At 39.9% G+C, this 72,089-nt stretch overlaps 3 protein-coding genes and 1 pseudogene across 3 annotated transcripts; 1 reads left to right on the top strand and 3 right to left on the bottom strand.

Moving 5' to 3' along the window:
* Positions 1–2,353: 2,353 nt before the first annotated feature.
* Positions 2,354–2,968, bottom strand: LOC149146414 (methionine--tRNA ligase, chloroplastic/mitochondrial pseudogene; annotated as a pseudogene).
* A 55,424-nt stretch (positions 2,969–58,392) lies between these two features.
* Positions 58,393–59,295, bottom strand: LOC149146413 (protein BPS1, chloroplastic-like). The gene has a single exon (XM_089452753.1). The coding sequence runs from the start codon at positions 59,293–59,295 to the stop codon at positions 58,393–58,395; it is 903 nt and encodes a 300-aa protein (XP_089308879.1).
* Positions 59,296–59,946: 651 nt separating this feature from the next.
* On the top strand, positions 59,947–60,662 carry LOC149146412 (glyceraldehyde-3-phosphate dehydrogenase, cytosolic-like). Its single transcript, XM_089452752.1, has 4 exons — positions 59,947–60,033; positions 60,138–60,245; positions 60,417–60,477; positions 60,571–60,662. The coding sequence occupies exons 1-4, from the start codon at positions 59,947–59,949 to the stop codon at positions 60,660–60,662; spliced, it is 348 nt and encodes a 115-aa protein (XP_089308878.1).
* A 268-nt stretch (positions 60,663–60,930) lies between these two features.
* Positions 60,931–61,509, bottom strand: LOC149146411 (UPF0496 protein 4-like). The gene has a single exon (XM_089452751.1). It carries the CDS (start codon positions 61,507–61,509, stop codon positions 60,931–60,933), a length of 579 nt encoding a protein of 192 aa, XP_089308877.1.
* Positions 61,510–72,089: the final 10,580 nt, after the last annotated feature.

Below are 72,089 nucleotides of genomic sequence, written 5' to 3'. Positions count from 1 at the left end.
CCATTGGGCTATGGAGCCAAAGCTGGTTTCTGCCAGAAAACTTGGGGCAAAGTAAGTTCAATGCTCAGCCAGATAAAAAATGTAAATGAGAGAAGAAAAGAGGAGAAAGGTCGTTGCCCTGCAGGCATCAATCAGGGGATGAATCTATAGTGGCAGCTTTAGAAGAAAGAGAAACACAAAGTTACTCAACATAGCATCTAACAGAGGATGGATTCTGCAAAGATAACCATTAAATTTAACAACGAAATCATTATGAAAGGAGCATCGTGCGTGGATGGATTCCTAACACTTCCCTTAGAGAATGTTGTAAAAAAATTAGTAGAAAAAACAAAGTATGAAAATGATTTTACAAGGAACACATGTTGCACATTAAGCACCGTGATGGATCCCAAATTTAAAGGGCAGAAACTGCTTCATTAAAAATAATATTCAAAAAACCTTTACACAGTCCAAAGCAGCCTCGCTCTACTACAAAATCCGAACCCTTTACATTTAAAAAATAATATTATATATACTAAACTACAAATCTATTTTGATTCCTGTTACATAGGAATAAAAAATAAAATAAAATATAAAATGCATTTTTTCTAGAAAATAAAAATAAATTAAATTACAATTTAGGAATTAAATTAAATCTAAAAAAAAAAAAATCAAATTTGCTGCAATGTATCTCGCACTGTTTGGAGGTTGTTGAAGTCTTTGTTTTGAAATTTGCATCTGCTGATTTTGTGCCAAAATTTTTGCCACCTATCTCTTTCTTCTAAATTTGAAGTCAAACATCCCCAACCATCTGTCTGGATTGGAGATTTATCCTGAGAATTTTAATTAGATGTCAAAACTTTGTTGTAACTATCCTCTTAAACTGGTGAATTTGCAACAGGTTTCTCAAAATCAGGGTGCTCCCCGAAACCAAAAATATCATCTGAAGGTCTACTGAAATATGAAAATTTTACCTCTGAAGGCCTACTGGAAATATGAAAATTTTACCTCTTCATCTTTTGTCATCAACATCCACCCCAGGACATAAGCTTGATGGCAACATTTCCTTTTTATTTGGTGTCTTGCCTAAGATTTCGAAGAGTTCACAGACATCCAGTTGTTTATGCTGGTAAACCAAAGTTTCTTTTGCCTCCTCTGTGTCACCCCATAAAATTTTAAAATCCGAACCCATTCCCACAGGAGCACCCAAGAACATGATGCAACTGCACTAGAAAGGACATCCCTCACACTTGGTTTGTTGATGGATATGCAATATGCCTTATGTTCATGGAACTATAATCTGCTATTGCAATCAATGTCATCCTACTCAATTTCTAAAAGCTCCTCCCATATTGAATTTGCATATATATTACCAAGAGACTAGAACAAATTAATAACCAAAGGTTCCCGAACCTTTACGTCCACCGTTAGGGATCTAACCTTTGAAATATGAACACCAAGATTTCTATGAACACCGGAACATTCAATGCATGGCAAAATACCCAGATTTAATGAGGCCCAATCTAGATCATGACAACTACAATCTGCACACACATCATTGCCAACAACTTTGCAGATTCTTCAGCATCTCCTTTAGTTTATGATGCGAACTATCCAGTGAGGGAAGAGGTTGTATCCATGTATCATTACGGTAGCAGAAAAGGTGTCAAGGCTCATGAAGCTTGTGTGCATAAAGTGTCAAGGCAATTTCATGTTGTTGCATTTTCCCCACATGTGGATAATGTTCATGTCTGTTGACCCAATATATAAGAATAGGTTTTCTATTGAAAAGTAGCTCTTTCGGCCCTCTAGATATTTTCCTAATGCTAACTTGGAAAGCTTCACAATCTATAATATTTCCATATCGATCTTTCAACGTAACGACAAGTGTATACATGTGTGGATGTTCTGTAGACCACAACTTTTGCCTTTCAATCTTTCCATGCAGTAGTCCACAACCTTGTCTACCTATATTAGCACCAATTATATGTGAGGGATGTAGCCAAGTTGATGAGATTGAACGTAAATCAGACAGATATCTATCTATACAACATTTCCCTGTCTCACAAACAAAGGCTTCTGCAGAATAAAGAGCAAGGTCACCACTTTCAACTGTCTGGCATTGTGCTTCAACTAGTAGTTCAACCTGAATGTTTGTACATGAACGAAAAAGTAATCAGATATAAACACCTATGGCTTGGATAGAAGAATTACATCACGGTGAATACCATATAGCCACCAGTGATCTTGATCTTCAAGATAGGACCCATCACTCCACCTCATCACTTGAACAACCAATATATTTTCTTTGCGAGAGCCAAGTTGTAAAAAAAAAAAAACGTTTTCCAAAAATGCCCATAAGCACCAGCCTCCATTATATCAAAATTTGTATAAGAAAAGAAGAATATATTGTATCCAAAGGACTCTGCAAGTTTAAATGCAATGAACAAAGATTAAAAGTATACCCTGTGAGAGCATCAAACCAAACAAAAATAGTTTGTTTACTGTCATTTGGCACATGGATGCCCCATTCAACTGTTTCCCAAGAAATTGAGAAGTCTCTTAAGCCACTCTTCACCCAACTTTGAACCTCATTTGAGTGATAAGATGGCTGAACAAAGTTTGGATTTGCTATCAACAACTCTTCAAGCGACTTTTGGTACTTTGAGGGAGAAAATAAATCATTCTCTTCCTTGCGATGCTCACACAAATTTCTATGAATATGGCAACATTCATCTTCAAGCAACTCCTTCCTATCCTTGTCTTCCTCACAATTGATGTAGTAAAGTCCCTCATAGTCTGCATGATAGATATCTCCCTTGACAATGACCCTTTTATAAAGCTCCTTCACAACTACTTCCTGACAAGGATTTGTTGTGCGAATGAACTTGTCATAAGTGATGTCCAGATCTTTCCACAATGCTTGGTAGTTATATGCAATATGATCACAACGATATTTTCGGTTTTGACCTTTAGCAGCAGCAGCCATGGAAATTTTCTCTCCATGCTCATCTGTTCCTGTTATGAAAACTACCTTTTTCCCTTGTAATCTCTGCTCCAGATTTGTTGCAACTACAAGAAACTTCTCCTCATCCCGTAATCTTCTACAACATGATCTATTCTAGTAGCCTCACCATAGTGGCGACCATACTAGGGAACGAAAAATTGGAAATAAATCACCCTAGTAAGTTGTTTTATTTAAATTCTTAAGCTTGTGGATGATGAGTTTTAGAATTTAATCATAGGCTGAATTGGAAAGTTGTAAAGAAATATCTTAATTTTCAAAATTAGACATACTGGCTTCTCAAAAATACATTAGATCCAATCCAGATTTAAATCCTCCAACCATTGTCAGTGATCCTCATAAAATTGGGCAAAAATCTAAGAAAGTTGCAGAGAAGTTTAGTTTAGCCGGAGAAAAATCAAATAAGGATTTCATTCCTCGAGTTAATTCACTCCCTGGAAGGTTGGAAACTTTGCAAGACATTGAGTTTGATATTAATTTTGAGAAGAGTTTCTTTTGCAGTGAATCTTTAAGTTGGATTGATCACACAGTTGTTGATTCCTCTATATCTCTTCATAACCCTATTGAAGACTTGTTTTCACACAATAAATCAGGGTCACAGGTTATTCACAATCTTGATCACAAGCATGACCTATCTTCAAACTTAAACACTTAGGGTGCAAAATAAGATTCATCGGCCATCTTTCAATTTTTGAAATACTTCCATTGCATCTACTACCACTCAAACTATCCCTCATCCTCTGTCTTTCTCTTCACAGACTATTCACACCACTCAAACTATTGTTAATCCCCCTTTGATTATATCGATATCCCAATCCTTGTTTTAAATCCACCACCTCCCCCACCTCTAGTTATGGCTGCCCGATATACACCCCTTGTTTTTCCTCAAAATCCTGGTGCCATGCCCCCTGATTATCAAACCAAAATACCTTTCTTTGATGACACTCAAACTATTACAGCTCAATAGCACGTAGACAAGATGAATGATTTCTTTGACCTCCATGAAGTTGAAATTGAAGATATGATGATGAGGTTATTTGTACAAAGTTTTGGAGGAGAAGTTCGGAAATGGTTCAGATCCATACCAACAGCTTCTATCACTACTCTACCTATGCTTCAGAGGTAGTTCCTAGATCGGTGGGAGGTGAAGAAGAATCCCCTTTAGATTTTGTCCGAATATGAGAACATCAAAATAAATGTTGGTGAGAGTGTGCAAGACTATTATGTGAGATTTAATGCAGTATACAGTGTTATCCCTGCAAATATCAAACCACTAGAGGGATTGGCTTTTATTAACTTTCCAGATGGATTTGATATCAATATGGCATATTAGCTACGTGAACATGATCCTACAACTCTAGAAGACATGCAAAAGAATGTTGTGAGTGTAGAAGTGAACTTGCTGGCCAAAAGAGAAAGAATGAGATCAGAGAAAAGAGTGATTGTGAAACAAGAATCATCTACTTCCGATGTAAAAATGGATACACTGATTCGAACAATGGAAAGGATGGTTGACCGGTTGTCCATCACAGACAAACTTGAAATGTGGATCCGAAACCCAAACTTTAGAGGGTAGCAACAACCCCAATTCCAAATCAAGCAAAGAGAGAAAAAGGAACCTGAACAACCAGCCCAACAACAATAGCATATCAGAACCCCGTTACAATAGAATTATGTTCAAGGAGTGTACGAAGAAGAGGAAAGAGATCTGGTAATTGAAACAATTAATTTCTTCACTGCAGATGGTATGCCTATATTTTTTACCGAGGATGAGTAGTATGTAGAAAGTTCCAAAATTCTAATGGATGAGGACTACATCTTTGCAAATTATGTTGTTTTGGAGACTGAATCTAATGATTATCAGCGTGGCTATATGAATGCTTTGAGCGCATGGAAGAAAAAATACTCTTTGAGGAGCAGAGATGTACTGGTCAGTCCTATTCAAAAGAGTAAGGATGTTCAGTCAAAGAATGATCTCTCAAACAATCAGAAAAAAGGAAAGGAGCATGCTAATCAGAATCCTAGCATGGTAGATCAACCATCAACAAGTACAGCGCAAAAGAGAAAGAGAATCAGAAAAAGGATAGTGTAATGAAGGAGAAAACGGATAAGAGGGACATCAGTGTCAAAGAGGTAGAAAAGGTCACATCTTTTAATTTGGAAAGTGAAATTTCTAAATTGAAAGTGTCCATTCCTTTTACCAAGCTTGTTAAGAATAACCATTACAAACACCATATGTCTAGAATATTGCAAATTGATCCTTTGTCCGACATGGTGAATGTTGAGGATGGTCATCCTGAACTTATTTTTGGTTTAGCTATAGAAGCTCAGCTAGAAGATAATGAGGTCCTGCCCTTTTATTTGAGTCTTAGACTACATGAGTATATTCTTCATAATGCTATGCTTGATTCCAAAGATTCTCACAATTTGATGCCCAAGGCTATCATGGAAAAGCTGGGCCAGGATATCACCCGAAAATATCATGATTTGTATTCATTTGATTCTGGTAGAGTTCACTACATTAGTCTCATCTCATCAAATATTTAGTGGTTTCCTTAGATCAAATCCCAGCCAAGAATGTTTTGATGGACGTGGTAGTAGCTGATATACCACCTCGATTTGGTATGTTGTTGTCTAGATCATGGGGAGCCAAACTCAAAGTCACTTTACAACTCAACTTCTCTTATGCTACAATCCCTATTTTCGGTCAATTGAGGAAGTTGTACCAGGAAAAGAAGATGAAATATATGATCACTAGTAAAGAGAAGCCCATAAATCATCCGATAAATGTTGTACATACAGATTTAGAGTCTTTTGTTTTGTACACTGATAGTGGATTGAATGATGTATATATTCAACTCATACAAGTAGATGATGTACCAGAAATTTTTGAGGGTTTTAGAGCAGTTCTTAATCAAGAAAATAAAAAAGTGGCAATTCCTTCTGAGAAACCTCCACAGGAGCAAAAAGTCAGTAAGAATAGAAAAATGAAGCAACCATCAAAGGTAAGATTGAACCAATAGTAGAATTCCAACATTTGGGAGACGAAGACGACCTTTGGATCATGGACTTCGATGGTGCTTTGGGTAAGGATGGTGTGGGTATTGGAATTTGGATTCGAAGTCCTATTTTTTAGCCAAAAAAAGTTCCAAGTAATGTTAGAGTGTGTTCCTATAAATTATCTTTTGATTTCTCTAACAATGAAGCAGAGTATGAGGCATTGATTACAGGTCTAAAGATTTTGAAGAAGCTGGGTGCGAAAAGGATTTCTGTTTATGGTGATTCAGAGTTAGTGATTAAACAAGTCAAAGGAGAATATCAAGTGAAGCATCCACAGATGAGAGATTATAGGAACGCAGTCCTGGATATCTTGAAGATGTTTCCAGAATACACATTGACAGCAGTGCCGAGAAGTCAAAACATCATTGTTGATTCACTTGCTATAGCAGCGAGCAATCTGAAAATTCCAATGAATTCTAGCAATAAATTTGAAATTCATGTCGAACATAGGCCTACTATTCCTAATAATTTGAGATATTGGTAGGTTTTCTGGGATGATAATGAAATTAATTCCTTTTTGTAGAATGAAGGGAAGTTTAAGGATGCTTTCATTGATGATGTTTGTGATTCCAATGAACAAGACATTGAGGTAAATCAGATGGATGTATTACAGCTGAAGGATAATGTTATTCCTAGAGGTCTTATACCTTTAGATGACTTGTTTGATCAAGATGATGTGGCGAGAAAACAAACCTTTATTCCTACCGACAAAGGAGTTGAAGATGTAAACACTGGGACAATGGACATGCCTAAGCTTGTTAAGTTGTCAAAAACATTATCTCCCGAGTCAAAGGCTAAGTATGTTAAGTTAGTGTTTGAATTTTCTAATGTGTTTGCATGGGATTATGCATATTTGAAGGTCTACGACAAGAACATTATTTAGCACACTATCCCCATCAAACTGAATTAGAAGCCTTTTCGGCAAAATTTGAGAAGAATCAATCCAAAACTTTTACCATCCATTGAGAAAGAGGTAAATTGATTATACAAATATGGTATTATTGTTCCAATAAGGTTCTCTGATTGGGTTTCGAATTTGGTCTCGGTACGAAAAAAGACTAGAGAGATAAGGTTGTGCATTGATTTTCGGAACCTAAATAAAGTATGTTGTGCATTGATTTTTCGAACCTAAATAAAGTATCCCTGAAATATAATTATCCTCTTCCTAATATGGACCACATTCTGCAAAGAGTAGTTGGAAGATTAGGGATGTCACTACTAGATGGCTACTCAAGTTACAATAAGATTTTGGTGCACGAAAAAGACCAAGAAAAAACTGCCTTCACAACACCATGGGGGACTTTTTAGTATGCCAAGATTCCATTTGGGTTGAAGAATGTCGAGGCCACTTCTCAGTGGCCATGGATATAGCTTTCACTAACGAGAACGATGTTTTCTTAGTGGTTTACTTAGATGACTAGACAATATTTTCTGGTTCTGATGATGAGCATTTACACCACTTGAGAATTGTTTTTCAGAAATGCAAGGAGTTCGGGATTTCTTTGAATCCAAAAAAAGAGTCTTTTTGCCATGGAGGAGGGAAAAATTCTTGGTCACATCATCTCCAAATACGATATAAGCATTGATCCTTCCAGAGTTGAAGCAATTCAACAAATAGACTTTCCACGAAATAAAAAGGAGATCCAAGATTTCAATGGTAAGATGAATTTCTTGCGTAGATTCATTCCCAATATGGTTGAGAATTTGTGTGTGTTAACTAATATGTTGAAGAAGGAAAAAACTGTGAAATGGACCAAAGATGCCATGAAATCTTTCAACTTGGTAAAGCTTGCTTTGACCACAGCCCTTGTTTTGATCAGTCCTGACTATACTCGTGATTTTATTATATTTTCATTTGCATCTAAGCATACTTTTGCTATGGTGTTGATGCAAAAGAAGGATCAGGTGGAGAAGCCCACTGCACTTTTCATTCAGACTATCAGAGATGTTGCTCTTCACTATAACATGATTGAGAAACAAGCTTTAGCTCTTATAAAGGCATTGAAGGATTTTCGATTTTACATTCTGCGTTCGCATACCATAGCATATGTTCCCAACACGGTTGTCAAAGATGTCCTCATACAAATTGATTCGGAAGGAAGAAGAAGCAAGTGGATAGTAGTGATGTTAGAGTATGATCTTCATATTAATCCCACAAAATTGATCAAAGGTCAAGGCTTGGAAAAACTTATGGCTGAGTTGAATCTTCATGCTCTAGACATAAATCTTATTGCAGCAATGTGAGATGAAGAAGATGGTGGCACACTCATTCAGGTATCATAAATGTTTCTCAACTCACCTTGGTATTCAGATATAGTATATGTTCTTCAACATCTTTCTCCTCCTCCTGGAATGTCAAAAAGTAAAGGTAGATCACTAAAACTGAAGTCTGCAAAATTATGCATTTTGGATAGTGCTCTCTATTAGAAAGATTCGGGAGGCATTGTTCTTAATTGTTTGGTTGAAAATGAAGCTCAATAGGTAATGAATTATTTTCATAGAGGAGATTGTGGGGTCACTTGTTTTAGAAAACAACAATTAATAAAATTTTGAGAGCAGGGTATTATTGGACATCATTATTTTTTGATTTATATAAAATAGTCATGAGCTGCAAAGAATGTCAAGTGTTTCAAGGAAAAAGGAAACTGCTTCCTCTTCCATTGAAGCCAATTGTATTTGTTAGCACCTAAATCTACCCTAGGCTGAAGGAAGGCAAAATTCAGGGTAACCACAAACCACGCTCAGTTTGGTAGCTAGCCCTACCAGAACAGGAGAGGGCTCTCTCCGCGTCACGCTTAGTGTTTAGATAAGCAAAAACGGTCTGAGATGACTTACAGTGAAATATCGATCTTAGGCTAGTAAGTGAATAGGGATACAAGAAACAATTTTTATGAATGACCGAGCTTCTGGGATGGTATGGGACTAGCGGACAGCAAAGAACAAAGAATTTAATACAAAGGCACAGATTACTTCATGAGGCAAGACAGGTGAAAGTGTAGCAATTCAGTTCGAAATAAAGTGGAATGGAAAGATTGTCTAGGAAAGTGAAAAGGGCATAAGTACATGAATCCTTTTCAACAGAAGAAGAACATTGAACATGAAATTTTCCCACAGGTAAAGCAATAAAACTTGATTCTACCTTATCTAACTCAGAAAATTTCACTAGAAATGAATATGAATTGAACTATGAAACATAACTAACTACATATGAAACATAAGAGACACATTTGCTACACTCACAACCACATGAATCTCATGAAATAGAGCCGTTGCCTTTCATTAATTCTCTGTCAAAAATATACAGTGAAGAAACAGAGTTTCTTTCCCACAGTCTACCAGAAGTTACAAGCCAACCAACCCTTTGCAAATAGCTTACATACAATATATAGAATTTTCTAAGAAGAGATAGAACGCCCAAGGGTTGGGGAGTTACTCGAATCATTACAAAATGGAGGTGAAGAGCCAACCATCAGCTACAGGTGCAGCGTTAGAAACATGACAAATGGCTTGGGTGACCGTTTTCCTTCTTTTGCCACTTGGATAGAAGCCAATCTAGAGTGAAAATACTTTAAATGCATCCATAGGTGCCAAAAAACTGAAATGTAGATGAGCGGGCCCACTTGGAGAAGTCACGAATCGAAATTTCGTGAAACGGAGGTAAAATTGGCCTTTTTTCCTGTATGCACCACGCCATTTTCTCTATGCGCCATGCCATTTTGGAGCTTGTTTTGGGGCACTTGCAGGAGTCCAAAATGTGCCCAAGTGTGCTTGTTGGAAATCCTGTCCTGTCTACTTTCTAACCCAAGTGGAATTTCTGAATTTGGTGCTCATTTTCCCCTCCAAATCTTCTTTCTCCCAAGACTACTTCCTGTGTGTCAAAAAAGGGGCAAAGAGGTCAATTTTTGGGTGTTTTTAACCTCCTGGAGACTCAAATCATGCCCAAATTTCTTTTCCAAGCACTAGTAGTCGTGATTTTTCATGCTGAATCCAAAAATGCAAACCATTCTTCATTTGGAGCTCCCAATTTCTAGCGCCGCACGCACAGGGAGAAAAAACCTATGTTTTGCCCAAAAATTTGTCATGTGACCAAAATTTCCCCAAATTTCTTGAAAATTGGGCTGGAGGTTCTCTATGGGGTGCTATGCCATGCCAAAGAAGCTTCAGCCAAGATTCGAAGCCGATCTTTCTCTTTTTCCTCTTTTGCCTCTTTTGTTGCTTTGCTCAATTTTGCTTTCAAGCTCTTTATCCAGGCCTTTGCACTCATGTTTCGTGCCCTGTAATGGAAATCCATGTGTCTCAGTAAAGAAAGGTCCCTATCGACCTTGTCCAATAGCCTCTCCAAGTGCATGTTGACTCTCTCGAGATTTGCCTCCCGATCCTCATTGATCTCTTGCTCCAATGATGTGAGCTCAACTCTTCTCCTTTGAGCAGCATGGTGATGCTCCCGAATGTTTTGCAGCTCCATGATCACCTGCTGATCCTCGAGCTGCTTGTTTCCCTGCTCCAGGTACTTCATGTTCCACTTGGCCCTCTCCAAGTCAAGGGATAAGGCCCCAATCTCTGATTGCTACTCCTGGATGATCTCTCTAAGCTCTGCATTTGTTGGTTCTGTATCTGTCTCATCATCATGAAGGAGGAAGAACTCAATCTCTCGTTCACCTGATGGCTCTCCTAAAGGCCCCTCATCATGCACTGGCTCCTTACCTCTGTCTTGTTCCTGTGTCGTCGATGTCGGAAGTGAGGCCCCTTCCACCCCGGGTGGAGATAACACTCGCTTTGCTGCTGCAAATAAATGTCTACTGCCTCTCTGATAGGTGATGGATATTGCATGGTAGTGGCCTCATGGCGCTCATACTGATGAGAAGGACCACCTATCTCATATTCTGCCTCTGACAGTAACTGTGGAGTGCTGAAGAAGTCACGAGAGATGAAGTCCTCCCAAGCAATGCCCTGCAATCCCAACTGATGATCCACCAAAATCCGGATAAGAGCAAAGTGATAAACACTGTTGAGCTACTACTGAGGGGTCTTATTCTACATGAAATTTTTCATCCTCTCTATGTTCCCGCAAATGAAAAATGGGAGGTTCATCATCTGCACCCTGGTAAAGTGCATGAGCAACCTGATGTGATAGGCATATAAGCAGGAGAACCTCCCCTCACAACTAAAGTATTTCATGATCAATTTCATGAGCGGAGCATACTCATATCTCAAATATCTGAATGGGAAAACTCTCGTGAGTTGCCTCAAACAACTAGCCTTAATTTAAGGCTCATAATGATGCCTATCCACCTTCTTCTTCTTATGCCACTGTTCTCTGACATTTGGTATGCCTGTTGCCACTGAGATAGTTTCGGGTGTCAATGTGAAGGTGACCTCGGCCAAGATAGAATAACCTCCATGTAGCTGAAGCACAAATAGACGGGTCAACTCATGATGAACTCTAACATTTGCCACCCTTTGAAAAAAATTCAAAACATGCTAGGTGCTGGAAACATGTCATAGCAAGAGGGCATTCCTGCAATTCAATGAGGGTGTTTGGCTCATCCCTAACTTGTTTGCCACTCTTGTGATGTCTCCTGGGAGCCTGTTCTCCTGAAGCTGTATCACTGTGAGTTTCCACCTCATACTCTGATGAACCCTCAGATGCCATGACTGTTGTTTATATACTGTACTTAGGCTGCCCTTTGATGATGGTGAAGCTGGGTGTTGTTTGTGATATCTGCCACCAAGGGGAACAATGAAACAAAGGGAGTATTAGGAGGGGAGTAATGTAATGGGAATAGGAGTTACAGGGAGAATTTTGTTTAGGGATATGTAGGGGGTTAGGGTATTTTGATAGGTTAGGGTTTGGGGTTTTGACAAGGTAGGGTTTGGGGTTTGTATTGACCAATAGGAGGAGGGGAAAGGGAATAGGGTTTGGTAGTGTTTTAGGGTAGTGATAATGGGAAAAATGGCATAGGGGAATAAGGAAAAGTGGTAGGGCAGGGAAAATAGAGCCTTGGCATCAACATACACTTATACAACCCTAGCATCAATGGTTTTTTGGTGTCTTCTTGTGGTTGACTTTATGAAATTTGTTGCATTCAATCATAGGCATAAAACCACCATATCACTCATAAAATTTGATGAACAAGTGATGTTTTGAGCCTACCTTGCAATTGATGTGCTTCACAAAAGCTTTGAGGAAATTTGGCAAATTTCTGGGGGCTTTGTCTGTGTACGTCGCGCGCAAAACCCAGTGCGCTGCACTCTGGGTGTGCGCCACACCAGTTATAAAATTTCACTGCAGGCGGGCTCTGTGTGCGCCGCGCCCCTGCCTAAATACACCGCGCTCCTGTAATTACCTCCAAACTCGTTCCAAACCACGCGATTGCACACTCCACGACATTTCAATGTTTTCCCTCTACCTTTGATTGCACAATGACTTTGATTTTTGATGGACACTCGTGTATAAAGACTTGGAGGTCATGATTTAAATTTTTCTTTTTCAAAAAACCCACTTTCTAATGTCATGTTTGACACTTTTTCACTGACTTTAAAACAACCCTGATTTTCACTTTTCCTTTGAAATTTTGGCTCAAATGATGAAATTTTTGACACTCTCTGCAGGGATTGAATGACATGACATTTGGCCATGGCAACCATGAATGCACCTGAAGAGAATGACTGAAGACCTTTTTTTTGAAAATTTTATCACTAATAACACTATTTGACTTTTCTTCAAAACAGAGTTTTGGAGAACAGTCGAAGCTTATCAATATGACGATGAAACTCTGTGAATCAATACTTTGCAAGGGCATCACTCTGGCCTGTATGGCTTTACTGGACATATTTAAAGACCAAATTTATTAATCCCTAGACCTAATGACCAAAAATGACTTTTGTCTGTTAAAGGACCAGACTTTGACTGTCATGGACTTTGGTGATCATTGACAAAAACCTAAGCCAGCAGGAGCCAGACATGAGGGAAAATGACTAGCATGACCTTCTCCGTCAGATCATGGCATGCCCCTAGCGGAATGCGGCTGAGTGAATGGAGTGGGACACCTAAAAATGAAATGCATAAAGAGTTTTGATCTCTGACGGAGGGCTGACCAGACCGACTCTAACATTGGTTCCAATGGGGGATGGTAGCTCCTTGGAGGTGCCAAGAACAGTAGATCTCTAGAAGAGCTAGACAGTGCCTTTCATCCATTGGGCTATGGAGTCATCATTTCGACAAACAACACAGGACTCTGACTCATTTATGAAACTAAAATGACCAAAAAATTGACTCAAACTTGACATTGAAATGACTTAAAGACTAACTTGACAGACTGAAACCAAACTAAAATAAAAATGGTATTTACAATGACAGTGGAAGCAGCGTTAATAAACTCAGAAATGGTACCGCTTGAGCAGCTGACCATTGATCGGCCCTCCTAGACAATCTTCCCTGTTCATTTCCTTCAAAAGAAAGGCATTCTTACCCATAAATTCTGCAATCTTGAAAGGACCTTTCCAAAGATTCTCGAAATTTTTGTGCTTACCTTTCTCCTCATTCCTTGCATCCCACTTCAGCACCACATCATCCAACTGAAATTTATCTACCTTTGCTTTCCTGTCATAAATTTTCTTGATCTTCTCCTGCAATTTTGATGTGTTCTTCAAAACTTCTTCTCTTGTCTGCTGCAAGTGGATCATTTGATTCAACCTTCTCTGCATGGGATCTTCTTCACTGTGTGGAGCACCTGGAAGGTATGCTTTTGACTAGCAATCTAGTGGTTTTTCAATAATAATTGTAACCTTTTCTGCATTATGAGTTCAAAGAAGATAAAGGGTTTTGATAAAATGTGCAACAATCGATAAAGGGAGCTCAAGTGCTAATGATTGACGTTTTCTATGCAGGAAGACGTGGGAACAAAGGATCGGCAATTGAAAGCAAGAAGCAAAGGGAAAATAACTACTGTCCCTCCAACGGGGAACCGGATGCGGACAAGATCAAGTAAAATTAGAGCCGAATAGCCCAGAGAAAGAATGCAGGATACTGAGACGGAGAACGCAAGAAGGGAAAGAGAAGAATCAAATGATTAGCGAATCCCTCAGGATCTTTGATCCTGAGGGATCGCTGCTTTAACTTATCTTTTGATTATCTAGATACCTCCGTCATTTCTGTTATATAAAGGCACCACGCCATTAAACGGAGGAGGACTGTTTTTGTAATTCTAAGTTTCAGAACCAATTGTAATCATTGATTCCCTCTGAGACCTTACTTTGTTATACTTTTGTTGATGCGATTAATATAAAATACTTGGTGTTCATTTCGTCTCTGCATCTGGAGTAACTTAAGGCAGTGTTCCATTGGCAGCCAAGGGCCCAGCTCCGAAGGACACTTGCTTTTGTATTATTATACTGTGTGGTTTGTTTATTTCCATTATTTAAGTAATCTGATACATCTTTTATGTGATAGACTATGCTTCATTATAACTGATATCTAAATGAGTTTTTTATCTCATGTCTCTGCATTGTATAAGTGGATCTATTTGAATTGCATCTTTCAGCTATTTCTGTAGCGGAATATTGGTATGAATGTTATTGTTATCAGATCCATGTGAAATAGTATTTGTAGACTTGAAAGCAATATTACTTCGTTCAGAAACATAGTCATATCACCCATTACTCTCAGATTGCTGTAGTAGTAGAGAACGTGTACATACGGTTGAGGATTGCTGTTCCATTTCCTTACTGCTGTTCCATTTCTTTACTGTTGTTCCATTTCTTTACTGCTGTTCCATTTCCAGATTGCTGTTCCATTTTACTTTTCGCTACTTGATTTACCTGCCTTTGTTGTTCTTAGTGTGAGAGCAGGCCTAAGGTTGTAGTGAGCCTCAGCAAGACGCTGCTTAGCCCCAGACCTATAAGTCCATGCTCTGATTTCCTTTCTTTATCAGTTTCTAAAGGGATGGGTTATTGTTTCCGTACCCTTAACTGATCAACTGCCTTGTGTGATTTTATCTTTTGGGTTAGTTTCGTTGCAGCTTAGCATCTGTTTCCTTTCAAATCATTAGGACACTATACTACCGAGCATTACTCGGAAAAATAGCCTCGGATTGAGCTACTCCTTGCAATAACAAAACGTTCCCGGATTGACTTATTAATGTGGGATAATTAGCGGTGTGAGGGACCCTAGTTACAGCTCTACATTTTGGCGCCGTTGCCGGGGAGGAGTAATAGCCATTTGCCCTTTACAGAGTAGTGCGCAAATCTGCTAGGGGGGAGTTGGATTTTAAAAACAGAAGGTAAGAACCTGCGTACGGAGCATGTAAAAGCCCTGCTCCACCGTCCGCTCTCTTAGTAGAATTGCTGGTTGATAGGATTTAGTAGTTTTTAGAGTGCATGACTAAGCAGAAAAAGTTAGAAAAGAATACCAAACCCCCAGCCAAACCTGAGAAAGCCAAAGGACCGGTGACCCTTGGCCGAACGACTTTCATAGACGAAATCTACAAGAAAACTGAATCTCAGCCGTCAGTAGGCCTCAGAAAGATTCATTCTAAGCAGCCTACTAGTTCCCTTCAGGCTACAGCATCACCATCTGGAGCCTACGCTGAGGTGCATAGTCAGACTGTTGAACAGGACTTCCAAGAAATTGAAAATCCTATGTCAGAACGGCTGCAAGAAGGGAACTTAAGCAACCTTTGTGAAGGAGAAGGGGAAACAGGGGAAATAGAGGAACCGAAATCTCCTTCTAGGATAATCCAGCTGATAAACAGCCCAGATAAGGGAAGCGCAGCCAGAATTAATACTGAAAGCACCCCATTCCTTCAGATAGAAATCCCAGATAAGGGAAGTGTCATTAAGACAGCCCCTGCCAAGGCCGCCCCTTCTCAACCTAGGAACACCCTCCTAGAAATTCCGGAAGGTTATTGGCACATATTCGATCCCATGGCGCAGAATCAGCCAAATACCCAAACTTCTACATTGCAATATCCTATAGTAGATTCTGCTGCAAATGCCCCCATGAAGGCAATTCCTCTTCAACACATCCCAACGTTTCATGGACTCACATCAGAGGACCCTGATGCATTCTTATTTGAATTCGATGTGTTATGTAGAGGGTATGATTACACCACTGACCCCCAGAAATTAAAGTTGTTTCCCTCTACTTTGAAGGGAGCAGCTCTGAGATGGTTTATGGGTCTAGGTGGTGGAGTCATAAACAATTGGGAGCAAATGAAGGAGTCCTTTCTCAAGAAATATCAGGATTACTGTAGGTCAAGAGAACTGAAAGATGAAATCTTCCAAATGACGGCCAGACCAAATGAAACTCTAGAGGAATATGTAGAACGCTTCCAGTATAATTTACAGAGATCCCCCTATGCATCATTACCTCTGCCTGACAATGTGTTGAAAACTGCATTAATTAGAGGTATGAAAGAACAGTGGATTGAAACATTGAATATCATGGGAAAAGGAGATATTTACCAAGAGAATTTTGTTGATATCATTAATTTATGTATTAGGAGTTCAAGAGGTAGCACAAGGATAAAACCAACAGAATATGATAGGTTTGTTAGAGATAACAAAATATCAACAGAAGGGGTAACACGGGTAGAACTTGGGAATTTATTAGAAAATTTTAAAACTGATATCCTAGGGACATTAACTACTCAGCTTGATATTGTGCAGGCTAAACAAAAGCAAATGGAGGCAGAGCAAAATCTGGCAATTTTCTGCCCCCGATGCAGAAGAAAACACAGCCACAAAGAATGCCCGCTAGATACAGTTCAAGCATGTGCTATCTGTACGAAAGACCACCTTACTGAAAGCTGCCCCTCACTTCCTGGATTGAAGGCTGTATACAAGGAAGCAGAAGAGGAATCAGAACCAGCATACTTTGTTAACCAACGTCGCCAATGGCAACCTAGGCAATCAGGTATGTTTTCGGATCCAGCTTCTTCTTTTCAACCTCCACAATACAATGCTCAGCAATATGGTATGTGGCAAAACCAATCTACACCCCCAGTCCCGAATTGGTCATCACAGCCATTTCCTTCTCCGAATCCATGGATGAATCAGACAAACCAATTCGGATGGCCAAATTTTCCCTACACCCCACCATATTGGCAGAACAATTCATACCCTCCGCAATGGATTCCCCCCACTTCACAAGGTTCACCCTGGCAGACCAATTGGCCAAGATCGACATATCAGTCAACAGGAACTATTCCACTCCCTCAACCAACTCTGCCAGCCTTACAACAAAACCCCCAGTCTAATTTAAGGCCGCAACTCCCAGCCCAACCCAATCCCAATCCTAATAATAGACCAGTCCAATCCATCCAAATCATAGACACATCAGAAACTGGACTTGACCTAAGAGAGTGCAATGACCTTCAGTTACGATCTGGACGTATCATAGAAACAGAGGGAGACAAAACAGGTTACATTGAAGATCAGTTACCAATAGAACAACCGCTACAACAAAAGGATGTAAATAAGGAACAGACCCATCAACAAACAAATACATCCTCTCCTCCTTTCCCGGAACGATTAGTCATACCACGACCAGTGCAACATCCAGACTTTGACATTCTGGGAGAATTACAAAACCTGTATATAAAAATTCCATTCCTCCAGGCCATTCAAGATATTCCCATATACGCAAAAACTATAAAAGAACTGTGCATAAAAAAATCAAGGAGGAATATAACTACTAACCCTAGAGTCCAAGTAGTTGGAACTTTATCCGACCTGTTATCAGGAAAAGAGACACCTATCAAATACGAAGATCCCGGGAACCCAATTGTAACTGTCCAAATCTATGGTCAAACCCTGACTAACGCTTTAGTCGACTTGGGAGCTGCAATCAATATTTTGACAACTTCCACCTGCCAAAAGCTTGGCATCACATCAGTAGAACCTACTTCTACTTTGTTAGAATTGGCAGATCGATCTGTAGTTCGACCCGAAGGTACTCTATATGATGTCATGGTTTCCGTAGATTCCTGGGAATATCCAACTGATTTCCTGGTAATTAATCCAAAAACCCGACTAGATGGACATCCGCTAATATTAGGAAGACCTTGGCTTGCTACTGTCGATGCCTACATTGGTTGCCGGCAGGGAAACATGACTATAACTAAAGGACCAGATGTTAAAAATCTAGTTCTATATCCTCCAGCACAGCCAAGCCTGCCAATGATCAAAACCAATCAGTATCCTGTGTCATACCTTACTAACAATATCAGAGCCCCATTGACTGTACAGAAGGCTTTAGATTTTAAAGATCAAATAGAAGATGATGCCATCAATAACTTCATCAGTCAAACCGAATCTAGATCTCACACACAGTGTTTTATGATAGAGGCAGCATTTGATAGTGAGCTAGAAGAAGACCCTTTAAAAGATCCACATGACCAAACAATACCAGTAACTGTTGTTGCCAATAGTAAAGTAGTGGAAATTGAACCTGGTAAGACTCTAAATATTAACGTCAACCTTACACCAGATCAAGAAATGAAGCTTGTTAATCTGTTACAAAAATATAAGGGAGCATTTGCGTGGGATTACCCTGACATGAAGGGGATTGATCCTCAATTATGCACCCACCACATTTATATAGAGAAGGATGCAAGACCTGTTCGTCAGCCACAAAGAAGACTCAACCCCCATCTAAAAGAAATAGTAAAAGCCGAACTTCAGAAACTTTTAGATGTTAATTTTATTTACCCCATCTCCGACAGTAAGTGGGTCTCTCCCCTAGTGGTGGTACCCAAGAAAAATGGGAAATGGAGGATTTGCGTGGATTACAGGGAGTTAAATAAGGCCACACAGAAGGATCACTTTCCCCTCCCATTTATAGATCAAGTACTGGACACTTTAGCAGGGAAGAAATTTTTTTCTTTCCTGGATGGCTTCAGCGGATATAACCAAATCCAAATCGCCCCTGAAGATCAGGATAAAACTACCTTTACTTGCCCTTGGGGAACGTTTGCCTATCGAGTACTACCCTTCGGCCTATGCAATGCCCCTGCTACATTCCAAAGGGCTGTTCTCAGCATCTTTGCAGACCTAATAAACGACGGACTTGAGGTGTACATGGATGACTTTACACCATATGGAGATGATTTTGACCCAGCTCTGGATACCCTGGAAAAAGTCCTACAACGTTGTATCGCTACCAGACTTTGCCTGAGCCACGAAAAGTGTTACATGATGATGACAGAAGGGCTCATTCTAGGGCACTACATCTCAGCAGCTGGCATCCAGGTAGACCCGGCTAAAATTCAGATTCTTTTGCTCATCCCTACTCCCACTACTCAAACAGAGGTACGCAGTTTCCTTGGATTTTCTGGATATTACAGACGATTTATAGAACATTATTCACGCATTGCTGCACCTCTATATGCTTTAACTGGCAATGTTGATTTCTTGTGGACAGAAAAATGCGACCAGGCTTTTAAGGAATTGAAGAACCTGTTATCAACAGCTCCAGTCCTTCGAGGACCCAACTGGAATTTGCCATTTCAAATCTCATCTGATGCCTCGGACACAGCAATTGGTGCAGTCCTGGGGCAAGAAGAGGATAAGAAGCCATATGCTATTTACTATATCAGCAAAAATTTATCCTCTGCCGAACTCAATTATACTGTTACTGAAAAGGAATTCCTGGCTGTAATACATGCTGTTAACAAATTTAGACATTATATTACAGGCTATCCTGTTGTGTTATATACAGATCATTCTGCTATCAAATATTTGGCAAATAAACCTGTTACGAATGCTAGAATAACCAGGTGGTTGATCTTATTGCAGGAGTTCGACATCACAATCAAGGATCGACCTGGCAAGGAGAACCCTGTAGCTGATTTCCTCTCACGGATACCGAAAGCAATTGAAACAGCAGCAGTGGAAGATCAATTCCCTGACGAGCACCTTTTTGCTGTTGCTGTTCGAACACCCTGGTATGCAGATGTCGCCAATTACCTCGCAGTCGGTAAGTTACCAAAACACTTAACCCCTCAGGAACGCAAGCAGATTGTTCAGAAGAGCACTCGGTTTTCATGGATTGGAGGCCATTTGTTCCATACAGGGGCAGACATGCAAATCAGAAGGTGTATTCGAGAAGACGAAATCTTCGACATTCTAAAAGCTTGCCATGACGGGCCATGCGGGGGACATTTCGCTGAAAAAAGAACAGCACATAAAGTATTGCAGACCGGATACTATTGGCCTACAATTTTCAAGGATGCAAAAAAATTTGCACAAGCCTGTGACAGCTGCCAGCGAGCAGGAAAACCTGGCCAAGCCGATGAAATGCCTCTGAGACCACAATTGGTCATTGAGCCATTTGAACGATGGGCTCTGGACTTCGTTGGGCCCATCAATCCATCATCAAATCAGAGGACATACATTCTGGTGGCGACAGACTATGTTACTAAATGGGTCGAGGCCGAATCATTACCTAGGGCTACAGAAGACTCTGTGATACAATTCTTGTTCCATTTGTTTGTACGTTATGGACTTCCGAGAGAATTAATCACCGATGGTGGACCACAATTTGTTGGAAATAAATTAGCTGCAACACTTAACAATTACCATGTCCAACATAAGATTACTACCCCATACCATCCGCAGGCAAATGGGCAAGTAGAAAGTAGTAATAAGGTAATAGAATCAATTTTAACAAAAACCATTGCATCGCATCGGCGAGATTGGGCCGCTCGACTACCTGAGGCACTGTGGGCCTACAGAACCACATGGAGAAGTACTACAGGCTATTCACCCTATCAATTAGTGTTTGGAAAGCAGCCAATTTTCCCCATAGAATTCGAAATCCGAACGCTACGAACTGCACAGGAAGTCGGCCTAGATCTGAGTGAGGCACAAATCAATCGATTACAGCAGATTAATGAATTGGACGAAATCAGGCTCTCCGCATTACAAAATACAGCATTGATTCAACAGCAGCGAGCTAAATGGCACGATGCACTTATCAAGAATAAAGTCTTTCATGAAGGAGACTGGGCTCTGTTATACGACTCTCAGTTTCAGGATTTCCCGGGGAAACTCCAGACTCGATGGTTAGGACCATACGAAATCCAGAAGGTGCATGATAATGGGACCTTACCCTGATCACAATTGACGATTCTGGATATGCATTCAAAGTAAATGGCCACCGAGTTCGCCTTTATCGAAAGCCACTCACTCGGGAATCCTTCTGTCAACAGCTGCGACAAGATACTGATATGAAAATTTTAGGAGAGGAAGCGCAATCTTCCTCACCTATAGCTTAAGAAATTCATTTCATAACTTGTACATAACATCTTGTATATATGTTTCCTTGATTTTTTTTTCCAAGTGTCTTTGCTGTTCCTTTGCGAAAAGGAACAACACTTGTGTGATTTTGTTGTTCCTTTTCAAAAGGAACAGCTTTTGAGTGTTTTTGTTGTTCCTTTGTGAAAAGGAACAGCACTTTTGCTTTTTGTTGTTCCTTTGTGAAAAGGAACAACACCTGTGTGCTTTTTGCTGTTCCTTTGCGAAAAGGAACAGCACTTGTGCTTTTTGCTGTTCCTTTGCGAAAAGGAACAACACTTGTGTTTTTTGCTGTTCCTTTGCGAAAAGGAACAGCACTTGCGTGTTTTTGCTGTTCCTTTGCGAAAAGGAACAACACTTGTGTGTTTTTGTTGTTCCTTTGCGAAAAGGAACAGCACTTGTGTGTTTTGCTGTTCCTTTGCGAAAAGGAACAGCACTTGTGTGTTTTGCTGTTCCTTTGTGAAAAGGAACAGCACTTGTGTGTTTTGCTGTTCCTTTGCGAAAAGGAACAACACTTGTGTGTTTTGCTGTTCCTTTGTGAAAAGGAACAGCACTTGTGTGTTTTATTGTTCCTTTGCGAAAAGGAACAACACTTGTGTGTTTTGTTGTTCCTTTGCGAAAAGGAACAGCACTTGTGTGTTTTGCTGTTCCTTTGCGAAAAGGAACAACACTTTTGCTTTTTGCTGTTCCTTTTGAAAAGGAACAGCACTTTGCTTTTTGTTGTTCCTTTTGAAAAGGAACAGCACTTGTGCTTTTTGTTGTTCCTTTGCGAAAAGGAACAACACTTGTGCTTTTTGCTGTTCCTTTGCGAAAAGGAACAGCACTTGTGTTTTTGCTGTTCCTTTGCGAAAAGGAACAACACTTGCGTGTTTTTGTTGTTCCTTTGCGAAAAGGAACAACACTTGTGTGTTTTTGCTGTTCCTTTGCGAAAAGGAACAACACTTGTGTGTTTGCTGTTCCTTTGCGAAAAGGAACAGCACTTGTGTGTTTGTTGTTCCTTTGTGAAAAGGAACAGCACTTGTGTGTTTTGCTGTTCCTTTGCGAAAAGGAACAGCACTTGTGTGTTTTGTTGTTCCTTTGCGAAAAGGAACAGCACTTGTGTGTTTTGTTGTTCCTTTGCGAAAAGGAACAGCACTTGTGTGTTTTGTTGTTCCTTTGCGAAAAGGAACAGCACTTGTGTGTTTTGTTGTTCCTTTGCGAAAAGGAACAGCACTTGTGTGTTTTGTTGTTCCTTTGCGAAAAGGAACAGCACTTGTGTGTTTTGCTGTTCCTTTGCGAAAAGGAACAACACTTGTGTGTTCCTGCTGTTCCTTTGCGAAAAGGAACAGCACTTGAGTGCGTCTGTTGTTCCTTGTCAAAAGGAACAGCATTTGAGTGTCTTTGCTGTTCCTTTCTTAAAAGGAACAGCATTTGAGTCAGTGCTCCTCTCAAAGAAATGGTATCCTACGAATGAATTTTTCTCTCAGGAATGCCATTGACATGTTTTCGCCCTTATGAAGGATGCTTTGCAACCATGGTCTCCTCAATCTTTTAGATACAGCAATGAACTTATGCGGTGAACATAAACCATGAGATACTGAAATCAGCACATCATAAATCGCTATCACTATGAAGCCAGTATGTATAAAAGGACAAGAGGAGGGACGTGAACTTTTAATCTTCACTGTCATTGTCATTTACCGGTACCATTGTTATTGGTGATCTTTATCATGATGATTTCCCTAAAAATCTTTTTTGATCACTACTTGGGAGTAAGAACGAACGATTTATATCTATCTGTTGGGATCGTAAGACTTCTTCCACCATTCCCCACTCTTAAGGAGTGCGGAACCACCCTGATGTGAAAATAAACAAGAGAGATGCTCTGCAAAAGAAAACAAAAACAAAATATGAAAGTTGTCAAATGCAGGATAGGGGGTCTCATTCAGAGTCGGCCTACCATGATCATAAGGGTGGAAGCGAAGTGGCATTCCCATAATGGCCACCACACCAGGGATATGGTCCAAAGATAAATTAACAAGCAAATCTTGGAACAGGAGGTCTCATCGCGAGCCGGCCTGACCACGTTTCGCGCCTACCTTGTGAATGGCATTATGACTATCTGGTCACCAAGCCAGCATAATGGCCTGCATTTTGACAAAGCACTCTTCAGAATATACACAAAGGATCATGGTTCCGGAGGGTGAGATAAACAACTCTGCCAAGGTTATGAACACCTGTTGGCAGCAGAGCTCTGTTAATGGCATCGAAGTCGTAATATTTACACCAATAGGTATGATATTAAATCTTTCTGTCTCTTATATCCTTTGCATGTATCATATGTCACACCCCGATATATCTATCGCATGAACATTACCACCGATCATGGCAACGGAACTGACAATGACTACTGGAGACTTCGTACAGTTGACAGGCGTCCAATCCCCCGGTTCCTCATTATATCACGCAGGCTTATATAAAACGCGATCCACCTTTTTGCCTCGGTTTCGGCATTTCGTTGTTTTTTTACAACATGGCATAATTTCATATGATGTACTTGATGATTGCACTCCCGACTGGCTGCTGCTCCTCTCTTTGACGGCTGTGGGCAGCCTATCAGATCGCGGGGGGGGAAGTAACCTCATTACTCCATGGATTACGTGGCTGCATACCATTCGGGCAAAATAATGTACAAAGGAATGGCATGATTTAACGGTATGATGCTTCCATCCCACGGAGACTGCCGTCCACGATCTTTTCTTTTTGTTGCATGCCCTGTGTGATCCTTTCCAAAATTGGCATCGATCATCCTCTCTGCGTCGCAAATACCGCAAACAGTTGCTGTTCCATTTCTGAGTTGAATCATGGGCGGAAAGACGGTCCGGAGCGAACCTCACAAGCTGACAGTTTCCGCTGCTGCTCGCAAAATCCTGGAAAACGCAGGATGGTTGAATTACTTCAACCGCCTGCAAGAATCAAACGAAGCAGTAGCGTTGGAATTCCTGCAGAATTTGCAGGAAAACTACTCCGTAGTAGGAGGAAAGCGGATAGAGGTTACAGAGGATATCATCGCGGAAGTCTCAGGATTACCAGCTGTTGGACCCATATGGACGCCGAAGAAGGAAAGATTACAAAAAGCTATGGAAATTTTCCAGGACGAAGGCCAAAGCTTGACAGTCAAAGGGAAAGGAGTTCTGCCGGCAGCACTAGGGGAACCCTGGACCGAGCTAGCGAAGACAGTACAAAGCTATATCACCTGCGAAGGGAGAAAAGACGTGGTAAGACCTCGTCACCTGAAACTCTTAGCTGTTTTAAAAGGAAAATGTTCTGTAAATCTCCCTGCACTCTTAAATTCGTTACTACATGGCGCGGCCCAAAGCCTGAAAAAGGCCCAGCACATAGATACAGTCGTTAGCCACCATGGGCTGATTCGGTTGATAGTGAGCCACGGTCTCACTCAACAGCAAAGCACTTGGGAGGAATTGGTCGCAATAGTTGAAGGAGGATCGGCTGCACCACCCCCAAAACCTGAACAATCCTCTAGCACGCCGGAACGATTAGAGAAACGCAAGAAGTCAGCAGCAGAAAGACATGCCGCTTCAAAACGGAAACAACCTCCCGATACGCCAGAACAACCAGAGAAACCCGCAGAACCTGCTGATACACCCGACCAACCTGAGAGGCCAAGGAAGTCAGCTCGGCTGGCCCGGATACGAGGAAGGTTAGAAAGAATTCAGGGAACGACGGCCCAGCCAATTGAAATTGCGGATGAACTTCCAGAATCAGAGGGAGGACCCTCCGAAGGAAATGCTGAGCAATCGGAGGCCGAGACTGACCAGCCGGAAGGAGAAATTGAAAAAGGACATGAACACTCTGAGGGAGAAGAGGCCACCAAACAGGGCAATCAGGAAGAAGAAATTGCACAGCCAGGGGGTAGCCCGTTGCAAGACCCTCCAGGTGAGGAGGAATTGGCAGCAGTTCTGGCCAATATGGGAGAATATGGCCAAGCCTCCAGCACAGGAGGTGTCCCTGACGGTCCCACAGAAGAAGAATTACCCGAGGAAATGCATGCAGAAGAGGCAGGGGAAGAAAACCTGCCTGGTTATGATAATGAAATGGAAGACAACAATCCGGGACAATCTGTCCCCAGGATGCCGGAAGATATCACAGATAAAGAAGAAGCAAGCTTGAGAACCAAACCCTCTGCCGAGACAAGGGAAATTGCGAAATTAAGAAAGAAGCAGCAGAGGTTGCTGGGCACTATAGCCAGACTCCGGCAGCAAATTCGAATGCTGAAAGCCAGTCTGAGAATACAAAAGACTGCAGGGAAAAGGAGGAGGACCACGGTAGCAAGAACCCCGAGGACAAGAATTCGCTTTGATGGACGAAACCCCATCAGGAGACCTACTGCCGAGGAACAGTCTGCTGTTCCAAATAATAATGAGGAACAGGGTGCTGTTCCAAATGACATGGAGGAACAAACTGCTGTTCCAAATAGCGCGGAGGGACAGACTGCTGTTCCATCTAGCCTTGAAGAACGAATGGATATTCCAATGGAACAGCAAGAGGCTCCGATGGCGGGAAGACCACAGCAACCCTTCGTTCGCATTAAGAAGGAAACAGAAAACAAAGAAGTCCAAACAGAAGCACCACCCTCGGGCGTAATTCGGGTCCTAAACTCAAAGCAACGTAATAGGAAGGTCCAGGTTAAACTCCCAGCCTCTACGGCTGTGTGGAAGAAGGACCCAAAAACCAGAACCTTGCATAAAATGATGAAGGAAGCCCAGCAGGAAGCCGAGCAATTGCGAGAACAGACAGTCCCCAAGGAAAGATACGAAGAGCTCCAACAGCAACTTCGAGACATCAGTCAGTCCGAGAGCCAGGCCTTTGAAGGATGGCAGAAGGAGCAGGAAAAGGTTGCTAAGGTAACTCGTCGATTAGATAGTGTTGTTAAGCAGATGGACACCGTGTGTTCCTTATATAATGACGTTTTGACTTGTAGGGCCCCTGCTAAAAATTATGCTTTATTTTTGCTTGAACGATATCTGAGATTAAAAATAAAAGCTGTTAGGGCAAGAGCACCTATCCATATCAACACTGTTAATGATTTTATAGACTGTTGCAAGCACTATGGAGTTAGAGTTCAAAGGTTATTATGCGAGTTTTACCTGCACAATCTTGTGCTAGACCAGGAAACTGACTTAAATCCTGGCCCTTTTGTTGGCGATATACAATTCCAAGCCTTCATCTCATTTGGGGTTAATCAGGTGAAATGGCTCAGAGCTTATAACACCTTTCAGAGACAAGAAAATAGCCTAGACTTGTGGATACGAGCTGAACCTAGAGACCCAGTGACGCTATGGAGAAAGCATAGGAGTCTTATAAGGACCCCAGGTGTCATTGAGATAATAGGGCCCATGCACGAAGACTTGATCCGAAACGGTCTGGAATATTTCCTGACTATTAAAGATCTTGCCCTCGATGCTGCAAAATTTCGATACCGGACCTCTAGTCCAAGCATCCAGCTCAGGGAACCATTCAAATATGAGAATTTTGAGCTGGCTGCCAGCCGATTGAACCTTTATGGGGAACGGATTCTGCAAGCAGGGCCATCCTGGTTAGGGTATCGATTTCGCAGTCCAATTATTTGGCACCCTGCACCCGGATATCAGGCCTTATATGAGATGCCTGCAGATCAAATAGACCAGTTCTTTGACCATCTAGTTGCTCATCACGGTTTCCGGCCTCCTCACGAGATCCCTTCTCCGGCCTATTCTCTCACCGCCTTGCATCTCAACTACAATGTTTTCATGAGGCCATGAAACAGGGTAAGCAGGGGGGTGTGTGGAGCACCTGGAAGGTATGCTTTTGACTAGCAATCTAGTGGTTTTTCAATAATAATTGTAACCTTTTCTGCATTATGAGTTCAAAGAAGATAAAGGGTTTTGATAAAATGTGCAACAATCGATAAAGGAAGCTCAAGTGCTAATGATTGACGTTTTCTATGCAGGAAGACGTGGGAACAAAGGATCGGCGATTGAAAGCAAGAAGCAAAGGGAAAATAACTACTGTCCCTCCAACGGGGAACCGGATGCGGACAAGATCAAGTAAAATTAGAGCCGAATAGCCCAGAGAAAGAATGCAGGATACTGAGACGGAGAACGCAAGAAGGGAAAGAGAAGAATCGAACGATTAGCGAATCCCTCAGGATCTTTGATCCTGAGGGATCGCTGCTTTAACTTATCTTTTGATTATCTAGATACCTCCGTCATTTCTGTTATATAAAGGCACCACGCCATTAAACGGAGGAGGACTGTTTTTGTAATTCTAAGTTTCAGAACCAACTGTAATCATTGAGTCTCTCTGAGACCTGACTTTGTTATACTTTTGTTGATGCGATTAATATAAAAGACTTGGTGTTCATTTCGTCTCTGCATCTGGAGTAACTTAAGGCAGTGTTCCATTGGCAGCCAAGGGCCCAGCTCTGAAGGACACTTGCTTTTGTATTATTATACTGTGTGGTTTGTTTATTTCCATTATTTAAGTAATCTGATACATCTTTTATGTGATAGACTATGCTTCGTTATAACTGATATCTGAATGAGTTCTTTATCTCATGTCTCTGCATTGTATAAGTGGATCTATTCGAATTGCATCTTTCAGCTATTTCTGTAGCGGAATGTTGGTATGAATGTTATTGTTATCAGATCCATGTGAAATAGTATTTGTAGACTTGAAAGCAATATTACTTCGTTCAGAAACATAGTCATATCACCCATTACTCTCAGATTGTTGTAGTAGTAGAGAACGTGTACATACGGTTGAGGATTGCTGTTCCATTTCCTTACTGCTGTTCCATTTCTTTACTGCTGTTCCATTTCTTTACTGTTGTTCCATTTCTTTACTGTTGTTCCATTTCTTTACTGCTGTTCCATTTCCAGACTGCTGTTCCATTTTACTTTTCGCTGCTTGATTTACCTGCCTTTGTTGTTCTTAGTGTGAGAGCAGGCCTAAGGCTGTAGTGAGCCTCAGCAAGACGCTGCTTAGCCCCAGACCTATAAGTCCATGCTCTGATTTCCTTTCTTTATCAGTTTCTAAAGGGATGGGTTATTGTTTCCGTACCCTTGACTGATCAACTGCCTTGTGTGATTTTATCTTTTGGGTTAGTTTCGTTGTATCTTAGCATCTGTTTCCTTTCAAATCATTAGGACACTATACTACCGAGCATTACTCGGACAAATAGCCTCGGATTGAGCTACTCCTTGCAATAACAAAACGTTCCCGGATTGACTTATTAATGTGGGATAATTAGCGGTGTGAGGGACCCTAGTTACAGCTCTACACACTGTCGGCCTCCTGAAGAAGTCTGACTACCGGGGCAGCGAGAGAGGTAGGAAATACTGTATCAACTCCATAAACAAGCTCAAACGGTGACATACCAATGGATTTTTTCTGACTGATCCGATCTGCCCAAAGTGCATGGACCAACCTCTTATTCCAGCTCTTTTTATTTATTTCCAGCAGCTTCTTGATGATGTTGACCAATGATTTGTTCGAAGACTCCGCCAATCCATTGCCTTACAGATGATAGGCAGTTGAGTGACCCAAAATGATGTGATATTTATGACAAAATTCTACCATCCTTTTTGATTTGAAAGCTGCTGCATTATCGGTGATTAACTTATTCGGGCAACGAAAGCGAGCCAAGATGTTATGTTCAAGAAATGAAATGATTACCGCATTTGTAGCTTGTCTGGTGGGAGTTGGCTCAATCCATTTCGTGAAATAATCTGTCGCTGTGAGGATCCATCTATGATGTCTGGAAGAAGCGGGATGAATTTCACCAATGAAATCCAACCCCCACTGCTGGAAAGGAGTGCTCACCTCAATAGGCTTAAGTGGCAAAGGTTGTAACTTCTATTTTCCTTTGAAAATCTGACATTTATGACAGCACTTGACCATCTTATATACATCAACAAACAATGTAGGCTAATAGTACCCTGCTCTCAAAATTTTATTCGCTGTTGACTTCCAAAAAAGGTGACCACCACATTCTCCTCCATGGAAATCTTCGATAACCTTATTTGCCTCATCTTCCACCAGACAATTTAAAAAATGCCACCAGGATCTTTCCAATATAGCGTAGAATTTAGAATGCAAAACTTGGCAGCCTTCAACTTGAGTGTTCTCGCTTTGTTTCTAGTCATGCCGGGCGGTGGTGACAAATTTTTAAGCACATATATGATATCTGAATACCATGGAGACAGAGCAAACATTTCAGATACCTGAATGGACAATCCTTCCTCATTCTCATTGGACATAGCAGCAATCATATTTATCTCCAAGGCATGCAAGTTTGATTCGGCCATTAACTTCACCAACCCCTGTCCTTTAACCAGCTTTGTGGGCTTTATTTCCACATTATATTCCAGCAAGGCTGCAATCCATTTGCCTCTTCTTCCTTCTGGATCGGTCTGTACTAAAACATCTTTTACAGCAGCGTTAGGAACATAGGCTAGAATATGAGAATGTAGAATATATACCCAGAAATCCTTCAATGCCTTCACCAGTGCCAGGGCTTGCTTCTCAATGATGTTGTACTTTAGGGCTGCATCCCTTATAGCTCTGCTGAAGAATGCAATGAGTCTTTCATCATCATCTCTTTTCTGCAATAATACTGCTGCCATAGTGTGCTCCGAAGCAAATGAAAACAATATGAAATCTTGAGTGTAGTCCAGGCTTACTAGAACAGGAGCTGAAGAAAGAGCCAATTTGACCAAATTGAAAGATTTTACAGCCTCCTCCGTCCATTTCACCTGGCTGTCTTTCTTAAGCATGTTTATCATTTCTCTTAAATGTTCAGCAAGATTAGGCACAAAGCGACGTAGAAAATTCATCTTACCATTGAACAATTGTATCTCTTTTTTATTCCGGGGCAGATCGATTTGCTGAATTTCTTGCACATGTGCTGGGTCAATATGAATGCCATCCTTTGAGATAATGTGCCCGAGTAATTTTCCTTCCTCCATGGAGAACAAGCTCTTCTTCAGATTCAGCAACAAACCATATTTCCTGCACTTTTGAAAGACAATTTTTAGATGGTGCATGTGCTCTTCGTCAGATTTGGAAAACACTGTCAAATCATCCAGGTACACCACCAGAAAGACATCCTTCTCATTTGCAAAAGCCAAGTCCATTGCACGCTGAAATGTGGCCGTTGCATTCTTTAAACCGAAAGGAATTTTGGGGTAATGAAACGTTCCCCATGTAGTCGTGAATGCTGTCTTGTCTCGGTCATCTTCATGGACAGAAATTTGGTTATATCCGGAATAACCATCAAGTAGTGACATACGAGATGCTCCCACTACTCGCTGAAGTATATGGTCCATTTTGGGCAGTGGATAGTTGTCCTTCAATGAAAATTTATTGAGATTTCTGAAATCAATGCATAAGAGGATCTCACCTGTTTTCTTTCATACAGGCACCAAGTTAGAGATCCAATCCAAAAATCTGATGGGCACAATGATCCCTGATTTGTACAACCTGTTTACCTCCTTTTCAATAGATGGCAGCAACTTTGGATTTATCCTTCTCAACTTCTGTCTAAATGGTTTTTGATTGGGTTTGATGGGTATAGTGTGCTGAATTATATTGGTATCATATGTCTTTAAGTCAGAATAATCCCAAGCAAACACATCTGCAAATGAAGCTAGCAAACTGATGTATTTGTCCTTGATCTTTGGCGGCAATGCTTTGGACAATTTTACCAACTTAGGATTAGCAGTTGTTCCGATGTTGACCTCTTCTACACCCTTCTCTGTTGGCTGCAATGTTGGCTTGTGGGCTACATCATCCTGATCAAAAAGTTCTTCTAAAGGTATCAAGCCTTTAGGAATAACATTATTCTTCAGCTGCAACACGTCCATTTCATTGATCTGCAGCTCATCTGTACCATTCCCTTTACCATCGTCATTTTCTATATCAATTGAGGTTTCTTTGAACTTGCCTTTGTTTTGCAGAAAATCATTAATCTCCTCATCATCTTGGAACACTTGCCAATATCTCTGATTGTCTAGAATGTTTGGACGATGCTTGACATGGATTTCAAATTTATTGCTAGAATTCATTGGGATCTTCAAACTACTTGTTGCCTTGGCAAGAGTGTCAGCAATACTATTTTGTATACGAGGCACACATGTGAAGGTGTATTCTGAAAATAATTTTAGAATGTCTAGAACTGCATTACGGTAGGCCCGCATCCTAGGGTGCTTTGCTTGATACTTGCCTCTGACCTGCTTTATTACCAATTCAGAGTTGCCATATACCGAAATCCTCTTAGCATTCAGCTTTCTTAGAATCTTTAGGCCAGCAATCAAAGCTTCATACTCAGCTTCATTGTTTGAACACTCAAAGGCCAACTTGTAAGAGCAAACCCGTACGTTACTAGGCACTTTGTTCGGGGCGGAGAAAGGACTGCGTACCAAAATTCCAATTCCAACGCCATCATTTCCCACTACTCCATCAAAATCCATGGTCCACAAACCTTCTTCCTCCTCTTGCAAGTGCTGGAAATCTGTTTGTTGTGCCTTGTCTGCCTGTTGTCCATTACTTTCAGTTGATTGCCCAACATTGTTCTGCTGTTCTTGTCCTTCCTTCTTTAAAATTTCTCTGAAATTTTCTGTTATTTCTAGAATATCATCTGCTTCAACTAACTGACTATCTATATCATTTAAACTATTTGAAAACAAAACAAAAGACTCTAAATATGTATGTACATAGTTAATTGGATGATTTATTGGTTTCTCCTTGCTTGTGATCATGTATTTCATCTTTTGTTCCCGATATAATTTCCTCATTTGTCCAAACACCGGAATCGTTGCATAGGAGAAATCTAGTTGTAGTGTCCCTTTCAATTTATCTACCCAAGACCTGGAAAGAAGCATGCCAAACCTTGGAGGAATATCAGCTACCACCACATCCATTAAAACATTTTTCATTGGGAGCTGATCCAGACTCACAACCAAGTCTTTGATAAGTCCTATACATCTTACTCTGCTGGAATCAAATGAATAGAGTTCATGGTATTGCCGGGTGATGTCCAGACCAAGCTTATCCATGATAGCCTTGGGCATGAGATTGTGAGAAGCTCCGGAATCGAACATGGCATTATTAACACAAAATCATGCAATCTTAAACTGATGTAAAAGGGCGGCACATCACTATCAGGAGACTCACCATTCGAAGCTGGCCCAAAAATCATTTCAGGTTGATCATCTTTTACATTCACCATGTCGGACATTGGGTCCAAATTCAACATCTTAGATACTTTTCCTCTATAACCGCTGTTCTTCATTATTTCAGTCAAGGGGATGGATACCTTTAACTTAGAAATCTCATTCTCTAAATTAAAAGCGGGAATATTTTCTACCTCTTTGACTGGGATCTCTTTCTTTTCCTTTTCTTTCAATGCAGCTTGCTGATGTGATTGTTTTGCTGATGTTGATTTGCTGCTCTTCAGACCAACCGCCTCTTTTCCTTTCCTTTTTGTAGCTGATGAATCATTCTTGGATGCCTCCACATCCTTCCTTTTCTGAATTGGTTTGACCGGTACATCTATGTTTCTAAGTGAATATCGCTGCTGCTGTGTGGACAGAGCATTCATATACCCCCTCTGATACTCCTCTGATTCTTCCTCTAAAACAGTGTCACTAGCTAGAATGAAATCTGCGTCTTTGTGTGCAGTTGAACTCACCGCACACTCCTCTTCTTCGGTAATGTAAGTAGGCAGCTCATCTGGAGTAAAGAGGTGGTTTTCTTCACCTATTACATTTTCGTCCTCATCTAACTCTGGTCCATGCACAAAATTTTGCTACAAAGGTGTCCGTACTGGCTGTTGTGTTGTCTGCTCTTGGGCTCACTGATCTCTCTGTCTTATTCTATATTGTGGCTACTGCTGGCCACAGAATTTAGGATTTCTAACTTGTGGCTTCAGGTTTGTCGAGCTTCACCCTTTCAAGCATCTTCTCTACCTTTTTGAGTAATTGATCCATTGAAGAAGACTCTTCCTTAACTGTGACTTTTTTTTCTGCTTTCGCTCTAGCTCTCTTGGACAGCAGATTTGCTTCAACGCTGACCGCAATTTTCTGCATGTCTTCCATCGTGGCCGGTTCTCTCTCTCTTAATTAGTAGGCCATGTCAGCATCAAAACCATCCAGAAATTTCATCATAGCTAGTCCCACAGGTGGCTTTAGATGATCTGGAATTTCGTTATAAACTGAATTGAATCTAACACAATAATCTTGGACCGACTCACTAGCGTTTCATTTGATTTGCTCATATTCAGCGAGAATTTGAAGGGGATTCTTTTTCACTTCCCATCGGTTTAAAACTTGTCTTTGAAGTTCAGCCAAGGTAGCGATACGTGCCGCCGGCAAACCTCTAAACCATTTCCTCACTTCACCTGCAAATTTATGTACAAAGAGTCACATTACCACATTCTCTGCATCGATCTCATGAAGTTCATAGAAGTCTACCATTTTGTCTACATGTTGCTGAGCAGTGATGTTGTTAGGAGTGCCATCAAAAAGTGGGATTTTGCTTTGATAATCTACGAGCATATCATCTAGAAATTGGGGCAGAACAAGGGGTGTGAAACGGGCAGCCATCACTCTCGGTGGATTTGGCCTTGGAGGTGTTGGAGGAGTGTGCACAGTTTGTAAGGGGCTAGCAATTGGAGTTGGAGGCTGGGTCGCAATATAATTATCAATTAATCGGTTAGCTCTTTCTGTTTGTAGGTCTACAAGAAATTGTAGATTGGGAATAGTATAGTCAATAGCCCTTTCGGATTTAGACTCAAACAATGATATTTCGAACCATTCGTCAAACTCAAGCTCTTCAAGATACTCAAAGATGTCAGGACATGAATGTGATTTTAAAATGGGAGTTATAGTGCTCTCTTGACGGAGGAGTCTCGAATCAAATTGGGCTTTTCGTAAATATGAGGAGGATCCGGGTCTGGATTGGCTCCGGTATATCGTCTCGAAGCCAGCGTGATATTGAGAAAAATCACACGACACAACCAACTTACTCAGCCTATCCAATCCTAAACTTATCATCCGGAAGCTTAGAATTATTAAGAAATAAGGGGATTTGATTTTAGTTCCCCAACGAAGTCACCACTATGTTAGCACCTAAATCTGCCCTAGGCTGAAGGAAGGAAAAATTCAAGGTAACCACAAACCACGCTCAGTTTGGTAGCTAGCCCTACCAGAACAGGAGAGGGCTCTCTCCGAGTCACGCTCAGTGAATAGATAAGCAAAAATGGTCTGAGATGACTTAAAGTGAAATATCGATCTTAGGCTAGTAAGTGAATAGGGATACGAGAAACAATTTTTATGAATGACCGAGCTTCTGGGATGGTATGGGACCAGCGGAAAGTGTAGCAATTCAGTTCGAAATAACGTGGAATGGAAAGATTGTCTAGGAAAGTGAAAAGGGCATACGTACGTGAATCCTTTTCAACAGAAGAAGAACAATAAACATGAAATTTTCCCACAGGCAGAGCAATAAAACTGAATTCTACCTTATCTAACTCAGAAAATTTCACTGGAAATGAATATGAATTGAACTATGAAACATAACGAACTACATATGAAACATAAGAGACACATTTGCTACACTCACAACCACATGAATGTCATGAAACAGAGCCACTGCCTTTCATTAATTCTCTGTCAAAAATATACAGTGAAGAAACATAGTTTCTTTCCCATAGTCTCCCAGAAGTTACAAGCCAACCAACCCTTTGCAAATAGTTTACATACAATATATAGAATGTGCTATGAAGAGATAGAATGCCCAAGGGTTGGGGAGTTACTCGAATCATTACAAAATGGAGGTGAAGAGCCAACCATCAGCTACAGGTGCAGCATTAGAAACATGACAAATGGCTTGGGTGACCATTTGCCTTCCTTTGCCACTTGGATAGAAGCCAATCTAGAGTGAAAATACTTTAAATGCTACCTTCGGTGCCAAAAAACTGAAATGTAGATGAGCGGGCCCACTTGGAGAAGTCACGAATCGAAATTTCGTGAAACGGAGGTAAAATTGGCCTTTTTTTGTGTATGCGTCGCGCCATTTTCTCTGTGAGCTACGCCACATTGGAGCCTGTTTTGGGGCACTTTCAGGAGTGAAAAATGTGCCCAAGTGTGCTTGTTCAAAATCATGTCTTGTCTACTTTCTAACCCAAGTGGAATTTCTGAATTTGGTGCTCATTTGCCCCTCCAAATCTTCTTTCTCCCAAGACTGCTTCCTGTGTGTCAAAAAAGGGGCAAAGAGGTCATTTTTTGGGTGTTTTTGACCTCCTCGAGACTTAAATCATGCCAAAATTTCTTTCCAAGCACCAGTAGTCATGATTTTTCATGCTGAATCCAAAAATGCAAACCATTCTTCATTTGGAGCTCCCAATTTTTAGCGTCGTGCCAGTGGCGCGGCGCACAGGGAGAAAAAACCTGTGTTTTGCCCAAAAATTTGTCATGTGACCAAAATTTCCCCAAATTTCTTGAAATTTGGGCTGGAGGTTCTCTATGGGGTGATATGCTATGCCAAAGAAGCTTTAGCCAAGATTTGAAGCCGATCTTTCTCTTTTTCCTCTTTTGCCTCTTTTGTTGCTTTGCTCAATTTCTCTTTCAAGCTCTTTATCAGGCCTTTGCACTCATGTTTCACGCCCTGTAATGGAAAGCCATGTGTCTCAGTAAAGCAAGGTCCTTGTCAGTCTTGTCCAGCAGTGTTGCACTAAAATTTGTCACCATGACTATTTGCAGTTAGTATGGCTCCATCAACTGTCATACTATCCTCCTTGGAAAGTCTTATACCTCTGCTCTTCATGTCAAACTCCAAGAAAGAGAGAAAGTCTTTAAAAAATCTATATATCTCTGGGTACGCAGTTTCTCTTGGCCTTACCTGCATGTACGCACCCCAAGTTCACAATACCTACGTACTTGTACGCTCTGTCTGTAAAGCAATGGGTGCGTACTCCTGTAAAGGTCAAAAGGCGCAAGTTTCACTCCAAAAAGGTTACTTGTGGTCATTTCTAGAGCATTCTAGAAGCTTGTTTGACGTGTATGGAGCGCCTCCAGATGGTTCATGTATCCCTATCAAAGAGGAACTTATCCCATCAAGAGGGGAGCTATCCCATCCAAAGAGGGGCTTATCCCATTGATGGTGGACCTGAATAACTTCCTCTAGAGCACTATAAATACAGGCAATGGGCCAAAGGGAGGGGAGGTTGAAAGCTGAACATTCCTAAGGGTAGATGCTGCTGGAATTAGGACTCCCTTGTAAAGCTTGAGAGGAGAGATTCCTATCCTTTCCTAGCCTTATTTGAGAGTGGGTGAGCTGATCAAAGTAAAGGAAAACTCTTGCTGGACCCTAGGAGGGACCTGCACAACACCAAGGCTCAGGTTGTAATGGTTTCTTTTGTTTCCACTTAATACAAATGAACTCATTTTTCTCAACAGATTGTTATTCATGATTTGTTTCATATACTCCTCGGTCTGTATGATGGATATGTATTATTTTATGAGTTTATCAGGTGCTATTTAATCTTTTGGCTTTTTAGTGAATGCAGGTTTCGAAGAGAAGGAGGAGCTCATCCGGATCGGCGAAGCTGGACTACTACAAAGCATTGGACTAAAGGTATGTTAAAATCACCTGATTACTTGTACTCTCAATGCATGTTTAGAGAAAGGTAGTGTTTATTTGTCTTGTTTGTCACTAGAAATCCTTTGCTTCTAGGGAGGTCGATTTTGTCTGCATCATCGACTCTTTCCGCATGACAAGCAGCCTCTCCAAGTTCATGTTCACTCTCTTGAGATTGGCCTCCCGATTCTCATTGATCTCTTGCTCCAATGATGTGAGCTCAACTCTTCTCCTTTGAGCAGCTTGGCGATACTCCTGAATGTTTTTCAGCTCCATGATCGCCTGCTGATCCTCAAGCTACTTGTTTCTCTGCTCCAAGTACTTCATGTTCCACTTGGCCCTCTCCAAGTCAAGGGATAAGGCCCCAATCTCTGATTGTTGCTCCTGGATGATCTCTCTAAGCTCTGCATTTGTTGGCTCTGTATCTGTCTCATCATCATGAAGGAGGACGAACTCAGTCTCTCGTTCACCTGATGGCTCTCCTGAAGGCCCCTCATCATGCACTGGATCCTTACCTTTGTCATGTTCCTATGTCGTCGATGTCGGAAGCGAGGCCCCTTCCACCCCGGGTGGAGATAACACTCGCTTTGCTGCTGCAAATAAATGTCTACTGCCTCTCTGATAGGTGATGGATATTGGCATGGTAGTGGCCTCATGGCGTTCATACTGATGACAAAGACCACCTATCTCATGTTCTGCCTCTGATAGTACCTGTGGAGTGCGGAAGAAGTTACGGAAGATGAAGTCCTCCCAAGCAATGCCCTGCAATCCCAACTGATGATCCACCAAAATCCGAATAAGAGAAAAGTGATAAAAATTGTTGAGCTGCTACTGACGGGTCTTATGCTGCATGAAAATTTTCATCCTCTCTATGTTCCCGCAAATGAAAAATGGGATGTTCATCATCCGCACCCTGGTAAAGTGCATGAGCAACCTGATGTGATAGGCATATAGGCGGGAGAACCTCCCCTCACAACTGAAGTATTTCATGATCAATTTCATGAGCGGAGCATACTCATCTCTCAAATATCTGAATGGGAAAACTCTCATGAGCTGCCTCAAACAACTGGCCTTAATGTAAGGCTTATAATGATGCCTATCCACCTTCTTCTTCTTATGCCACTGTTCTCCGACATTTGGTATGCTCGTTGCCACTGAGATAGTTTCGAGTGTCAATGTGAAGGTGACCCCAACCAAGATAGACTGACCTCGATGTAGGTGAAGCACAAACAGACGAGCCAAATCATGATGAACTCTAACATTTGCCACCCTTTGACAAAATTCAAAACATGCTAGGTGCTGGAAACATGTCATAGCAAGAGGGCATGCCTGCAATTCAGTGAGGGTGTTTGGCTCATCCCTAACATGTTTGCCACTCCTGTGATGTCTCCTGGGAGCCTATTCTCCTGAAGCTGTAACACTGTGAGTTTCCACCTCATACTCTAATGAACCCTCAGATGCCTGACTGTTGTTTATATACTGTACTTAGGCTACACTTTGATGATGGTGAAGCTGGGTGTTGTTTGTGATATCTGCCACCAAGGGGAACAATGAAACAAAGGGAGTATTAGGAGGGGAATAATGTAATGGGAATAGGAGTTATAGGGAGAATTTTATTTAGGGATATGTAGGGGGTTTGGGTATTTTGATAGGTTAGGGTTTGGGGTTTTGACAAGGTAGGGTTTGGGGTTTGTATTGACCAATAGGAGGAGGGGAAAGGGAATAGGGTTTGGTAGTGTTTTAGGGTAGTGATAATAGGAAAAATGGCATAGGGGAATAAGGAAAAGTGGTACTGCAGGGAAAATAGAGCCTTGGCATCAACATACACTTATACAACCCTAGCATCAATGGTTTTTTGGTGTCTTCTTGTGGTTGACTTTATGAAATTTTTTGCATTGAATCATAGGCATAAAACCACCATATCACTCATAAAATTTGATGAACAAGTGATGTTTCGAGCCTACCTTGCAATTGATGTCCTTCACAAAAGCTTTGAGGAAATTTGGAAAAATTCTGGGCGCTTTGTCTGTGTGCACCACGTGCAAAACCCAGTGCGTCGCACTCTGGGTGTGCGCCGCGCCAGTTATAAAATTGCACTGCGAGCGGGCTCTATGTGCACCGCGCCCTTGCCTATATGTGCCGCACACCTGTAATCGCCTCCAAACTTGTTCCAAACCACGCGATTGCACACTCCACGATTTTCCAATGTTTTCCCTCTGCCTTTGATTGCACAATGACTTTGATTTTTGATGGACACTTGTGTATAAAGACTTGGAGGTCATGATTTAAATTTTTCTTTTTCAAAAAACCCACTTTCTAATGTCATGTTTGACACTTTTTCACTGACTTTAAAACAACCCTGATTTTCACTTTTCCTTTGAAATTTTCGCTCAAATGATGAAATTTTTGACACACTTTGCAAGGATTGCATGACAGGACATTTGGCCGTGGCAACCATGACTGCACCTGAAGAGAATGACTGAAGACCTTTTTTTTGAAAATTTTATCACCAACAACACTGTTTGACTTTTCTTCAAAACAGAGTTTTGGAGAACAGTCGAAGCTTATCAGTATGACGATGAAACTCTGTGAATCAATACTTTGCAAGGGCATCACTGTGGCCTGCATGGCTTTACTGGACATATTTAAAGACCAAATTGATTAATCCCTAGACCTAATGACCAAAAATGACTTTTGTCTGTTAAAGGACCAGACTTTGACTGTCATGGACTTTGGTGATCATTGACAAAAACCTAAGCCGGCAGGAGCCAGACATGAGGGGAAATGACTAGCATGACCTTCTCCGACAGATCATGGCATTCCCCTAGCGAAATGCAGCTGAGTGAATGGAGCGGGACACCTAAAAATGAAATGCATAAAGAGTTTTGATCTCTGACAGAGGGCTGACCAGATCGACTCTAAAATTGGCTCCAATGGGGGATGGTAGCTCCTTGGAGGTGCCAAGAACAGCAGATCTCTAGAAGAGCTAGACAGTGTCTTTTGTCCATTGGGCTATGGAGTCATCATTTCGACAAACAACACAGGACTCTGACTCATTTATGAAACTAAAATGACCAAAAAATTGACTCAAACTTGACATTGAAATGACTTAAAGACTAACTTGACAGACTGAAACCAAACTGAAATAAAAATGGTATTTACAATGACAGTTGAAGCAGCGTTAATAAACTCAGAAATGGTACCGCTTGAGCAGTCGACCATTGATCAGCCCTCTTGGACAATCTTCCCCGTTCATTTCCTTCAGAAGAAAGGCATTCTGACCCCTAAATGCTGCAATCTTGAAAGGACCTTTCCAAAGATTCTCGAACTTTCCGTGCTTACATTTCTCCTCATTCCTTGCATCCCACTTCAGCACCACATCATCCAACTAAAATTTATCTGCGTTTGCTTTTCTGTCATAAATTTTCTTTATCTTCTCCTGCAATTTGGATGTGTTCTTGAAAACTTCTTCTCTTGTCTGCTGCAAGTGGATCATTTGATTCAACCTTCTCTGCATGGGATCTTCTTCATTGTCGGCCTCCTGAAGAAGTTTGATTACTGGGGCAGCGAGAGAGGTAGGAAATACTGTATCAACTCCATAAACAAGATCAAACGGTGACATACGAATGGTTTTTTTCTGACTGATCCGATATGCCCAAAGCGGATGGACCAACCTCTTATTCCAGCTCTTTTTATTTATTTCCAGCAGCTTCTTGATGATGTTGACCAATGATTTGTTCGAAGACTCCACCAATCCATTGCCTTGCGGATGATAGGCAGTTGAGTGACCCAAAATGATGTGATATTTATGACAAAATTCTACTATCCTTTTTTATTTGAAAGCTGCTGCATTATCGGTGATTAACTTATTTGGGCAACCAAAGCGAGACAAGATGTTATTTTCAAGAAATGAAATGATTACCGCATCGGTAGCTTGTCTGGTGGGAGCTGCCCCAATCCATTTCGTGAAATAATCTATCGCTGTGAGGATCCATCTATGCTGTCCGGAAGAAGCGGGATGAATTTCACCAATGAAATCCAACCCCCACTGCTAGAAATGAGCGCTCACCTCAATAGGCTTAAGTGGCAAAGGCTGTAACTTCTGTTTTCCTTCGAAAATCTGACATTTATGACAGCGCTTGACCATCTTATATACATCAGCAAACAATGTAGGCCAATAGTACCCTGCTCTCAAAATTTTATTTGTTGTTGACTTACAAAAAAGGTGACCACCACATTCTCCTTCATGGAAATCTTCCATAACCTTCTTTGCCTCATCTTCCACCAAATAATTTAACAAAAACGCCACCGGGATCTTTCCAATACAGCGTAGAATTTAGAATGAAAAACTTGGCAGCCTTCAACTTGAGTGTTCTCGCTTTGTTTCTAGTCATGCCGGGCGGTGGTGACAAATTTTTAAGCACATATATGATATCTGAATACCACGGAGACAGAGAAAACATTTCAGATACCTAAATGGATGATCCTTCCTCATTCTCATCGGACATAGCAGCGATCAGATTTATGTCCAAGGCATGCAAGTTTGATTCGGCCATTAACTTCACCAACCCCTGTCCTTTGACCAGCTTTGTGGGCTTTATTTCCACATCATATTCCAGCAAGGTTGCAATCCATTTGCCTCTTCTTCCTTCTGGATCGTTCTGCACTAAAACATCTTTTACAGCAGCGTTAGGAACATAGGCCAGAATATGAGAATGTAGAATATATAACCGGAAATCCTTCAATGCCTTCACTAGTGCCAAGGCTTGCTTCTCAATGATGTTGTACTTTAGGGCTGCATCCCTTATAGCTTTGCTGAAGAATGCAATGGGTCTTTCATCATCATCTCTTCTCTGCAATAATATTGTTGCCATAGTGTGCTCCAAAGCAAATGAAAACAATATGAAATCCTGAGTGTAGTCTGGGCTGACTAGAACAGGAGCTGAAGAAAGAGCCAATTTGACCAAATTGAAATATTTTACAGCCTCCTCTGTCCATTTCACCTAGCTGTCTTTCTTAAGCATGTTTGTCATTTCTCTTAAATGTTCATCAAGATTAGGCACAAAGCGACGTAGAAAATTCATCTTACCATTGAACGATTGTATCTCTTTTTTATTCCGGGGTAGATCGATTTGCTGAATTGCTTGCACACGTGCTGGGTCAATACGAATGCCATCCTTTGAGATAATGTGCCCGAGTAATTTGCCTTCCTCCATGGCGAACAAGCTCTTCTTTGGATTTAGCGACAAACCATATTTCCTGCACTTTTCAAAGATATTTGTTAGATGGTGCATGTGCTCTTCGTCAGATTTCGAAAACATTGTCAAATCATCCAGGTACACCACCAGAAAGACATCCTTCTCATTTGCAAAAGCCAAGTCCATTGCACGCTGAAATGTGGCCCATGCATTCTTTAAACCGAAAGGCATTTTGGTGTAATGAAACGTTCCCCACGGAGTGGTGAATGCTGTCTTGTCTCGGTCATCTTCATGGACAGAAATTTGGTTATATCCGGAATAACCATAAGGTAGTGACATACGAGATGCTCCCACTACTCGCTGAAGTATATGGTCCATTTTGGGCAGTGGATAGTTGTCCTTCAATTAAACATTATTGAGATTTTTGAAATCAATGCATAAGTGGATCTCACCTGTTTTCTTTCGTACGGGCACCAAGTTGGAGATCCAATCCAAAAATCTGATGGGCACAATGATCCCTGATTTGTACAACCTATTTACCTCCTTTCCAATAGATGGCAGCAACTTTGGATTTATCCTTCTCAACTTCTTTCTAAATGGTTTTTGATTGGGTTTGATGGGTATAGTGTGCTGAATTATATTGGTATCATATGTCTTTAAGTTAGGATAATCCCAAGCAAACACATCTGCAAATGAAGCCAGCAAACTGATGTATTTGTCCTTGATCTTTGGCGGCAATGCTTTGGACAATTTTACCAACTTAGGATTAGCAGTTGTTCTGATGTTGACCTCTTCTACACCCTTCTCTGTTGGCTGCAATGTTGGCTTGGGGGCTACATCATCCTGATCAAAAATTTCTTCTAAAGGTATCAAGCCTTTAGGAATAACGTTATTCTTCAGCTGCAACACGTCCATTTCATTGATCTGCACCTTATCTGTACCATTCCCTTTACCATCGTCATTTTCTATATCAATTGAGGTTTCTTTGAACTTACCTTTGTTTTGCAGAAAATCATTAATCTCCTCATCATCTTGGAACACTTGCCAATATCTCTGATTGTCTGGAATGGTTGGACGATGCTTGACATGGATTTCGAATTTATTGCTAGAATTCATTGGGATCTTCAAACTACTTGTTGCCTTGGTAAGAGCGTCAGCAATACTATTTTGTATATGAGGCACACATGTCAAGGTGTATTCTAAAAATAATTTTAGAATGTTTAGAACTGCATTACAGTAGGCCCGAATCGTAGGGTACTTTGCTTGATACTCGCCTCTGACCTGCTTTATTACCAATTCAAAGTCGCCATATACTGAAATCCTCTTAGCATTCAACTTTCTTAAAATCTTTAGGCCAGCAATCAGAGCTTCATACTCAGCTTCATTGTTTGAACACTCAAAGGCCAACTTGTAAGAGCATACCCGTACGTTACTAGGCACTTTGTTCGGGGCGGAGAAAGGACTGCGTACCCAAATTCCAATTCCAGCACCATCATTTCCCACTGCTCCATCAAAATCCATGGTGCACAAACCTTCTTCCTCCTCTTGCAAGTGCTGGAAAGCTGTTTGTTGTGCCTTGTCTACCTGTTGTCCATTACTTTCAGCTGATTGCCCAACATTGTTCTGTTGTTCTTGTCCTTCTTTCTTTAAAATTTCTCTGAAATTTTCTGTTAGTGTCAATATATGCATACTTCTATTAGGGATCAAATCTGCTCTTTTCATTTTCATTGTAGGTGTCTCATACTGAAATTTTTTATTATTCCACTAGGTCATGCAAAAAATGATCCAATGATGGTTGTCTTATTCTTCTCATTACATATAATTTTCCCTCATCAAGTATATTTGTTGACCCTTCTTCATGTTTCATTCAATTATGGTTTTAGTTACATTATTTTTAGAGTCAAGGTAGTTATGGCTCCATTAGGTCTTAGGGTTCATTTCCAAGGTCAAAAGCTTTGTTTTATTGCAAATAAAGGGAAGCAAAGATATGAGGAATACCAATAAACAATAATTGTTGGCAGTTAGTCATGGTTACTGTACAAAATCCTTATTTCACTAATGTAATTTTCATCTCAAAAAAGAAATTGATTTTTTGAGATGAAAACAAAGTATTTTACTTTGTTCATATCCTTGATGTAATTCAAGTCATTTTATGTAATAATTGTCCCCATAAGCTGCCCAAGGCACTTCTCCTTGTTGCAAGAGAGGAACCATTGAAGGATCAGCTCAATCAAAGCATCATCCACCTAAAAAAGAGATAAAGAAAGAAAATCATTAGACAGAGATTTGAAGACAAAGTAAAAAGTTCCAAACAAACATTATAAAGTGGGTTTTTCTAAGAAAAAAATCAATTCATCCTCTATATAAGATTTCAAAAGAATTTTTTAAACTTCATCATGCTCATTTGACAAAGAGAAAATAAACAAGTTGCAGTGATTTTGTGGCTAAAGAAACCACGGGCGTTGCGCATAGATCAAGGAGCGTTGCGCACAGGGCAAAGTTGTGGGGTGCTACACACGCAGGCAGGGTGTTGCGCATACAACTGGAGCGCTGCATATAGAGCCCGTGCACATGTGTATTTTTACATGGTGCTGCGCATACAACAGGGCGCTGTGCACCTGTACAAGGCACTGTGCATAGGGCCAACAACCATCAAAATTATACCTAGCCTAATATCAGTTTTTAGATCCAGTCAATTTGGCTGAGATCCTTAGGGAGAGAGCCCTCTCCTGGCCTAGTAGGGCTAGCTACTTGGCTAAGTTTGGTTTGTGGTTACCCTGGCATTTCGTTCTTTCAGCCTAAGGTTCAATCGAGGTGATAACATGGAGATCCAAAAATTGCTCCATTTGTAATATCCATGTTCCGAGATCCTTGCCATCAAACTTACTCATATTGATCTTTGGAACATGGTGGTTCTTCAATCCAATGTTAGAGTCTATGAAATCATGATTAACATTTATTTTTTTCTCATCATGAGTTTCCTTTACTACCCTTTCGCCATTAGTAAGCATTTCTTGTAGAAACTTTGTCAAATCTGTCTTCAAATATGTCTTCAAATCTTCCATGTATTTCTTTAAATCTTCCATCTTAGCTTCCACACCATCCATCTTAGCTTCCATGCTGTCCATCTTAGCTTCCATGCTATACATTGTAGGTTTTAACCCAAACAGAAATTACCTACATATGGATTCTAAAACACCGAAAATAAACAATGCGAGAGCATAACACATAAAACACATATACACAGAGATTTTCCCCTGGATCCCAAAACTAGGACTACCAGCTTGATTTTTCATTATATTCCTTTCAATGTTATAATACATATTTATACATGCTGAAGCATCCAATACCATGGACCAAAAACCATCGCGTCCAAAACCATGGACTAAAAACCATAGGTAGGTTCGCCCAACCTAATATAAGGTCCAAAAAAAAATTTCTTGAGGCGCTGCCCTAGACCCCGTAGAGGGGGGCTACCCGCCCCCCTCAAACCCCCCGGATAGGGGGGGTTGCTGCCCCCCATGTGACCTCCCCGCTGCTCAATCGGCGCAACGAAGGGGGGACTCTGCCTCCCCTCTAACCCCCCGATTCACTACGTAGGTTAGTCGTGGAAAGAATATAACACAACCCAACATTCTCCCACTTGTTTTTTCCTTTCCACAGGGGGCCACAAGAGAGTTTAGTCATTTTTCCAGCCCTGAAATGCCCATTGTTTCTCCACACCAAGAGAAATTCTTAGAGCTCACAGATTTTGTCAATGCATTTGCAGTATTCTTTAAAGTGTCCACCTTTACCAGCAACACCTTTTTGTCTTCTATCATATCCCTCACAAAGTGATACTGAACATCAATGTGATTTGTCTTTGAATGATAAGCAGGGTTCTTTTCCAAGAAAATTTCACTTTGGCTGTCACAGTCTATCCTTATAGCTCCCTGTACTAACCCCATACTTGAACACAATCTCTGCAACCAAATGGCTTCCTTGCTTGCATGAGTGGCTTCCATGTATTCTGCCTCTGTAGTTGATAGTGCCACTACAGATTGTTTCTTACCCATCCAACTGACTACACCTCCAAATAGGTTAAACACATACCCACTTATAGATCTTCTCTGATCCAAATCTCCAGCCCAGTCTGCATCAACAAAGCCATGGATATCCAAAACTCTGTCCAATCCTGGTCTTCCTTGGTAGCACAAACTATAATCACTAGTGCCACACAAATACCTAAAAACCCACTTCACTGTTGTCCAATGCTCCTTCCTTGGTTTTGACATAAACCTGCTCAATACTCCCACTGCATCTGCAATGTCTGGTCTAGTATAGACCATTGCATACATTAGGCTACTGACTACACTTGCATATGGAACACGGGACATATCCTCCTCCTCTTCTTGTGTCTTGGGACACTATTCAGCAGATAACTTTACACCTACAGAAATAGGGACCTTCACCGGTTTACTATTCTGCATATTAGACCTTTGCAGTATTGTCTCAACATACTTCCTCTAGTTTAACCAAAGCTTCCTCTTTGCCCAATCTCTTTTAATTTCCATGCCCAAAATGTAGTTTGGAGCACCAAGATCTTTCATGTCGAATTTGGAGGATAATTGGGTCTTTAAATCCTGGATAATTTCTTTGTCATTTCCAACCAGCAACATATCATCCACATACAAGACTAGATAAATAACATGGTCACCAATTAATTTAAAATACACACAGTGATCTTCTTTGCTTCTGGTGAAGCCAAGTCCCCATATAAATGTATCAAATTTATGATACCACATCCTTGGTGACTGTTTTAACCCATACAGAGACTTCTTTAACTTGCATACTAGTTCTTTCTTACCCTTCACCGCAAAGCCTTTAGATTGCTTCATGTAGATCTCCTCTTCTAGATCCCCATGAAGAAATGTTGTCTTCACATCCATCTTTTCTACCTCAAAATCAAAAGCAGCAGAAACAGATAAAAGTAACCTAATAGAAGTTACCTTGGCAACAGGAGAAAAAATATCACCAAAATCAATTCTCAGCACCTGGGAATAACCTTTTGCTACCAACCAAGCTTTGTATTTCTCCACCTTTCCTTCTACATGTGTCTTCTTCTTGAACACCCATTTGATTCCAAAGGGTTTCCTTCCAGTCGGCAATTCCACCAGATCCCAAGCCTCATATTTGTGCAAATATGACATTTCATCAACCATGGCCTCTTTCCAGAGTTTTCCATCCTCTAAATCTACTGCTTCCTTCACAATTCTGGGATCATCATCATAACAGATGAAGCAAAATTTGAATAGAAAGCAGATGGACTATACCTTTTTGGCTGCCTTCTTTCTCGAATTGATCTTCTCACACCTGGAGTTTGTGGCTCTTCATTTTCTGATTCCTCCTCTGCTGTAGACTCTGATTCTTCCTCCCTTAGCTAAAACTCTATCTTCTCAGGTTCCTTTGGTTGGACTTCATGTTTAATAACATCTTTCACCTCTTTGAACACCACATCTCGGCTATACACAACCTTCCTTGTTTCTGGGTTCCAAAGCTTATAACCCTTTAAACCATCCTTATACCCAATAAAGATGCACTTTTCAGATTTACTATCCAACTTGGTTCATTTCTCCTTTGGAACATGTACATATGCATCACATCCAAATACCTTCAGATGTGATAGAGAGGGTTTCTTACCAATCCATATCTCTTGTGGAGTCTTATCCTCCAATGCTGATGAAGGTGATCTATTGACCAGGTAACATGCTATCTCCACCGCCTCTGCCCAGAATTCCTATCCTAACCTAGCACCACTGAGCATGCTTCTTGCCCTCTCCATCAACATCTTGTTCATTCTTTCTGCAAATCCATTTTGCTGAGGTGTATATGGAGTAGTCTTCCACCGTGCTATACCACACTTCTTACAGAATTCTTCAAATTCTTTACTGCAAAACTCTCCACCGTTATCTATTCTTAGCACCTTTATCTTCTTCTCTGTCTGGTTTTCCACAAAATCCTTAAATTCTTTAAACCTGTCAAAGACTTCAGATTTCTTCTTAAGGAAATATATCCATGTATTCCTTGAGAAGTCATCTATAAATGATACATAGTACACAGACTTACCCAATGATGGAACCTTCACAGGTCCAAACACATCACTGTTTACAAGCTCTAATATATGTCTCACCCTCTTACCACCAGAGGGGAAACTCACCTGATTCTGTTTCCCATAAACACAATTTTCACAGAAATCGAAATCCAGAGAGATATTACTCATACCTTCTACCATACCTTTACCATGAAGTATTCAAAGGCCCTTCTCTCCAATATGTCCAAGCCTTTGATGCCACAACATGGTCTTCTCTCCAGAGACCACTAGATTTTCTGCTCCACTTTCAGGAACCACAGAACTGTTGCACCCATCAACAACAGTGCCACCTTGCAGCTTGTACAGAGTTCCTGTCCGAACTCCCCGCATCAATACTAGTGCTCCTTGAACCATCTTGTAGATATCATTCTCGAACACTGTTTTTACATCTGCATCATCCAACTTGCTTACAAAAATCAAATTTCTGGCTAATGCAAGAATATGCAGAACACCCGGAAGTGTTCTAACCCTTCCACCTTGCAACTTCAACTTTACTTTTCCGCAACCAACGATTCTAGCCTTCCTATCATCCCCTAAGAAGACATCACCACCATCGTATTTATCATACTCGCAGATCCAATCTCTATGGGGAGTGAAGTGAAAGGATGCACCTGAGTCAATCAACCATGCCTCATGATCTACATGTGAACTTGAAGAAGCCAAGTACACATCCCTGCCTTCATCTGAGGTGGTTTTCGCCTCTGCAGAAGTAGCATCATCAAATCCCTTTCCTTTATCAGAAGCTTTAGATTTACAGTCCCTTTTGTAGTGCCCTTCCTTTCCACATTTCCAGCACACCACCTTTACAGGTTTTCCTGGAGATTTAGATCTCCCTCTAGATTTAGATCTCCCACTCGATGACTTATTTTTGTTTTTGTTCTAGGACCGTCCTTGTACAGACAAGGCATCACCATTCTGGCTCTCCATATTTTTCCTTCTCATCTCCTCCGTCAGCAAGGATGAGACTATTTCATCAAAATGCAAGGCAGTTGCATTGCTACCTATTACAATAACCAGACTATCCCACGAATCTGGTAGAGAACACAACAAACTGATGCACTTATCTTCATCTGAAATTTTAATATCAACAAATGATAACTGACTTACCAGAGTATTAAATGCGTTCAGATGCTCTGTCACCGAGTGTCCATCTTTCATCCTCAGGTTATACAGCTTTTTCCACAGGAACAATTTATTCACCAGAGACTTAGATTGGTACAAAGTCCCTAACTTGTCCCACAAAGCCTTCATCGTAGCTTCCCCTGATACATTCAGCAATACTGAATTTAAGACACAAAATCGTATTGTGCTCTTTGCCTTCCGATCCAACTTCTTCCATTCTTCATCGGACACTCTCGTTGGTTTAGTACCCGGATCTACCGCGATCCACTGATCTTTATCCACCAACAGATCCTCCATCTTGAGTTTCCACAACACAAAACTCTGACCATTAAATTTCTCGATCTCTATCCTTCCACTGCTCGCCATCTTCTTTCACCACCAGAATCGATCCCATAGATCTCCCACTGAATAGGGTCTACCACAGGCCCAAGCGAAACCCCTCAGCAACAAAGATGTCCCCTTGAAGCCAAAACAACTTCGATACTAAATGTAGGTTTTAACCCTGAAAAAAAATTACCTGCATATCAATTCTAAAACACCGAAAATAAAAAATGTGAGAGCATAACACATAAAACACATATACATATAGATTTTCCCCTGGATCCGAAAACCGGGACTACCAGCTTGATTTTTCATTATATTCCTTTCAATGTTACAATACATGTTTATACACGTCGAAGCATCCAATACCATGGACCAAAAACCATCGCATCCAAAACCATGGACTGAAAACCATAGGTAGGTTCACCCAACCTAATATAGGGCCCAAAAAAAATTCCGAGGCGCTGTCTCGGACCCCGTAGAGGGGGGTTAGTCGTGGAAAGAATATAACACAACCCAACATACATCTTAGCTTCCACATCATTCATCTTAACTTCTACATCTTTCTTTAAACCATCCATCTTAGCTTCCACGTCATTCATCTTAGCTTCTACGCCTTTCTTTAAACCATCCATCTTAGCTTCCACGCCTTTCTTTAAACCATGCATATTAACTTCTACGTCTTTCTTTAAACCATCCATCTTATTTTCTGTTACTTTTTGTGCGAGTGAAATTTGTTGCACTTGGTCTCGTAATTTTGATATATCATGTTGCATTTCTTCCTCTTCTTCATGAGTCATGCTAGAGCTTTCAGGTTTCCTACTAGGTTTTCCCATTTTCTTTCTTCGGGGCATCAATTACCGATAGTAATGCTTCACTATGCCCTTTGAATTCCTTCAAACTAATTTTTCAAACAAGCTTATGCAAAAATTTTAAAAAATAACTACACACCTTTTTTCACTTTGTAGGAGCTCGATATTGAATCTGATGTATCTATGTAATTTTGGATCTCCCAAGTCTGAAATTTCTTCCTATGGTAACCCTCTAAGTAATATTTCTAACCCCGCAAGTCTCGTCATGATTGGATTCTCCAATGAAGAGTTATGCCAAATCTCCCACAATGAACTGAGTGTAGATTGGTTCAGTAAAATGAACTTGTAAGACATTCCGCATATCATTGTTTCAATATTAGGTTCTAATAATGATACCCAAACAAACTACAATCCATCCTCTTTCTATGACTTCTTACGAAAATTCAATCTGATGCTCAGATCAAAAGTTACGGCGATTTTCCCAAAGTGATCTGTTTGTAATGTAATTTGGGGGTCTGCAAAAACCCTAACTTCCTCATATTATATATCCTAAAATATAGTGAGAAAGGATCTGAAATTTGGAGCTGAGCTTCATATTGATTTCTTCTCCAATGGGTTATTTTTTTAGCTTCTGAAACTTTGTAGCGAAAGCGTTATAGAAAAAGTTCCACAATGACCTGTTTTAGATGAAATTCTAGAGCTTGCAAAAACCCTAAATTCCTCAGATCATATATCCAAAACTATAGCGAGAAAAAATATGCAATTCAGACCCAGGGTTTAGTGAGATTTAGTCTCAAATGGGTTTTTTTTTAGCTTCTAAAACATTGCAGAAAATAATTTATAGCGAAAATTCCATGATGACCTATTTGGATCAGTGAAACCCTAGAATCCAAAGCTCTAATACCAAATGTTATAAAACCAGCTCACAAAAAGATAGAAAAGATAGATCAACACCTTAGAATTTAGTCTCTTCGAGAGGGAAAACTCCTTTACATTACACAAATGAACAATTCTTGGATGATTCAAATGATAAAACCTCCTTTCTATATATAGGAATCTAAGGGGTCACAATAACCAAGCCGGCCTAACAATAATAATATAAAGGCACAAAAATAACAATAGAGGGATTCTATGGGGCACAATAATAACAATATGGGAATAGTAGGGGCATAATAATAACAATAAGGGATACAATGACAATAGTAATGGGGGAATCACTAGTATTGTAGGGACCTAACATAATCCATAATAATTTTCATAGAGATACAAGGAGAAATAACCTTTCATTAATGATGCAAAATCCAAACCTGGGATGGGACTTCTATGTGCCACCCAACCGTATAATGGTTGAGACAAATCTCTCTTCAGCCATTCACCCCCGTGCCATATTCCAAGCATGAATATGGTATCTCATAGAACACATCAATAAAAACTCATCTAGGGCTTCCAGAGGCCATCCACTTCAAGCCCTTAAACAATTATTCCACCTCATGGTTAGACATTACAAAACCATAATCAGACCAGTCTCTATCCCAACCATCCAAGGCTCTAGAGCATTTGTTCCAACCAAGGCTACAGGACTAGTAGCTCAACCCACAACTGTCGTCGGGCTCTAGAGCATTTGTCCAACCAAGGCTCCAGGACTAGTAATTCAACCCACCAAGGGCTCCAGAGCATTTGTCCAACCAAGGCTACGGGACTAGTAACTCAACCCAAGCTATTACAAGGCTCCAGAGCACTTGTCCAGCCAAGGCTCCACGAACTAGTAACTCAAACCAAGATAAGGAAACATGAGAACCAACCAAAAACACAAGAAGGAAATAAAACCACAATATCCATGGCTATCTAGGAAATGGATGGCTAGGAAATCCACTGTCAATCCAGGCAATCCTCCATGCTAATGACTGATCACAACCAAGAAACCACATGCATGTGCCATGCATGCCAAAACTAGTCAAGAAATCATACATGCAACTCAGTACCTGCAAGAAAATCTGATGTAGCTACTAATCCTGATGCATTGTTGCACTTTCCTTCTCGTCCTTTTACTTCTTGCTCCATGAATCCAAGTATGTCGCACCCACCAAGAGTGCTCCAAGAAAACTCTAAGTCTCCAAAAGTATGAGAGAGAGAGAGAGAGAATAGAAGAGAGCTCTATTAAAACCTGTCAAAGGCTTCCCAACTGATCCTCAGAAGCATTTTTATGAATGAGGCCTCTATTTTCTTCATTTTCCATTAGTTTTCTTCATTTTCCTCCTCACATGCAACCTGTGACCTTTCACCTTCCTTTTCTCCTAATTTCTTTTATTTTCATAAATAAAATGACAATTAATGCTCATGCCTTTCCAAAACTTTAACCATTGCCTTTGCCATTTTATTTGTGTAGAGATAATTCATGAGTGGTACTCTTTGAGTGTGTAGTTTCACTGAGATTTAATTCTCAGTATAGAGAAACAAATAGGTGCCCATTCACAGAGTTTAATGAAGCTACAATGGCCATGTAATCAGATGCAATAACAGGATGGAGAGCCATGATGAGTATAATCTTGGACAAAGTGTGTTTGACTATAGACATAACACACTCCCCTTGTAACAAAGGAACAAAAGCGAGGATTGTAATTGTGCAATTTGGGGGAATGCAATAAAATTGAGTGAGTTTTGTGGAGAGCTCTGTGTGTGTGGTTACTGCCATGAGAGGATGAGAGTTCATGTGTAAAGGAAGAATTCCAAGAGCTGAGGATATGCTACTAAATGTGTCTTTGGAGTAGAGGGTAGAGAATGATTAGATTGTATGTTGTTGTATAATGAGTAGAGTGAGTAGAGAGTAGAGTGTTGCAAGGGCCGAGTATATGAGTATGCTACCGAGTGAGAGTGAAGGTTGTTGAGCAGAACTGAGGGTCGATGGCATAGGAGAACAAAGAGTTGGAATTAGGCAGAATCACTGCCAATTATAGTGAGTAGTAAAGTTCCCTATTGAGTGTGGGTTGGAGCCTACATACACAGAGTTGGTGCTTCCATCTTAATGGATATTTGAAGAAATCTTGGGGTTTGGTGCCTCCTACAAGTTAGTGCTTCAATATGTGCTTCTGGTAAGAAGATTGGGTGTCTACAAAAGAAGGGAATTAGTGCTTCTTGCTAGTGGGTTCTAGCAAACATTAAAGGGATTTGGTGCTTTTTGTGAGTGGTGGCTTACAAACAATTTGATGTAATAGAGTAGGATTTCATTTTTACATCAAATAACAAACAAGATTTGATGGTTTTTCTCCTGGAAGGGTTTCACGTTAAACCTCAGTATCTTATGTGTATGCTGCTCTTGGTGCGTGTGTGTATGTGTTGATTCATTCATTTGCTTCACATGTTATGATAATGGTTGCTCATATTATGAATTCTAAGGTTGAATGATGATATAAATTGGAATAAAAGTTAAAGTTAGCCTAAATGATGATTCACCACCCATTCTTAGTTTTTAACATTATTTCCAACAATTAGTATCAAATCTTGGTTACTTTAGGAACAACTTAACTGTTGGAAGGTAGATAAAAAAAGAATGGCTAATCAATTTTTGCTATCACCAGAGGAGATCCATTTTGAATGGATCAGGCTATGAGCTCGAGAGGATTAGAATGGAATCCCATTTGATGGTAATAAATGAAGATATTTGGTAGTCTATGGAATATGGAGAGAGGAATGAGTTCAATACATAGGCCAAGAGGATTATCATGAAAGGGTTTGTTGGGACATGGGCCCCTTGGGCAAAATTTTGTAAAAGCTTTTGTTATCTCTGTAAAGTCTCCACATTTTGAGGAAGCAGAGTGCGAAGGTCGAAGGAGTCAAAGGGGATTTAGGAAGGTCAAATCCCCTTAGTTTGTTAGTAGTTAAAGATGTTTTGTGACCTTCCCATGGTCCACAAACCATGGTATTGTAATGAAAGAAGCTATATAGAGGAGTCATAGCAATTCATAGGAGGTCAGCTAAGAATAGAATATTTATGTATGGGTAATGTTGGCTTCGTGGGGCCTGACCCAGGTTCAGAAGTGATTTAGCCAAGCAAATCCCAGTACTACTGGCCCTTTTGGCAACAGTCTATGGAGCGCAGACTAAGGTCTCACCCGAAGTAGTATGGGAGGGTGCTAGAACCAGGATTTCACACACTAGGGATGTTTGATAGGTGGTGATAGGGACACGATCCAACCTCTGCGCTTATCGAGCTACGCGCAACAGCGGGCATGTTACATCTATTGGACACGGATTGTCATTGATGCCAATATGGCAATATTCAAGGAGTAGACAGAGCCACCAAAGGAGCAAATGGAGACGAGAGAAGCAGACAGAGTTATAATAGAGTTCCTCGTTTGTTAGGAGTTGAACCGAAACAATCGAGCGGAGGGTTTCAGATCAAATGGAGTTTTGGGGTGTGGAGGTAGCAGGCAGCCCTGGGTGAGATTCAAAATGCAAAGGAAAGTGAGAGATCTCTCCTCAATGTTCATGTTGATAACAAGAAAGTTGTGCTTGGTGCGCTTACATATGGGAAATGCGACCAGTTTTCATTGGATATTATGTTTTCTAAGCCTTTCAAGCTTTCACACAATTGCACCACAGGAAGCGCCTTGTTCATTGGTTATACCACAGTTGTAGAAGAAACAGAGGGTGGAATGGGAGGATATGATGACTCAGACTTTGATTCTGATGATGATCGAAAAGCTCAAGCTCTGATGCATCGTGTTAAGGAAAATGGCCAAAGAGAAGCAAGGCTTGCCAAGCCTGAGTTAATGAAAGATGGTGCGAAACAAGTGAAGCCTGAACCTATGATAATTGATAAAGCAGCTGCAAAGGCTAAGTCGGGGGAAAGAAAATAACTTCCTGGCAAGAAACTGGTGGAAAAAGAAGAATCCACTGATGATGAATGTGAACCGTTGGATCAAAGAGAATCGGATCCAATGGTCGTCACACGTGAAAGATGCGCAGACGATAATGCGCGGGAGACGTACAGGTAGGTGGTAAGTGGTATTCCCCGCACCGCCCACTGGGATTCGATGGTATCCGTATATGGCTGTGTGATCCAATCACAATACGACACGTGGCGAATGACTGCTGCCCCCGCAGGTTACTGCGTATGCAGGTTGCGCAATCGGGGCTTGTGACTGCCGTCCGATCGTGCGACAGACGGTCAGATGGCAAGGAATATGCACAATGTTTAACGTGTGAGAAAAAGGACTGTGATCGTTGGATCGCGATGATCAATGGCTGCGATTGCGAATGCGGCAGAGGCTAATATGGGTGCAATTACGTGGGTTTTTGGAATAAAAGAGAAATGACGGGGCAAAAGGGTGTTTCTAGATTTTTATATTAGTTTTCTTAGATTTCGTTCCTTTGGTTTTCAGATTGCAATGGCAATGGCGACTTCCACCATAATGAGATCGTCTGTTACGGCGGGATCGTTTCATGAAAATCATCGTCCTTCTATGGCAGTTGATGCACAGATCCGATCGAAGATAACCAGCACCGATGGCAGAGTTAGATTGCCTTTCGAAAGCTTTGGAAGCAATTTCTTCAGATCCACTGCAGAGTTTGGCTAGGGTTCAGCCTTACAATGTCAGAGTGCTAGGACTTTGCAACCAGTTAGAGCTACTGCAACAGAGGCCCTCCTAGAGTTCAAAGATCTTCGGGAAAGGAGAGGACCAAGATAGGAATAAATGGATTTGGTCATATTGGGAAGCTGAAATATCAAGTGAAGTCAGAGGAAACTACAACGACTGAGGAGGAAGCCAAAGAGGCAGTGGAAAACGGAAACGAAGAGTCAGAGACATCTAAAATACATAAAAATATAAAAACAAAGTGAGATGGCGATTTTTTGAGATATAGATAATCAATGAGGGAGGAAGCTGTAGAAAAGGCAAGAAGAAGGAAAGGCTAGAAAAGCAAACACCCACCACAACAACCTTTTGTCACATCCACATTTTAAAAAATGCCTTGGAACGTGATTGGAATCTCCCATATTGCCTTTTTCATTATGGGATAAATCTTCCATATTGCTATTTTCATCATGAATATTGTTAGTTCATTGTTGTAAAGTGTTAGTGTGTTATAAAAAAAACAACACCTTCGACAACAACGTTTTGTCACATCCACATTTTAAAAAATGCCTTGGAACGTGATTGGAATCTCCCATACTGCCTTTTTCATTATGCAGATAAATCTTCCATATTGCTATTTTCATCATGAATATTGTTAGTTCATTGTTGTAAAGTGTTACTGTGTTAAATTCAATACTATAAGTTCGACAAGCAAAAAACATTCCTCAATTAGCATAATATGTATTTTTCTCTCACCGTGTATTTTTTAGTCATGCATTACAAAACTTCTGTCAAAGAGCACAAGTAACAGATTAACATGTATTTTCCCTTCATTATTTCCATCATAGAGCCAAGAAATCGACGCCTTATCTATAAAGTAACAAAAACATTTTGAAATAAGTTTAATATTTCAAGCCAGTGTCTAACCTATAAAGTAACAAAAACTTTTTGAAATAAATTTAATATTTTAAGCAATTAACTAACCTAATTTAATAATTGAAAAATTCTCAAAGATGAATTATACTCCATAATAAGAGAGCCAACATTGGAGCCCATACTTTCACTAAAACCAAAAGAAACACAACCACTTGTTGAGAATAAATTCAAGTAATAATAATAAAACAAAAATAATAAACATTAAAGTATAAAATGGTATTTCCAACACACAGGTATAAATATACATGCTCTATGTCCATTGTTAGATTAAATGGGTGTGGAGAAAATTAGTAGAGAACCCAAAATTGTATTTCTAATTAGGAGAGGGGTGGAGAAATGCTTTAAATGCGGGTTGTTGTCATTCTAATGAAACCCTTTGCAAAGGGGATGTTAAGATTCTGAGAGAGAAGCTAGGCTTGGTAGAGAACACCTTCCTTGTGAAGACAGAATGTCAGTGTTTGGTTGCTCAGAGTTGTTCTCCTAAAAAAAGGGGCAGATGAGTTTTGAAGAGGAGGGGCAGATGAGTTTTGAAGATTTGCAGGATGACTTATAGATCTATGAAAATTCCTTCCATATAGATGCTTGGCATCGTCTATTTCTGACTAATGTAAGTTTATGACATATTATATGAAAGTTGTGACCAATACCTCTCACGTTATGAGCCATTTATGATGGGAGATTCACATGCTAAGTAGGGAACATCTATTGAGGAATGATTATTTGTTATATTGGGTAATGATTCCTTTGACAGAGAGATATTTTTGTAATTTCTGTTTCCTTTCTTGTCAAGTCAAGTTGGGAGAGCATTGTAGTTAGGCTTATATATAGCTAGAATGAGTAGAGTGAAACTACTTGGTAACAGCCTTGGGCCATTTATGTGTCTCTGGCTCCATCCATGGATCGTTGGTTCAGGTTGGCTGATCCTATGATCGCATAATAGAAAACAACATTTTTCAGCATGTGTAAGAGAATCAGGTGAATTCAAAAATATTAAATGTAAATATAGAGGCTCTGTTAGGATAGTTCAAGTACATTTTCGAGATCATAAACTGACTTAAATATGACTTTTATATGCAGTGATATGGTTACAAGAGCCATACATATAATCTGACTAATAGAACAGATATTCATACAATCCCCACCAGTCATGGAGCGGTTTTCTAGCATGGTTGCTACCATTAGTAAAGGATATTGGAGTTTCCTCTAGCAATCTAAAAAATAGAAACTAAACATTTCATGTTGGTTAGCTTTACTGATATATTCATGATTGATCATCTCTGATGGGTGTGCCTTCTGCAGATAACCTGAGACTATCAAGCAATGCATTCCTACCACTCAGAATAACATGAAAGAAGTCATTAACCTGTTTAGAGAGAGGATCTAACCCCTGGGCAAGCAATTGTGCACTTTGTTGTAATTCCTGTATAGCAATTCTGATATGTTCCACTTTCTCTGTTCCATCAGCAATGTCAGCAGAAGATAATTTCTCAACTATAGGGTGAACATTTTCAATCACTGCATCCAACAATTCTAGCTCTTTCAAAACACGATCTCGGCTGTTGGAAAAACATCTTTTGATTTCGTCATTAATCCCTCCCTGCAAACTCGTGAATGTTGTAGACCACAAAAACTGATCAGAAATATGCAATTCAATCAATGGGCTAGAGTGCCCAACTAGAGCAGAAGCCACCACACTACAGAGAAATATAGTTGTTGCCTTCACTCCATACATCTCTCTCAAGAAAACACTACCCTTTGACAATGACTTTGCCTTCCCAAAATAAAGGTTTTTGCTCATATGCTGTAATATCACAACACAATTTTCAATCCTACTATTCCTTTGTGTGTTTGCACCATTTTTCCCCTTCGAATCCATTTTTTCCTTCAACTCTTGGAGAGAACCTTTGACATGGAAGAGCTTGTCGTTAGACCAAACACCATCTGAAAAGTCCAGCAAATGCAAAGCATAATAAACAAGAAGCTGGAAATATTCAAGCTTTGAAATTTCGACATTTAATGCAAGGAAAATGTCTAAAAGCTTTACAGTGTCATCTAAGTATTCGATCCCATTCTGTTGTATGAAATTGGAGATCTGTAATAAGGGACTTGAGGTCCGCGTGTGTAGCAGACAAAACCTCCATGGCTTTGCTCCATCCACGATCATAAGAATATCCTACAACCTAAAATTACACTTAAAATGGAACATCTAAAAGCTCTGAACAACTTACCTGCCTGGTACTTAGTATGTTGTACAGGCTTGGAACTTATATTTGTGTCAACAAATGTATTTTCCACATTTAGTCTAGAATTTGTATCCCCGCCATTTGATTTATTTGATTGCAAACATAATTGACTCACACAACAAACCATTCAAAATTCATGTTCTACATGTTTCTGTTGGACTTAAAATAGCAACAAAGGCTACAACAGCACATCAGAACTTTTTTCATGCTATGGTAGACATTGAAAAAAAGGAAAAACAATGAAAACAAAAATAATATGACCATCATTATTCTCAAAAGAAACAGGTTCCGTTGAACATTCTATTCTTAGCAAATTTATAGTCAAATATTTTGTTAGATGTATAAAAGAAAATCTGTCAAATATACTCTATATGTTAAAAAGGAGACAAAATGCCATAAAGTCCATTTTTCTGGAATGAGAGCTTGAACCATGGCATGCAGAAATAGGGTTAACTTGGAGAATAAGGTGGAACGCTACAAATTTGACGTCGTGAGTTTGAATATCAAAACAAATTCTTGTCCTAAAATCTCATGATCATAAGAAAATCCTACAACCTAAAATTACACTTAAAATGGAACATCTAAAAGCTCTGAACAGCTTACCTGCCTGGTACTTAGTATGTTGTACAGGCTTGGAAGTTATATTTGTGTCAACAAATGTATTTTTCACATTTACCGTTGTGCATTTCGTGATACTTTGAGGGTGAATGGAAATTACAATTTGAACTCCATATAATAAATTTTCTTTGTTGATTTCTAACAGGCAGGTGCTAAAAAAGTTGTTATCTCAGCTCCAAGCAAGGATGCACCTATGTTTGTTGTTGGGGTTAATGAGCACCAATACAAATCTGATTTGAACATTGTTTCAAATGTAAGCTGTACTACTAACTGCTTGGCTCCCTTGGCTAAGGTTCGCAATGATATTTTTACTAAATTATCACAGTTTTCATTGTATAGTTGTATTTATATGAGAAAAATTACATATTGCTGGGGAGGAACTATATGTTAAAAGAGAACAAAAACACTCTGTTTTCACTGGCAGGTAATCAATGACAAGTTTGGCATTTTTGAAGGTTTCATGACAACTGTCCATTCCATCACAGGTACACTTACTATGATCTAGTATTATGCCCTTTCATTTTATTGATACAAGGCATCTGCAAGCTGCATTGACTTATGTTTTTGTATGTAAATAGCAACACAGAAGACAGTTAATGGACCATCAAACAAGGACTGGCGAGGTGGCAGAGGAGCTGGATTTGATTTTTTTGATTGCAAACACAATTGACTCACACATAAAACCATTCAAAATTCATGTTCTACATGTTTCTATTGGACTTAAAATAGCAACAAAGGCTACAATAGCACATCAGAACTTTTTTCATGCTATGGTAGACATTGAAAAAAGGGAAAAACAATGAAAACAAAAATAATATGACCATCATTATTCTCAAAAGAAACAGGCTCTGTTCAACATTCTATTCTTAGCAAATTATAAAGTGCAACAATGGAAATTACAATTTGAACTCCATATAATAAATTTTTTTTGTTGATTTCTAACAGGAAGGTGCTAAAAAAGTTGTTATCTTAGCTCCAAGCAAGGATGCAAACTGATCAGGAATATGCAATTCAATCAATGGGCTAGAGCGCCCAGCTAGAGTAGAAGCCATCACACTGCAGAGAAATATAGTTGTTGCCTTCACTCCATACATCGCTCTCAAGAAAACACTACCCTTTGACGATGATTTTACCTTCCCAAACTGAAGGCTTTTGCTCATATGCTGTAATATCACAATGAAATTTTCAATCCTACTATTCCTTTGGCTGTTTGCACCATTTTTCCCCTTTGAATCCATTTTTTCCTTCAACTCTTGGAGAGAACCTTTGACACGGAAGAGCTTGTTGTTAGACCAAACGCCATCTGAAAAGTCCAGCAAATGCAAAGCATAATGAACAAGAAGCTGGAAATATTCAAGCTTTGAAATTTCGACATTTAATGCAAGGCAAATGTCTAAAAGATTTACAATGTCATCTAGGTATTCGTCCATCCATTTCTCATCCCATTCTGTTGTAGGAAATTGGAGATCTGTAATAAGGGACTTGAGGTCCGCATGTGTAGCAGATAAAACCGCCATGGCTTGCTGCATCCACGATCATAAGAATATCCTACAACCTAAAATTACACTTAAAATGCAACATCTAAAAGCTCTGAACAACTTACCTGCCTGATACTTAGTATGTTGTACAGGCTTGGAACTTATATTTGTGTCAACAAATGTATTTTCCACATTTAGTCTAGAATTTGTATCCATGTTATTTGATTTATTTGATTGCAAACACAATTGACTCACACAACAAACCATTCAAAATTCATGTTCTACATGTTTCTGTTGGACTTAAAATAGCAACAAAGGCTACAACAACACATCAGAACTTTTTTCATGCTATGGTAGACATTGAAAAAAAGGAAAAACAATGAAAACAAAAATAATATGACCATCATTATTCTCAAAAGAAACAGGCTCTGTTGAACATTCTATTCTGAGAAAATTTCTAGTCAAATATTTTGTTAAATGTATAAAAGAAAATCTGTCAAATATACTCTATATGTTAAAAAGGAGACAAAATGCCATAAAGTCCATTTTTCTAGAATGAGAGCTTGAACCATGGCATGCAGAAATAGGGTTAACTTGGAGAATAACGTGGAACGCTGCAAATTTGACGTCCTGCGTTTGAATATCAAAACAAATTCTTGACCTAAAATCTCATGATCATAAGAAAATCCTACAACCTAAAATTACACTTAAAATGGAACATCTAAAAGCTCTGAACAGCTTACCTGCCTGGTACTTAGTATGTTGTACAGGCTTGGAACTTATATTTATGTCAACAAATGTATTTTCCACATTTTCAAAATGTTGATTTCTAACAAGCAGGTGCTAAAAAAGTTGTTATCTCAGCTCCAAGCAAGGATGCGCCTATGTTTGTTGTTAGGGTTAATGAGCACCAATACAAATCTGATTTGAACATTGTTTCAAATGCAAGCTGTACTACTAACTGCTTGGCTCCCTTGGCTAAGGTTTGCAATGATATTTTTACTGAATTATCATAGTTTTCATTGTATAGGTGTATTTATATGAGAAAACATATTGCTGGGGAGGAACTATATGTTAAAAGAGAACAAAAACACTTTGTTTTCACTGGTAGGTAATCAATGACAAGTTTGGCATTGTTTAAGGTCTCATGACAATTGTTCATTCCATCATAGGTACACTTACTATGATCTAGTATTATGCCCTTGCATTTTATTGATACAAGGCATCTGCAAGCTGCATTGACTTATGTTTCTGTATGTAAACAGCAACACAGAAGACAGTTGATGGACCATCAAACAAGGACTGGAGAGGTGGCAGAGGAGATGGATTTGATTTCTTTGATTGCAAACACAATTGATTCACACAGCAAACCATTCCAAATTCATGTTCTACATGTTTCTGTTGGACTTAAAATAGCAACAAAGGCTACAGCAACACATCAGAACTTTTTTCATGCTATGGTAGACATTGAAAAAAAGGAAAAACAATGAAAACAAAAATAATATGACCATCATTATTCTCAAAAGAAATAGGCTCTGTTCAACATTCTATTCTTAGCAAATTATAAAGTGCAACAATGGAAATTACAATTTGAACTCCATATAATAAAAAAAATTTGTTGATTTTTAATAGGAAGGTGCTAAAAAAGTTGTTATCTCAACTCCAAGCAAGGATGCAAACTGATCAGGAATATGCAATTCAATCAATGGGCCAGAGTGCCCAACGAGAGAAGAAGCCACCACACTGCAGAGAAATATAGTTGTTGCCTTCACTGCATACATCGCTCTCAAGAAAACACTACCCTTTGATGATGACTTTACCTTCCCAAAATAAAGGCTTTTGCTCATATGCTGTAATATCACAATACAATTTTCAATCCTACTATTCCTTTGGGTGTTTGCACCATTTTTCCCCTTCGAATCAAACATTTCATAACAAAGTAATCTCATATCACCTTAATTCACAGTGCAATGGATAATAGTTTTTGTTCATTAGAAATTGGTCTAATTTTATGAGGAAAGCTTAATAGAAAGACTTTAGTAGTAAGAGGAACAGTAATAAACTCCCTCATATTTGTTATATAATGTTGTTAATTTAGCTACTTATTGCTTCTTATCCTTATTTTAGTTGTGTAATATGTCCAAACTATAAAATTATGGTATTATTTATTCTCTTTGGACCATTGTATCTTTCTAGTGCCATCAATAAATTTCAATTTTCAAAATAAGGTTTCCTTGTTCTGATAAAAAAATGTGTTAGATGTAATACATGTCTATTGAATTTCTCTAGCTTTTATTCCCAAGAAATTCTATTAAAGATTCAAAAACATTTTTTTAATTTCTCTGGCACAAAAATAAATGTTTGAGCTTAAAAAAATATCGTACTTGACACAAAGCTCTTCTTTTTGCAAAAATGATGAACTCACAATCGCAACAGAATCCAGTTCGCATAATTGAGGAAGAAGACAATTCTATACTTGTAATGGAAAACTTGTTAAAATATCAAAAATAAAATAACCAGTTGCTAGATGTGGACAAACGTACAAGTGGAAGAGAATTGCCTAAGTAAATAGATCATCAATGACACTATGCGAGTTATCAATTTAGGGCTTGAATAAATTATTTATGAAGCTTGTGAAATTCGAGAGAATCAGGGTATTATTGTTGAGCTTGATGACAATGTATCGAGTTGTTGCAGAGACATTTAAACAATTGAAAGAACAAAAGAAATTGCATTCATCTTTGAACAAGTTAGACTTTGTTTGGATTGTCTTAAATAAATGCCTTGACTACCCATATTGTGTAGTAGCACTAGAGCCTTGTGCCCTGAAGGATGTAGAGTTTACCTTGGGTGCCAATATTTAGAATGAGGGGAAATGCTTGGAGGTTTTCCCCAAAATATGTTGTTTTATTAAAAAAATGACAACTAAATTCATAGTCTTCATAGATAGGAAAAGTTGGAGCATTTGAGGTAATTGCACTTATATTAGATTTCCAAAACTATAGGTTTCAATTTTGTCTTTCATATTAGAGTAATCACACAATTAGTTCCCTTGATTCCCTGTGTCACTACTCAACTTGAGTTTTAAGTTATTTTAACATCAGTAATCATTCATTTGTGTGGAGATTGGCTTTTGTTTTGACATATTCAATTAAGGAGTTAAACTAAGATTAAATGTACCTAACCTAACCTAACCGAAAAAAAAAAAAAAAAAAAAAAAAAAAAAAAAAAAAAAAAAAACTTACTATATAATCATTAAAACATGTATTATTTATATGATTATTGTTATCTCATAATTGAGTAAGGCTTCCTATTTCTTGTTATATCATAATTGCAGAAGGCTTCGTATTTCAACTTACCGTGGATGAGGATCGGTTGACTTTTAATTGAGTGTCTAGATTGCTTCTCAAGGGAATATGCTCAGCATATGCTTTGTCTAAGTGCTTATCAATGGTTGTAGTGAGTTTCTTGTTATATCATAATTGCTTAAGGCTTCCTATTTCAACTTAGGGTGGATGAGGATCGGTTGACTTTTATTATTTTTTTAATTGAGTGCCTAGATTGCTTCTCAAGGGAATATGCTCACCATATGCTTCGTCTAAGTGCTTATCAATGGTTGTAGTGGGTTATAGAGTTCGTTAGGTTGCATTGACTTTAAAAAAAAAGAAAAAAATTTGTGCCATGTGGCTCCCTGCCACCAATTTACTAATTCTGATTAGATGGGGAAATTAATATATAAGCAAATTTTATTTAGCAAAATGGTCCATTTTACAATAAGATGTGTAATGTTTTTTTTCAAGTTAAATTAGATTCATGCTAGGTGGCTGGCCGCCCACCAATTTCCTATGGATTTAAGATCATTCCAATTCTAATAAATTCATATTCTAATTAGATTTGGAAATTAATATATAAGCAAATTTTATTTAGCAAAATGGTCAATTTTACAATAAGATCTGTAATACCTTTTTATTCTCAAGTTAAAGTTAATAAAAATGACAATTGCCCAATAATGTCCCACAAGATTTGTTAAGAATTTAAATAGGTAGGTTAGTACACAAGATTTGTTAATAATTTAAATAAGTAGGTTAGTACAATATTTAGAATGGTTCTAAGTTTGTAATTCCGTTATTATTTAATCCTAGCAAGAGTTAGAGAATTTGACAAAAATCTGCAATACCTTTAAATAACTTTTGAATCAGTGCAGGCATCTAACCATGTTTGAATTTGTGTTACCAGAACTTTTCAAAGGCCAAGTAAATAATTGAGCTGCAGATATGCCAAAAGGCTTACTAAGTGGGGCTATTGAACTGGATGGTGACAAGAAATTAGGTCATAATACTTTGAAAAGATTGGGCATCATAATCATTGCATCTTTGGATCACACCTTATTGTGAAACCATTCCATCATTGCAATTATTTAACCCACAGATTTAAAAGAACATTGTTCCCTTTTATCAAAAGGGATCTGACAAATATCTCTATTTGCAAAATATTATGATTATAAATATTTATGGAGGGGGGGTACTGTTGTGCTCACCAACAACCCCCCTCTTCGTTTGATATTAGTAATAACATCAAGAAAAGGGGGACCCTTAGCCAAAAATCCAAAAAATATTTTTGTTTGAAAATTCTTTTGTATCAACTCCCTAAAAGCTATATCACATCGCAACGGAAAAAGGAGTTCTTGCCCAAAGCGCATAAATACACTAAAAAGGAGCGACGCGAGAACCCATCGCATCACGCGCATTAAGAGCGTTTAAAAAAGGAGAACCTAAAGAAACGCCGACGGCCGATATGCGACGTCGCACGTCGCAATGCCACACGAGCAGCACAAAATGACAAAGGGAAAACCTTGCGATGTTGCGATCTACGATCTGCGACCATGCAAAGATGCGATCTGCGATATTAGCGATATGCGATCTGCGATATCAGCGAGCTGCGATCTGCGATATCTGCGATCTACGATAACACTTAATAACGTCGCAGACATCGATACTGTGATACCAATCGCAGTAAAAACTCATCGCAAGGATTCTCCGACATACACGGTAGATCCAAAAATGAAAGTGCGCCTTAAGTGAAATTAATGACCGCATGCTCGAATATCCAGAACTGATTGCATCGCATTTATCGAAGAGTCAAGTTATGATGAATGTCATTAATTTCGCATTCATTAGAATTTAATGCTTTCATGTCAATCTTTTCGTCATTTCCCTTCTTCTTTGCGTAAACTGCAAGACATGCAACTTATATAAATCTATATGTAGGAAACATCTAAGGAGAAGGGAAGAGCGCCAATAAGACAACAGAGAGAAGATGCCTCCACAATTGGATGCGTATGCAGCAGAACTGCGGATTCCAAAGTATCTCCCAACAGGCACTGATGAAAATAGACTGTCCAAGACTCAGAGTCAAAGTCGCACAAAAGCAGCGTGTTTACAAAAGATCCTGAAGCTCAGACTTGGTAAAGCAGAGAAAGAAGCGCAAGAGAAGAAAGACGCTCCAGAAAAACCTGGAACAAAGAATGGAAATAGTTCTCGAAACAGGGGATTGTCCATACAGCGCAGCTTCTAACTCACTGAGTCATTCACACGATCGGAAACCGAAATAGCAACAGCAAAATCAGTTCGAAAAGGAACTGGGTTGTACTAAGTGTGCGCACAGCGAATACACCCAGCTAGAGAAAGGTTTTCGAAAATATCTTCTAATCTAACAGAAAGAGGTGCCAGCACTTATTGTTTCTAATTTTCAAGCTCGAACAAAAGGAAAGGACAACCAGCCGACTCTTTCAGGGCGAACAGCGCATTGCTTACAGCACTAAGGAGCAGATACAGAAACGGTTAGAAATTAGATTCAGTTTTTAGAAATAATTTTTTTTTTAGTAAAAGGGCGGTCATTTGAAGCCGTTCCCTGAATTTGTGTAAAGTAAAATTAGTCGGTTACTAGTATTTAACCCTTCTCGTTGCATTGGAGAAGGGTCCAAAATTTTGTCAAAAAACTTGTCCTCAGAACATGCACTTTTGCACCCTCGGAGGGGGTTTTTGATGAATGGACGGATCAAGATTTATTTATGTTTGCATTTTAATACCTGCTACTGATGTTGCACTTCTGTACTCTTAGTAGGCATTAGAAGCAAGTAGAAATAGATCATTATTGCTTAAGGTCTGTAAGTTTAAAATCAGTCATAAATGGTACTTTTATCTCTTGACTAGTTTCTGCTTGCATTCTTAGAGTAATATACAGCTGATGTTATTTATATGTTAACGTATGAGTGAGTGGACTACCATTTGGCACTTTTGTACGGTGGAGTCATTGATTTGTGCTTAATACATGAATAGCTGATTATGCAATATGCTGTTCACAACCGTTTTTCTTAACTTCTTACGCAAGATGGTTCATCTTAATTGATTTATATTCTCATAATAGCTGAATAATCTTCATTACCAGTTATTCTGTGAAATCTTTCTAGATTGCATAATGGAAAAATTCTGTCCCGGGTTAGTGTAGATTAGATGTATTGTTTTTGTTAGATTAAAGTAGTATAAAGCCATTTCAGAATTTAGAATTAGATTAGTTAAGGAATAATTACATATTTTCTACTATCATTTTCTACACACACACACATCACTATTTTCTACACATACACACACCCCTAGAACGGGAAGCTGGTCCCGTCATCCCCAGTCGGACCCGCTACACCAAACGGGCATGGAGCCACCAACCAGGTTCCCGACCGGGTGGGTATCCCCCTTGTTGTTGACCTGATTTCGGGGCACTCAACATATTTGGCGCTAGAAGGAGGGCTCGAACTATGAATGGCACCTAAAGCAATATCCAAATACCATTCTGAGAGTAATACACCCTCATCAACTCCCTCGACTTCTCCAACACGGTTAAACCCGGAATTTGAAGTCGCTCGAGTATCCACCACTGCTACATATTCGAATATATCAGGCCCATCTATTATTGAACCCCCTGAAATTCAAACTTTGATTCGTAAATTCCAGGGATTCTCCATTTTTAACCAGAAGTCTGATAAATCTAAAAGCAGCGTGACTTCGCAGTACAACCCTGCTCATCCCCTTACCAGATTAAAGAGTGAAAAATTTGGCATACAACCAAGTGAACTCCCTCTTCCTACCAGAAAAAGAGCAAGGAAAACACCTCAAGAGTCTGACGGAGAGACTCTCTCATCCACTTCGTCCCTATCAACTCCCTCACCGCGAAGTCAACCACCCACTTTTCCATTCCAACTCACTCACCCGTCTTCCACAAACCTTCCTCTTCGAACATCAAAGATCCTGATTTCTTCACCTTCTCAGCATCAGGGGTCAGTTTCTACACTTCCATTAGCTAGCATCTCCATGATGGCCCAATCTCCATGGAACAATCCTGGGGCGGTTTTAATGCCTCCACCCCTGAGCCCTATACCGGCCCATCCAGAGAAGTGGCTACCTAAATTCAACCCAGAAGCAGGTATGCTAGCCGAAGAACATATCAATAATTTCATGCTTTCTGTTAATCTCAACGGAGTTACTAACGAAGACGCTGTTGTCCGGCTCTTCCCTTATACAATGCAAGGAATGATCGGGTCATGGTACTTTTCGTTACCTTCCGGATCCATCACAAGCTGGGACATTTTTCAAAGTCAGTTCCTCACTAAGTTCAGTGATGACCGATCTACGGCGACATTGATTAATGACCTATCTAATCTTAAGGCTGAGGCTAGGGAACCCATTAAAGACTTTAACTTACGGTTCAATAAGATCCTCAACAAAATCCCCGCTGCTTCACAACCCAGCGAGGAAGTAAGATGTGAATGGTACATCACGGCTTTACCTCCAAACTTGGCTATCTTCATAGATAGGGCAAACAAGACCACATTAGTTGACAACTTGACAGAAGCGTTAGCAGTGGAAAGACGCGTGGTAGCCCTAGAAAAGAGATCTGCTATAGAAGAACGCAAATCAAAGAAGATCTCTTTCAAAGAAGACACCAAGAAGAAGCAAACGAAAGATCCTTTCGATTTGGAAGGGTTACAAAAAATGTTGAAAGCCATGTCCAATGAGATGGTCGATATCAAGAAACAAGTAGCAGAGACTTCTTCGAAAAAGCCCTTTAGGACTTTTAAGAGAAATCCTCCCATGGACATAAAACCACCCAGTGTTGTCTCAAACGTTGAGTCTGAAGAAGATGAAGAAGAAGAGAATACCACTGAAGGGCAGACCGACGAGGAAGAAGTTGTAGAACTTCAAGGAATGTGGGATTTCATCCTCCCACAGGAAGAGGATCAAGAAGCATTTCTTGTTACCACGAGAAGCAAAAATCAGCTTGATCCTCCCCAAACTACCCCAAAACAAAAGGGCGCAAGCAAAAGAAAGGGTCGTAACCAAAAAGACAACTGCTAAAGCGACCCAGTTTAGCCCAGTCCAATCTGAACAAACACCTCCATCAAGAACACTAATAGTGTCGGATGAAATGGATTATAACATCATTGACGACATGAAGAAGACTAGGGCTAATATCACTCTGTATGAATTGAGTAAACTGAAACACCAGCAGAAAATCATGATGAAAGAGTTATATGTTGTGCCTACTACATCTTTACCTACAGTTGTGGCTTCCCATAATCTGGGAAGACCTCCAACCAATGCGATAAATAAAATTGATCCAAATGACATCGCCTTGACTGGAGGGAGATCAAGGTCTCATACTCCTCCTTTTCTTCTCACATATGAAATCTTTAACAAAAACGTGCACAATTGCTTGGTTGATTCTGGTGCTTCAACGAATATTTTACCCAGGTCAATATGTGCCAAATTGAATGTGCAACCTCAAAAATCTGCAGTACGTATAGTTCAACTTGATCGATCCCAGGTCGAAGTGATTGGTGAACTTAATCAGGTGACCATAAGATTGTCGACTAACCCAAAAGTGTGTCAGGTTATCGACATCCTAGTAGCCGATATCCCTGAGTTTTATGGCTTGATTCTTAGCAGGGATTGGTCAGAGAAACTCCACGGATATTTCTCAACCGACTGGTCGCACATGTGGTTACCATACAATGGTAAACCAAATTAGATAAAGGTTGAATGAGAGTTGCACCAAAAATACATAGTGACAGAACTAGAAGGAGAAAATGAAGCCATCACATACAATAGCAGCATTGTAGGCAATTATGCAATAGATTCTTTCCTAGGCAATTTCAGTGCTCATATTTCACCATACTTAGAGAATTCAGTTTTATCCCAAGTTGAAAATTTCTCCCAAACTGATGACTCAAAATGTTTTAGTTTTTTAGATAATTCTGTAAATACTTCTTTATTTTGGAAATTATATTTTGACGGATCTAAATCCAATGAAGGGGCAGGAGCAGGATGTGTTCTGATCAACCCAGATGGGAACAAGATTATGCTCACATGCAGACTTGAGTTCGATTGCACGAACAACACAGCGGAGTACGAAGCCTTGGTTCAAGGCCTATACAAAGCAATCGGATTGAATGTTAAGTATCTTCAAGTCTTTGAAGATTCTGAGATCGTCGTAAAACAGGTACGTAACACCATACATTGCCTGTCTAGTCATTTAAATCATTATCAATTGTTAGTTCAAGATCTCACTGCACATTTCATAGCATTTAACATCTCGTCAATTCCAAGAATTCAAAACGCAAGCGCAGACCTGTTAGCTAACGTAGCCTCTCGACTTATCCCTTCCGAAGATTTTAGTCCTGATAGGTTTTCAATAGAATTAATTTTTAAACCTTCCATTCCCGACAATATCACCAACTAGAGAGTGTTCAACGACGACCCAGACATCGTAAGTTTCCTCACCTCTGAAGGATCTTACACAAACCAGATAATTGACGAAGACGGTCATGATCACCAGATACAACAAAGTAGCACTGATAATGCTATACCCAAATCGGTGGTCAAATTAGAAGACTTATATGACTTGAAAAGTCGGTTCAAAAGGTCGGCTAATGCCAGTCTTTATAGTTCAACTCTGAACTACGAATCAGTCAACCTGGGAACTGACGAAAAGCCGCAAAATGTTAATCTAGGCCAGGGCTTGGCCCCTGAAGAAAAATCAGCATATATCCGCCTTCTGAGACAGTACAAAAACGTTTTTTCCTGGAACTACGATGAGCTGAAGACTTACAACACTTCCATCATTCAGCATGTTATCCCTATGACTGACAACGAGAAACCTGTCTAGCAGAAGCTCAGGAAAATACACCCTAACCTAGAAAACCAGATAAAAACGGAGCTTAATAAGTTGTTGAGAGCCAGAATAATCTTCCCCGTTAGGCATTCCAAATGGGTATCCAATATGGTGCCCGTTAGGAAGAAAAACGGAGACATTAGAATCTGTATCGACTTCCGAAATCTCAACAAAGCCTGCCAGAAAGATAACTTTCCCCTCCCACCTATGGAGCAGATTCTACAGGCAGTAGAAGGCTCAGAATTAATGTCATTCCTGGATGGATTTTCAGGATACAATCAAGTACTGGTGCATCCCGATGATCAGTTAAAGACTACGTTACGAACCAAATGGGGCACTTATGCATATCGGAAGATGCCATTTGGTCTGATCAACACCGGAGCTACCTTTCAGAG

This window comes from Pinus tabuliformis, chromosome X (genome assembly GCF_031772625.1).
Source record: "Pinus tabuliformis cultivar Carrire ecotype Pingquan chromosome X, CPIR1, whole genome shotgun sequence".
Classification (NCBI taxonomy): domain Eukaryota; kingdom Viridiplantae; phylum Streptophyta; class Pinopsida; order Pinales; family Pinaceae; genus Pinus; species Pinus tabuliformis.
Note: the sequence above shows the minus strand (reverse complement) of the source record. Positions and strands in the feature narration are given on the sequence as shown.

Bases quoted from the DNA above. Each gene is read 5' to 3' on its own strand.
- LOC149146411 (XM_089452751.1), bottom strand. From the start codon at position 61,509: ATGGCGGTTTTATCTGCTACACATGCGGACCTCAAGTCCCTTATTACA.
- LOC149146412 (XM_089452752.1), top strand. From the start codon at position 59,947: ATGGAACATCTAAAAGCTCTGAACAGCTTACCTGCCTGGTACTTAGTA. The intron at 60,246-60,416 runs GTAAGCTGTACT...TTTCACTGGCAG, and splicing joins ATTTGAACATTGTTTCAAAT to GTAATCAATGACAAGTTTGG. The intron at 60,478-60,570 runs GTACACTTACTA...GTATGTAAATAG, and splicing joins AACTGTCCATTCCATCACAG to CAACACAGAAGACAGTTAAT.
- LOC149146413 (XM_089452753.1), bottom strand. From the start codon at position 59,295: ATGATCGTGGATGGAGCAAAGCCATGGAGGTTTTGTCTGCTACACACG.